Raw genomic sequence first — 72,089 nt, 5'->3', positions numbered from 1 at the left:
TATTGTGTATTTTAGAGAATCTGTGTGTTATGAAAGCTACATTACTACTGTTCTAGGGTGGGAAGCCAGAGCATAGATGACTGATATATTATTACCACTATGTTTGTCTATGAACTTACCAAAATAAGTTACTGGCATGACATGATCAGTATTTTTTTCTTAGCATATCACACATTCTCACTCTTGTAGGCTGTTCTTTTTTTTTTTTTTTTTTTTTTTTTTTTTTTTTTTTTTTTTTTCTCATTTTTGTTTGTTTGTTTGTTTGTTTTTGTTATCATCTTTTATTTCCAGATAGTGTTCAAGATCTTTAATTTAAATAATTCAAAGAAACACATTCAATTAGTCTGTAAAAATTCCTGATGGGATATGTTTTGATTATATCCAGGACTTGCACATTTCACCATTTATTTTGTGACAGCTTATTTATCTGTCTGTTGTTTCCAGGTTTGCAGTTCATCATGTCTATATATTATCCTTTTTTGTTTTTTCTCAATTTTATATGTAAATACATCTCCATCAGACCTCTCCCAGGCATACAATGTCCAGATTCAATCTGGGGGAAGAGCTGAATCCAATGGTATGTTTTATTATGATTGAAATTTCTCCTTCAGTCCAGATTTGATAGCGTGTTATGACTTGTACAAAGTTGTTAATTAAAATTGAATATTAGTTAAGAAGAAAACTATTTCTAATGGCTTTTCTTAATCAGTCCTAATCCTGTACCACTTCCTACCAGAGAGAGGAAGTACTCATCCTCTTCACTGGAAGAGGAGATTCCAGATTTAGAAACCAGGGTAGAGATATATATTGAGACCCTATACTTACTGTAGAGTTCATGTGTTGTGACAAGTGAATGGGTAAAAATCTGAACAAGAGAGTGGGAAGAGGATGGAAGAAAATGAAACTATGAAAATGGAAAAAGTGAAGTGAGTGTTTTATTTATATAGCCTGAGTAATGAATGTGTCTTGGGAAGGCTGCATTCCCTGCTTCTCTGTTTCGAGCTGGGTTTTTAGCCTTACTATAAATGACCTAACATGCAGCTTTAATTACAGTAAAACATGACAACAGATATGCATCCCCATATTTAACAGGTCATAAGACTGCATTGCAGTCCTGAAGCACTGAGATGATGAAGACTCAAATAATTGCAGATAGTGCAGGTGCTGAAAACCAATATGAGGTTATATAATTTCTTGACCAGAGAAATGCCAACACACATCTTGTGTGGTGTGTGACAGTATTTTTTCTGGTGACAGTTTGCAGTTAGGGAAAAAAATCTTTGATGTCATTGTAGTTGGCAACCTTTACATGTCATATTTGGTCATCACTATCTCAGGATGTACTAGCTTTCAGGTAGAAGGTAAAAGACTAAGAAATAATTCAAAGCATCTAGTTGTGCTGTTAGATTTTAAAGAATGAATGCACAGGTTATGTGAATAAATATTAGCCCATTATGTATGAAATATTACTGTTATTAGTTTGTATTTGTTAATTATTTTGGTGTGACAGGAGATCTAAGATCTGCAATTCAGTAACTATTGCTTAAGTGAGTGATAGAAGATGGACAGGAGAGCAGAAAAAGTGATGGATAGGTCATGTTGAATATCAGTTGAAGTTGATCAGTTGAAGATAATTGATATAAAACATAGTGATCCAGCAATAATCCGTAATCATTTGTCCTTGAGTACACAAGATGGATGTGAAAAAATCGAATATCAGTGACACAGGTACCATTAAACTATACCATTTAACCATTTAACCAGTTCCATTTAACTGAACAGATTTTATACTACATTTTGTAATTTTTGTTCACTGCTGGCCTCCAGGCATAAAGCTGAATTTGTTCTCTCTTGTCTGGTCAAACTTGCCATAGGGCTCAAGTAAGCATCAGAAAAATCAGATTTTAAAGGGTGTTTGACAAGATATGCAATACTCTTAGGGCAACATTTTCAGGAACATTTACCTGTGTTTGTTTGAATTTATTTTTCTGAAAGAACTTGTATTTCTCTAATACTACAAAAACATTACTTCTATAACTGCTTACTCAAGCTTTGAAAATGTTGCAACAGTGTAATTTCAAGTCACATGGTACACTATTTCATTGTAAACTGTTGCTGTGAACTGTACTGAGGTTCCTCTGTAATCTAGATTCATTGCTCTTCTATTTCTCTGCAAGCATGAACACGAAGAAGTTTTCTGCAATTTTGTAAAAAAGAAATATAATGTTTCAAAACCTCCTATGAGATGAATAATTTAGTGAGCATACATTTACTCTGGCTATTGTAGTGTAGAACAATACAAGTATGTTATAAATTATAACAGTGGTACTCTTTTCTGGAGTCTAAGCCAGCAAACATACATTCTGCAAAAGTTCTGCTGAAGGTCATAGGGTTTTGAGCATGGAAATTTTGTGGGGCTTGGCTATGACTTCAGATTGATTATAAAAATCAGTATGCTGCTTGATCTTCACTGCAGTGACATGTAAGAGCAGCCTGAAATCACAAATGTAGCTACATAAAGAGAATAATGAGTGAATATGTCCCAGCACAGGGAAATATCTGTCCTCTTCATAATTGGACTCTGCAGAAGACAGGAGTTTGGAACGTGATGGCCTGCAACCGTTGGCATCTCTGATTGTCACATGATAAAAATCTGATAAGAGACCTCACTCCTAATTGGCTTTTCAAACGACTTATGCAGGTTGCTTTTAATGTTAAGATCATCAAATACATCAAGAAACTAGCTTACAACTCCTTTTCACAGAAGGAACAATTAAAAATTCTATCTTATAATTACACACTTCTTGCTGGAACTTCTGCTGTTTCATAGAATCATAGAATCACCATGGTTGGAAAAAACCTCCAAGATCATCCTGTCCAACTGCCTGTCTACCACTAATATTTCTGAACCATGAACTGAACTATGTCTCTTACTACAACATCTAAACATTTATAAACACCTCCAGGGATGGTGACTCCATTATCTCCCTGGGCAGCCTGTTCCAGTGCCTGACCACGGTTTCGGAGAATGAATTTTTCCTAATGCCCAACCTGAATCTCCCCTGGAGCACCTTGAGGAAGTTCCCTCTAGTCCTATAGTTAGTTGAGTAGAAGAAGAGGCTAAACCCCACCTTGCCACAGATTTCTTTCAAGTAGCTGGAGAGATCAATAAGGTCTCCCCTGAGCTTCCTCTTCTTCAAACTAAACAATCCCAGCTCCCTCAGCTGCTCTTCATAAGACTTTTGTCCAGGCCCCTCTACAGCTTTGTTGCCCTTCTTTGGACATGCTCCAGGGCCTCAGTAGTCTCAGGGCCTGTAGTGAGGGACTCAAAACTGAACACAGCACTTGAGGTACAGCCTCATCAGTGCTGAGTACAGGCGGATGATCACTTCCCTGCTCCTGCTGGCAACACTATTTCAAATACAAGCCAGGATGGCACTGAGCATCTACCAGCACATCCAGGTCCATTTCTTCCACACAGTCTTCCAGCCACTCTGTACCAAGCTCCATAGTCCGAAACTGTTGTGACCAAAGTGCAAGACCCAGCACCTGGTCTTGGTTGAATTTCATCCCATTGGTCCAGTGATCCAACCTATCCTCTCCTTTGTAGGCCTTCCTACCCTGGCAGATTGATGCTTCCTCCCAACTTTGTGTTATCTGCAAACTTACTATTGGATGTGCTTAATCCATCCATGTAGATCATCAATAAAGATATTGAATGGGAAAGGTCCCACTACCAACACCTAAGGAATAGCACTGGCTAGTTGCCAGCTGGATTTAACTCCATTCACCACTACTCTGTGGGCCTGGCTTTTCAGCCAGTTCTTTACCCAGCAAGGAGTATACCAGTTCAAGCTACAGGCAGCTAACTGCACCAGGAGAATACTGTAGGAGACAGTGTCAAAGGCTTTGCTGAAGTCTAAGTGGACTATGTCAACCACCCTCTGTTTATTCACCTGGTGAATCACTCGATCATAGACCAAGTTGGTCAAGAAACACCTGCCTTTCATTAACCCATGCCGGCTGGGCCCGATCCCCTGGTTGTCCTGCTTGTGCCCTGTGATTTCACTCAAAATTATGTGCCTCATAACCTTTCCTGGCATCAAGGTCAGGCTGATAAGCCTGTAGTTGCCTGAATCCTCTCTACTGCCTTTCTTGTAGATGGGAGTCACACTGACAAGCCTCAAATCCTCTGGGGCCTATCCTGTTTACCAGGAATGCTGACAGACGGTAGAAAGTGACCCAGTAATCACCTTTACCACCTCCTTAAATACCTTTGGGTGGATCCCATCTGGCCCCATGGACATGTGGCAGTGCAGGTGGAGTAGTAGGTCTGTAATTTTTTCCACCTGAATCATGGGTAAGCATCCATTCTGCTCCCTGTCCCAGACTTCCAGGTCAGGGGTAGAATACCTCAAGGATAATTGCTCTTCCTTTTAAAGACATATGTAAAGAAGGCATTGAGATCCTCGGTTTTTTCCTTATCCTTGATGATCATGTTCCCTGCCACGTACAGTAAAATATGGAGGTTCTCCTTAGTTCTCCTCTTATTGTTAACGTATTTGTAAATATTTTTTTTGTTCTCTTTTATCCCAGTGCGAAAGTTGAGTTCAAGTTTGACTTTTGCCTTTCTAATTTTCTTCCTGCATATTCTAACAACTGCTTTGTACTTTCTCCAAGTTGTCTGTTCTTTCTTAAACAGGAGGTATACTCTTCTTCTCATGGAGCCTCAGAAAGAGTTCCCTGTTCATTCATGTTGGTCTTCTTCCCCTCTGGCTCATCTTATGGCACAGGGGCCTGCTCCTGTAGTTTTAAGATTGCCTTCTTGAGGAATATCCAGTTTTCCTACAAGTCTTTACCCTTCAGGATTGAACTCCAAGGCACCCTCCTTTCATGACTGAACCCCAAGGCACCCTCCCTATCAGGGTCCTGAATTATTCCAAGTCTACCTTCCAGAAGTCCAAGGTAGCAGTAGTGGTTTTGCAGGACTCCTCATGACTACACCAAGAATAGAGAACTCTATCATTTCATGGTCGTTCTGCCCAAGACATTTCCTGACCTACACATCTCCTACCAGTCCTTCTTTGTTTATGAACATCAGAAGTAGTTCCACTTGTAGGCTTTCTTACCAGTTGCATCAGGAATTTATCTTTCATACAGTCTGGAAACCTCCCAAACATAGGTGTAGATGCATTTCAGCTGAGCCTCTTGACTCACTCAGCATTTTTCCCCCATGCTCATCTCTAGGAAGATCTAGGCTTTATCCTGTTGCTCCTTTATATCTACTTTAAAGTCTTCTCAGTGAGTCCCACCAGCTCCTGGGCTATGATCCATTTCCGCCTTAAAGATATGTGATACCCATCTGCAGTAATCAGTCCAGATGCTGAATAAACTACCCAATGGTTATTAAAAAAGAATTCCTGTGATTGCACCGGCCTCTCAGCCATGTATTTATGAGATGGGTTTTCCTCTCATCTGTATCATATCCTCACTACCACTGAGAGGATAGAGGAAAAACACCTGTATTTCTGCTCCATCAGCTAACTGCCCCAATGCACTTGAAGTCCCTTTTGATAGTCCTCAAGCTTCTCCCAGTGCCTTCAGCACTGTCACCTGAACCATCAGTAAAGGATAATAATCACAGGTGTGTATCACACTGGAAAGTTTCCTGGAAATATCCCTGACCTGGGTCCCAAGGAGGCAGCACGCTTCTCTGCAGGTAGGGTCAGGCCAACATATAGAGCCTTCTGTTCTTCTCAGAAGGAAGTTGCCTATGACAGTCATCTTTCCTTCTTGGTAGAGGTACAGCAGCATTGAGTTGACTGCTTCATCTTAAACAACCTTGGGGTGGACTTCCCACCACATCCTCACTCACTTCTCCCTAAAGTTCCAGAGACTCAAGCCTATTATGTAGATGCACCTAGGGAACTGAGGTAGGTAGGGATGGGATTGCCTGTGATGATGAGCTGGCACATGTTTGCACTGTTTGTCTTCTCCTAAATTTTCTCCCTTTGCTTGACTGTGACAGGGCAGAGGGTCCACCACTTCATGATAACAAGAAGTTATAAAAATACATATAAAATTGACAAAGATTTTTTTTCCACCTGAGCTTTCAGTACTAAACAACAATCAATTGCTAAATGTAAGAAAGACATTTGAAGATGCAGAGACAGGTGTGGTTTTTTGCCTTTCTTTTAGTTTCCAAGAGTCATGCCATCTCTCTAGTACTGTAGCCCCTCAGTTCCTGTTAGCTGTAGGGAAGATGAGTGTGTGTGTCTTCCTGCAATCCTCCCACCACATGCAGATAATCAGTCAGGTCTGGAGCTGACAGCTACCTGGATGTTCATATTTGCACCATTTTCTCTGTAAGGCTGTTCGGTTCCTTTCTGTCATTTGTCATAAAAGCTGCCGAAGCAGGAGGAGGAGGGATTGAGCAGTAAGAAGGCAGGGAGATTTTATTTTGTGGCACCTGAACAAACACAAAACTTCAATTCAAGTATTTAAATATTCACGTTCAAATTTAATTTAAATAGGAAAAAAAAAAAAAAAAAAAAAAAAAAAAGAATAAATTGCCTGGGCTGTTTCAAGTTCTTTATTGCTCTTCTTTTCAGTCTTCCCAGAATCTATCTCAATAAAGACAGTGTTCACAGTTCTGAAAAAGCAGCAAACTGCAGCTCTCAGAACATTTAAGAAGTGACTGATGTCACTTCTGAAGAATTTGAATCTGTCACAAGAAGTAACAGATTTTATGGTGCTTACGAGAGAAAATATCTGAGTATTCATATGTAAATCTCAGATATTCACCAGAATGTTGCTTTTTAAATACTGCCACATTTCTCTTTGCAAGTACATATTGAGTAAGTAGCTGGAGGTAATGTTCCCTCTGGAGATTCAAAAATTTGTTGTACTGTGGAAAAAAAATCTCATAGTACTAAAGCTCTCAGGCTCTTTCCTTTGCAATAAAGTCCTAGGGGAAACAAGATAGAAAAATTCATTCTAAAGAGATTAACAAAATCCAATTAACGTGGTAAAGCCATTAAGTAAATTAGCAAACTTGTTAATCAGAATGTTGTCTTTTTTGTTTTTGTTTTTGTTTTTTCCTTAATTCCAATATTAGAAGATTAACGTGTGTCACCGGTTTACGGGCTGGTTCGGCCCGGTTCCATGACGAGTGGGGTGGAGGGATTTGCAGATCCACGCCTCCGGAAAAAAAAGGAAACAGGGGACCCCAAAATAATTAAAACAGCGGCACCGATCTGAGGAGAAACAAACTAATTTACCAAGTATATTATTAGAATGCAAGATAACACACTATAATACAATATAATCAGAATTGAAGCTAATAAATCAAATATAATTAGAGAGAGAGAGAATGTCCAAAAGGTGGATAGGCCTCACCACAACGCTGAGGTGAGTTGCGCAGTCCAGTTGAGCAGCAGGGAGATGGGAGCAGCGCCCATGATGAAGGGCAGGCGAGAAAGAGCACATCAGGTGACCTTGCCAGGAGTTAAACCTCCTCTCCCTGACCGCAAAGTCCCCTGGGGAATGTAGTTCTTCTTCTCTTCAGGGCAGGTACCCAGGACTTGAGCATTGACAGTTAAAGTCCCAGTGTCCCACATGATGTTATGATGTGGAATACCAAAAGCCAAGAATCACAAAACCATGACAACGTGGTATATTTTTAACAGGGAAGAACTCTTTCTCTTATTTTTTCTGGTCACACATGGATATTTTTATGTACTTTGGAGTCTCATTTAAACAGAAGAGCATCTGAAAGAAGAGCACCATAATTGTTCAAGAACAACTTGTGATAAACATTAACTCACGTGGGAAAAGAAATCAGTACTCTTTTCTTGTAGTATGTATATATCCATATATATACACCATATATACACAATATACATAGACAAATAAATATAACTGTGCATTAATGTAGATGCATGTGTATGTTAGGTGTTTATGTGCACATATAAATTCATTAGATCTCTTCTTAAATTTCCTGTGTATCATTTCAATTAGAATTTCTCATCAATGAAAATAGTAAAATTGTATTTTTTTTCCATTTACTTTCATATGAACAATAAATTTTATGCTTTGGATAAATCCATGGATGTATTGTATGGAACTTGTTTTATTGAACAACATTGGTGATAGGCAAACAGCTGGACTAGATGTCCTTAGAGATCTTTTCCAACTTGAACGATTCTATGATTCTATAAATGCTTCACATTGCATTTAGTGTAAAAAAGAAACAAAAAACAATCTTGCTTCTTCCTGAAATAAAATCCATAAAAAGAATTCATACAAGCTATATCCTTCACATTCCTCAAATGTGAACTTTGTGGAGTCACCTTTATGACAGTATGTAGCAAAGTCTCTGTACTTCAGCCATGTGTCAAGTGTTTCTGTGAGAATCAAGTGTTGTTTCTGCATTAGAATTGTATAACATTATTTTTCTTTTATGATCTCCGCTATCATAGTTCTTTTTGGGAGTCCCTCTACTTAACTTGGGGAAGATCTCTGATAAGTTTACATCACTTATCGTATAGACGAACCTTCCCAGGAACGCATATTCTGTATATAGGTGTATTGTATATATGTATATTTTGTCACATACGCTGCAAGAATATCCAGCACGAGAGCAAACCAGAGAACAAGCCATGGCATGCCCGAGGAAGCGCCTGAAGAGACATTGGGAAGGCCTGACATCATCCCTCAGTGCTCTTTGTTTAACGATGATGACTTTAAAGAAAATCACCATATCAGTAGGACAAGGAGAGCACAGAGACATCTTAGAAACAACAGGATGATTGCTGACTGGCACCAGATAACAAATAAATTAACAAGTAAATAGCAAATGTAAACCTTCTGATAAGACTGTGAACCTGGAGTACCCAGCCATTGGGGAAACAGGGGAGGGGGGAGGCAAGGGGGAGAAAACAGGGTATAAAGGCTGTCATGTTGTGTCCATAGGCGCGCTCCTACTTGTGGGACGCCCGCCATTGCAATCGTGAATAAATTTTGCTTTTATCAGAGATACCGTCCTGACAAAATTATTTGGATTATTTCCAACAATTTGGGGGCTCGTCCGGGATTATTATCGCGTCTTTGAGAGTTTCCTTACTGCCCTGCACAGGATAGGTGCACCCCGCTGATTTCAGCGGTCCTGTCTGGGTGCTGAGGTGACTCCTTGGTACGGCCGATAAAAAACCGAGACTGTTTCATTAAGGACGGACTCTGTAAAAGCCAAGGGGCAGGTAGGCACGGGTGTTGGCCATTGCGACCCGGTAACTTTGTGCACGGACCAAGGTAAGGGAATTTAACTCTTTCCTTGGGTTTGGTTGAGACTCTTGAGTGTGTGTGACTGAGACGCGCTGTCAGTGCGAAGCGAGTGCTGAGTCCCGACCTGCGGTTCCGCTGTCCCGCGAGGGGCACGGCCAGGGACGGACGAAGCGGCTGTGTTGGTGGAAGGAAGAGTCTCGGGAGGGAACTGTTGGTGTGCGGTACCCTGTGCACTTGACGAAGTGCCAGCAGTACACCCCTATTAATCCAAGATAGGAGTATAGTACTCCTGAGGGACTGGGCCCAAAATCCGAGAATCAGAGTGTGGTAACCTGTGAGCTGGGGAGTTCACAGTAGCATTCTGGAGGGATGGGTAATAGGAATTCCCGAGAGCAGGGGAAAAAGGTCCCCGGAATGGTGCCTACAGAGAGCCAGCCCCTTGGGAGAAGCGTTTCAAAATTGGAAAATAATCCCAAAACTAGGAAAAGAACAGGAAAAAAAAAAAAGTTTAAATACTGTATACAGTAGAGAGCCTCTACAGGGAAAATCGTTATTTTGACCAAATAGGAGTCTGAAGAAAATTGGGCCTATCAGACTTTGTATTTATATGTAAACAGCAAGACTCCTTTTTCTGAAACAGAATTGGCTTAGGTCGCTTAATGAGTGCAAGAAGTAAAGAAATGTTCCTCGCGAGGAGTCCAAGTTCAAAGGAAATGGGAAGGAGAAGCAGAAAGATCATAAATGGGATCCCTTAGATAACTTCCCCCCCTTTAATTTCTAAAGCAGTGCAATTTCTAAAGCGGTGGTGACCTCTCCAGAGGAGGAAAGTGGGTGCTGCTGATCTGTGCAGGGTCCTGGAGAGAGGATGTGCTCTCAATTACTGAGGGAGTTGGAGTAATGCGAATGGGACCTGGATAGTTTTCCTTTCTCTAATACTAACCTTACTAATACTTCACTTTGTCCTCTTAAGGCAGTCTTAGGTAAAAGGGAAATAGGGTATGGTAATGCCTGCTGTTTTTACTAGAAGAGAAGTTAGGAGTTGCAAGAAGAATTCCTTAACTGAGGATCCTATAAGTGTAGCAGAACAATTAGATCAATTTCTAAGGCCTAATTTGTACTCATGGTTGGAAATGATGTTTATCGTTGATATGTTGTTTATTGGAGAAGGAGGTTGGCAGCTATGCAAGTGTGGGAAATGAATACAGAGGGAAGGTTGAGCTCTGGAGGGAGGCAGAGAGAGGAAAGGATCCTGAGGATAAATTGTACTGATTATTGTCACTGTCTTTGTGATTGTTAAATGTTTATGTCCTGAAAGTGTTGTGTTATGTTATGTCCTGTACGAGGCTGTTATGGAACAAGGGGTGTCTAAAGTGATATGAGAAGACCCCTTGGGTTGTATTTTGGCTCACTGGACAAACATTGTTGGTGAGCCAGGGAGAATATTGAATAAGAAACCAGGAACGTAAATGGAGTAATGGGACTAGTTTTATAATTGAGTATCCTAATAATGAGACCAAGTGCTGGGTGTTTGTGGAAGTTGAGGAATTGTGTTGTTTGATTTGTGGATTTTGAAGGCACTAGGAGAAACTGTCTTAATGGTATGTGAAAATGAAATTGTTAATGGTATGTGGAAATTATGTGGAAATGCAGTTTTAATGGTATGTGGAAATGCAGTTTTTAATGGTATGCGGAAATTATGTGGAAATGCAGTTTTTAATTGTATGTGGAAATGCAGTTTTTAATGGTATGCGGAAACGCAATTGTTAATGGTATGTGGAATTGCAGTTGAGGGTACAAATAGTGGAATTGTGGAAAAACAAACCAACAACAACAAAAAAAAAATGGCAAAAAGGTTAAGGAAAACAGTGAGTTTGGGATATTAGAGTTGGGCCGGCAGGAGAACACATCCCCGCACACCCCCCCCACTGCGGCTTGTAAGAACAACTTGGAGTGGGAGAAAGAGCTGGGGGCTGGAGCCTCCTGCTGTGATGTGAAGGGTGCAGTGCTTGTGAATGGGGATGGGACGGGACATTGGAAGTGAAAATAGCCGGCATCTGCATAGCTGGGGAAACCCGATATCCAGTGTAAGCACTGGAAGCCTGGGGAGAGAACGGGGTGAAATTGAAATATGTTAGTAATGTCTGTGATGATTAGAGTATGGAAAGTGAAAAGGGTTTGGGAAAAACAAGCTGAGGAAGGCAAAGTTGAGCAAGGAGCAAGGTGTAACAGGGATGTCCTTACCTAGAAGAAGAGGTAAGGGGAGCCTGGAAGGACTCAGGGAGAGTTCCACCCTGCTAGGACTGAAAGCAGCAGGGGAAGCAGGCTGAAGAGATTTATTTTCTGGTACCTCTGGGTGCGTTTTACTATTACCCATAGATGATTTTTGTAATAGTTGTAGCAGCTACTGGCAAGAGAAGTTTACTTTTTTTTTTGGACCAATTAAATACAGGCTAGGAGAAACAAGTAGGAATACATAAATTCTTGTACATGCCAGGTTCTCCAAAACGATTATTTGGGCATGACATGTTAGAATAGTTGAATGTAGAGATTAAATTCAGTAGAGACGATTGGAGCTACTTGTCAAGCAAGAGCAATGGACTGAAAATTTTAAGTCTAGCTTTAACACAATCTGGGAAAAGCAATGTTGTACTCCCAGAAGTTACGTAAATCCTACATTGGGTATACACAGGATTGCAGGCATCAGGGATGCCTGGCAGAGCCAAAAATGCAGCCCAATGAAAATTAAGTTAAAGATGGGAGCCAGCCCAACCAGGGTAAAGCAATGCCCTTTGAGGATACAAGATGTGGGAGGATAAAAGAAATAAAAATAATTTTTTTTTTTTTATTTTGGATTACTAATTGGATAGAAATCCAAATACAACACCCAATCTTGCAAATGAAAAATTGGATGGCAAGAGCTATAGTTTGGTACAAGATTTGAGGGCAATTAATAGAAAAGTTGAATATATACAACACATGGTGTATATATTTATTAACCAAGTTAAGGAATAAACAGGTGGGGTTTACAGTTCTGGACTTGAAGTACACCTTTTTCTGCCTGGTTTTGCAAAAGAAAGTCTAAAATTATTTGCCTTTGAATAGGAAAACTCAAATATGGAGAGAAGAAAAAAAAAATAATAATAATTAAAAGTAATAATAATTCAGTTAACCTGCACAGTGATACTCAGGGTTGTGAGAACAGCCCAGTGATTTTTGAGAACTGGTCAACTCGTGAGCCTGAGATTTGGGTTCACCATCTCACAGTGGAACTTTACTGCAGTACGTGGATGCTACAGTAACAAAGGACTGTGTGCAATAGACTGTGAGCTTGCTGAATTTCTTGATTTAAATGGCTATCAAGTTTCTCAACAGAAAGAACAACTGATCAAAGAGAAGGAAGCAACTTGCTGAACACCCAGAACACCAAGGCAGAGCTGCCTCCAAGCCAGCAGTGTGTGACTGCATGGAGACTACGTGTGCAAGTTGGTCAGAGCTACAGGAGGAACCGTTGGACGATGCTGAGGAGTCCTGGATTCATCGGAAGCACAAAACGGAAGCAGTTTTGTGAAGACAAGGAAACCGTAAGGCAGGACATGCAGTCACTGCTACTGACAAGGTAATTGAAGCAAAACCATTACCTGTGGGGACTTCCACTCAGAAGGCTGAAATAATTGCCTTGACAAGAACCTTAAATATATGGACAGATGCTAAATATGCTTTTGTGGTGGTACCCACTCGTGGTACCATCTGGAAAGAGCAAGGATTGCTGACACACAAGGAAAACAAATTCAGCATGATGTAAATCTACCAAGGAACATCACGGCTGTTATACATTGTAAAGGACATCAGAAGAGTGACACTGTACAGGAAACTGGAAATATGATGGTGGATCAGGTGGCAAAACAGGCAGCTGAAGGAAAAGAAATTGGTGAACGGCTTTAATTCCAGACGGTAAACTTGAAATATCTGAACCTTAGTCAGAACCTATAAAGTACTCTAGAAAGGATAGGAATCTAATTAATGAAGGGAAGAGAGCAAGCTGACAGATGGGTGCATGCCCAGATGGACACATTGTTGTGCCCGTTAGTATTTTATAGAATTTGGTTCTAAGAGAACATAATAAAACATGGGGGGGTACAGACCCCAGAAAGTAACTGTACAATCCTAGTACCAGGAACAGGGTGCAAGTGGGGCTTGTTGGAAAGGGAACCTTCCAGGACAACAATTGCAAATTGATTTTTTTTTTGAACTGCCAGGAAAAATGGGGGTTTTGATATATGCTAGTTCTAACCAAATACCCTTTCAGGGTGACCAGAAGCATTCCCTTGCAGGACCAATAGAGCCAAGGAAGTAACCAAGGTACTTTTGCAGGAGATTATTCCAAGGTTTGGGGGTCCTGCAACAATACCCTTCAACCAGGGAATTCATTTTATTGCACAGATTGTCTAACAGGTCAGCAAGCATTGGGAATAAATTGGCAATTGCAAACAGCACACAGACCACAGGCGAGTGGTCAGGGGGAAAAGATGAACTGTCTAATTAAATCACAGGTTGTAAAACTGGGACAGGAAGCTGGACTATCCTGATCATAGTTGTTGCCTTTGGCTCTCCTTAGTACCAGAACAAAACCTAGAGCCAAAGAGGGGTTAAGTCCTTTCAAAATACTGTACAGAAGGCCTTGTTGCACAAAAGGGGATCTCTACCCAAGTAGGGAGCAAAATACTAACTGAGCATGTGATAAGTCTACAGGAATAGCTCTGAGGAAAAAGAGAAACTGGTTCTAGGAACTAGAGCCCAAGGCCTTGATATGGCTCGATAATATGTATGTAACAAATCTCTTTAAGATTCGCCCCTGGAACCAAGCTGGGTAGGTCTGTTCCAGGTGCTGCTAACATCCCACACAAGAGCATTGTGGATACATCATACTAGAGTTAAGAAGGTCCTTCGAACACAATGAGAACTGAAATCAGCTGGACCCTTAAAATTATGAATCCCAAGGACAGAAATGTGAGCTCTTGTACTAGTTAGAAATGTTGATTTGATGAGTGCAGCATTTGATGTAAATACTTATGTATCTCTTGTGACAAACATAATTACATATCAACATTGTTTGGTATGTGGGCAAGCTAAGGATTTAAACTTTTCTCTTCTTGTTGTTCCTGATGATTTTAAGGCAAGAAATCAAACTGTTGCAGGGTTTGAGTCACTGTCCTGGTGGGTGATGATCAACAAGAATGTAGATTGGGTTAACTACATCTGTTATAATCAATGGAGATTTACAACTTATACAAAGAGTGTAATAAAGAGAATTGCAGGACAGTTATCTGCCACAAGTAGGGTGGCCTGAGAAAATAGGATCTGCTAAGATGTGATAAAGGAATGTATATGTAACACTGGGTACCCTTGTTGCACCTTCATCCCAAAAACACAGCTCTGGATGACATAATAACGAAGGCATTGCAAGGGCTTGGTGCCACCCTTGTCAATGAAGTGAAAAAAAAAAAAAAAAATCAGGAATAGATACTTCTGTCACTGGATGGTTGGAGTTCTGGTTTGGTAAATGGAAAGGGGTGACTGTATCCACATTTACTTCGTTGATAGTAGCAGCAGGAGCCTTGATGGCTGCTGGTTGCTATATTATCCCCTTTGTGAGGGGACTAGTAGGGTGATTGATAGAGAGAGCACTATTGAAGCAAGCACTAATGGAGCCATTACATTTGGATAAAATTATGGTATTAGAGGAGATGGGAGATAAAGAAAGTGAAGACGAGGGCGATGTCTATAAAAGTGAAACTTAAAAAAGAACTGCAGAAATCAACAGTGTATAAAAAAAGAAAAAGGGGGGAATTGTGAGAATCAAGTGTTGTTTCTGCATTAGAATTGTATAATATTTTTTATTTTTATTTTATGATCTCCGCTATCATAGTTCTTTTTGGGAGTCCCTCTACTTAACTTGGGGAAGATCTCTGATAAGTTTACATCACTTATCTTATAGACGAACCTTCCCAGGAACGCATATTCTGTATATAGGTGTATATATGTATATTTTGTCACATACACTGCAAGAATATATCCTGCACGAGAGCAAACCAAAGAACAAGCCATGGCCTGAAGAGACATTGGGAAGGCCTGACATCATCCCTCAGTGCTCTTTGTTTAACGATGATGACTTTAAAGAAAATCACCATATCAGTAGGACAAGGAGAGCACAGAGACATCTTAGAAACAACAGGATGATTGCTGACTGGCACCAGATAACAAATAAATTAACAAGTAAATAGCAAATGTAAACCTTCTGAAAAGACTGTGAACCTGGAGTACCCAGCCATTGGGGAAACAGGGGAGGGGGGAGGCAAGGGGGAGAAAACAGGGTATAAAGGCTGTCATGTTGTGTCCATAGGTGTGCTCCTACTTGCGGGACGCCCGCCATTGCAATCGTGAATAAATTTTGCTTTTATCAGAGATACTGTCCTGACAAAAATTATTTGGATTATTTCCAACATTTCTAATGCAGAAGAGATCTAGCATCCAGTAAAACTTAAGAGTAATGTAACTCCTGTAAATCCTCCTTCCTACATCCCCAACCTTTTCTGTGAGAGAGGTAAACACTAGCTTTGTAGCAATGTGGCTGTTACATTGGTGATCGGGGTGATAAGGACATGGTGATGGTTGGTGGCACATGCCACTATTCTAGTCAGATGAATTAACTCACTGTCAGAGGCAAGAACAACAGGAACATGCTGCTGGGTATAAGGTACAAGGACTCATGCCATGAGAGGGTTGTGATATTTCTTACCACAGCAATTTGTCAGGTATGAGGATAACAGTGAAACACCCCATACACACACTGGCAGAGCAGGCAGCTGTCTTTGTCCACTCCCTTCGTCTCACAGTGCCATGGTGTCTGCACTGTCAGAAAACAGCAGCAGTAATAAAAATAACTATACAAGTGGAGTTACATGTTTTGAAATTTAGCTTATTGTTATTTCTTGGAATCTGTCATGTTCACAATGCCTGCAAAAAAACTTTGGACACACTCAGAAAGTCCCCAAGAAGCAGTTTCCCCTTATTTTCATAACAATTCTTATTCAGCTTGTGTTTTAGAGTCAGAAATAAACAGTTATCCCAGGAACTAGATTGCCAAGCAAGTAAAGCAACTACTCTAGCTGCAAGCAGCTGGCTGACCAATTTTGGTCACGTAGTTTTCAGCTTTGATTTGTTAGCCTTTTTCAAAAATCTACAATTTGTCCTGATTTGATAATGGACTCAAAGGCCGAAGATTAAATTCAACATCACCCTTGTGAGTCTGAATTAATTTTTCAGTAACATTTTTTTCTTCAGGCTTTTGTTTTTGTTACCATGATTAACTGGAGATTAAAGATCTCAGGGGCAATCAGTCAAACATCTTTCATATCTGTTCTTTAAAGGCACAGCAAGACTTACTTACTTTGATCTAGTTCCCTAGTTACCGAGTCTGGAAAAGGCATGCAAACTCTGGTGGCCAAACTGATGATTGCCTCTGTCCAGTGGACATTTCTGGACAAATGGTGTGGGTTAATAATAAGAAGTAGACAGGAATGCATGGCACCAAGTTAATTAGTATTTTCAGAATTCCCTTGGAAGATGCTTCCAGAGAGTGAAGAGAGACAAACGTCATATATATCTAGTGAGCAGGCACTGCACATACGAAGGCAGTTGAAGCTAGTAACACACATCTTTCATCAAGTGTGAAAGTATCAGTTCTTTATGTTCTCCATGGGAGCTGGGGGCAATGTCAGGAAACATAAAAGGAAATATCTCTCCCTGAATAGGGGCAATAGCTTTTAGCATAGATTCCCTTGGTATTCCTGTGGCAAGCAAAGCACTCTGAGTTTGGTAATTGAACTGAGAGCAGAATAAGAGAAGCATCTCGATTACCACTGCTTTATGCTTTTTTTTTTTTTTTTCTTTCCCCCCTCCCCACCCCCCCCTTTAGAAATGTAGAGCTAGAAATTTAGTTGTTTCCCATTGTGGGAATCAGGTGTTGTTTTTCTGCATTAGAATTGTATAAAAATTTTTTTATTTTTCTTTTATGATCTCCGCTATCATAGTTCTTTTTGGGAGTCCCTCTACTTAACTTGGGGAAGATCTCTGATAAGTTTACATCACTTATCGTATAGATGAACCTTCCCAGGAACGCATATTCTGTATATAGGTGTATATATGTATATTTTGTCATACACACTGCAAGAATATATCCAGCACGAGAGCAAACCAGAGAACAAGCCATGGCATGCCCGAGGAAGCGCCTGAAGAGACATTGGGAAGGCCTGACATCATCCCTCAGTGCTCTTTGTTTAACGATGATGACTTTAAAGAAAATCACCATATCAGTAGGACAAGGAGAGCACAGAGACATCTTAGAAACAACAGGATGATTGCTGACTGGCACCAGATAACAAATAAATTAACAAGTAAATAGCAAATGTAAACCTTCTGATAAGACTGTGAACCTGGAGTACCCAGCCATTGGGGAAACAGGGGAGGGGGGAGGCAAGGGGGAGAAAACAGGGTATAAAGGCTGTCATGTTGTGTCCATAGGTGTGCTCCTACTTGCGGGACGCCCGCCATTGCAATCGTGAATAAATTTTGCTTTTATCAGAGATACCATCCCGACAAAAATTACTTGGATTATTTCCGACACCCTTAGCTGGGAGAAGAATATACAGGCAACAATAGGCCATGCTTTGATGATGCATGACACAAGGTTGATCTCAGACTGGCCCTTTGGTGTATGAAATACAGAGCTATTCTTTAAATGCTGACTTCCTGAGCTTGAAACTCTTCTCACATCTAAAAATTAGGAACATGTAGTGAAAAGTGCTTTTCTGATCATGTAAAATCCAGGACTTAATTGGCAGTCCCCCCTGATTTTGACACCTTACTCCTGAAAGAGAGAGGATTTGGCAGAAGCTTCTGAACTGACCCCTTCCTCTGTTCCAAACATGTTGTCTGTCTTTTCTATCTTCATCATTTAAAACACAGAGTAATAAATAAAGGTGCAGCACTTTGAATTCCTTCATTGGTATTTTAAGTACTCAGATAGTAACAGGTATTGTGACATCTCCAGTGTTGCAGAAGTGTAAATTACATAAAACGTGATTCATGAAAATTTTTGCCACCTGTGTAGCCAATGACTGCTCACAAATAATTACTACGCTCCACAGGATCAAGGACTTCCTGATATCTGCTAAAGAAACCACATTGTGATGTAAAGACATGGAGGCTGCAATGTTTCCTTAACACATATGAGTCAAAGAAATCAACATGAAGAGACTTAACAGCAGAAGTTTTATTATTTTTAAGCAAGTATTCTTATTGGTAGCACTAGGGTAGCACTCGGATTTTTCTCTGTAAGTGCACCACAGGTTGACCGTTTATGAACAGATTGAACTTTCATATGCATTACATATTTATTACATTCCTAAAATTATTCTCCTACTCACTTGCAATTATTGCCCAACAGATACAGCTTTATTTGGTGGTCTCCAATGTCAACTGACATCTTCCTAGTCTCAGGAAGATCCATTCTTTACTCCTTCAGGGTCATTTACCTCCTCCAACAGTCTTTATCTTTGTCCTCCTTTTGTCCCAAAGATTGCTGTGTAATGCAAGGACAACAAGACAAGTTTCCACACATGTAGATAAGCAAGACAAGGAGAATATCTTGACGCCTGTCTGTGCGTTTTAGGGTAATTTGGCCTGGTGTGGGGAATCCTGTCTTCTTTTGATGTCTAACTGTTGATAAGGACTCAGTAAAAACAGGGCTGCAGTTTTTCTGTTGCTGTGTGTTTCTTCTGCCTTGTTAAAGAGGAACAATCTTAGAACATGCCTCCCCATCTAAAACGCTACATTACAATTATCTTCCACAACATCTAAAGGCTACTATGGTGTAGCAAGCAAGCAAGCATTAATCATGTTATACAATTCAGTGGCTATCCTCATCATTAGAATATTTTGTGGAATGATTTCTTCAAATCATACAGCAATCTTTTGTTTGATTGTTTAATTTTAAATAATATACATCTCAGTAAGTACCAATGCATTTTGTGAAACTGGTTTTGTTTGAAAGATTTCTTTAGAGTACAGATTATTATGTGACCTTTATATCCTTTTTTCCCCTGTAGAAACAATATTCACAATGAACATGCAAACCAATTATATCCCAATATGCTGAACAACTTAACATTTATTAACCAAATTACAGGTAGCATGTCAGAAGGTTTTCTCCTTTTCCTCTTGGATCTGAATATATTATTTTCCCTAAAGGTATTTAAAGATGCACTCCAATTTTCCTGGTTTTGGGAATTACAGTTTTCCCCTTTGCACCCTTTAAACATACATATTGAAAAATAATCATAACTAAACCACAGAATTAATATATGTCAGTAGTTGGAATAAGAATAGTTAATATTTAAATATACAGTTAAGTAATTAAATAGAATAATAATTTCCTATGAAAGTAATGTGTTTAAGCTTTAATTTTAGAAAATGGTGGACAGATGTGTGTTAGCTATTTCCCTTTCCACACTATGTTTCAATTTGGTGTTATTCAGGAAGTTGTGGAATAGCAAAACAGAAATGTCTGAAATACCATCCTTGTTAAAAAGAGCAGCGAAGGAAGAGGGTAGATCCTGTCGGCCCTGAAATGAAAAGACAGACCTCTAACCAGATCATTCTGAAACTCCAACTGGGCCTCGTGCATTACTTATCATGCCATAGAATCTGGCTGCCTGAAGAAGTCAGGGAACAACATTACAGAAAAGCCTGAATTTGAAGATGTGTGTGTAATGTTGCTCACAAAAGTAATCCCATTCATGCACAAAGATGTATGAAAGCTGAGACTGTAAGATAGTTGTTCTTTTGATAGTAATTTACAAAACCATAGTCTTTAGTGTTTTGTTTACTTGACAGAACCACCAAAAGATAAAAACAAGCAAGCAAGCAAACATACAAACACAGTCCAAGAAATGAAGTCATGCCTGACAATTTTCAAACTGGAGCACTTGTAAACATAGTGATACTTATAAGGAATCTGCAATGCAAATGTAAAGTTAAATGAAAAATAGATTCATGAAAAGCTTATTAAATTAAAGCATGAAGTTACTGAGATGTAATTATACTTACAATTTTGGAGCATATAAGTTGAAGGATATGTAACCATTATGTAGATGCAACAGAAATACTGCAAGAGAAGAGATCCCCCGAGTTTAAGAAACTATTTGAAAAAGAAGCATGAAAACTATAAAACTCACAACGCTACTAATGAGATTGATATATTTCATTTTTCCTGTAACTGGTACCAAATTTTTTCAAGACAGCACTAATAATATTTTTAAAATGATTTCTTATCTACAAAATTAATTTTTTTCATTTTTCTGTATGTATTTCAGTTCATTCTTTTCATGTGAAATTCCTCTGGGATAACATTACATTGCTATGTACAAACATAACAAAAGAATTAGTTTGACAGGGAAGTTTTGGTGAAATATAAACATGAAAGTGAAATCAATTGTCTGCTTTCATTCAAGAAGAAATTGGAGCACTTTACTCTGTACTCCCTGAAGCAAGTCATTTACAGATGATCAACATTTTTCTACTCTCCTCTCCCATTTCACTATCTGACCTTTCTTCATTAACCTAGCAATTTACAATGGCACTGGATAGTGGATTTATCACAGGGCCTGATATGAAGTAGTCTCTGCGGGCAAGAGAGTTATATTGAATTTCTCACCTAAGGATTTTTCTTGTTGTTGTTGTTTTTCTTATTATTATTTATTTTCTTTTCTTAAAGTGCAATGTCATTGTCGTGACTCAGATCTGCTTAATGATAAAAATATATCCCCAGAATAAATAAGGAATTTACCTGAAAGGTAATATCTTATACTTGAGTCTTTTTAGTGTCTATTTTCTACACAGTCCTTCATTAAGCAGTATATTCTTTATTTTATACAATATTTTCAAGATTTTTTTTCTCTTCAATTTTAGGGTCTTGATGTTGCCCTGGGAGGCAAGAATAGAGACTTTCATTGTAATTGGTTGTGACTTAATCTGAGGTAAAAAAAATATATATAATATATAAAAATTTGTCTTGTTTTACTGAAGAAAATGTTACTAAGCTGTTAAAAGTTTCTGTAGAAACTATCAAAACAATGTCTTATCTTTGCACGTCATGGAGTTTTTCTTTTATAATCATTTGCATTAATATAAAACCTCAGCCTTTTTGAAATAACTGCTTGGTTTCACCACAAATATTTATCGAAACAGTTAGGCCTGAGCATTTAAATTTCATCTGTTTTCATTTTGTTTCTTGATATTTAGTGAATTTTCTTGGGCTTCTGTTTTCAAAAGATTCCTCTACACTCATACAGACAAGTCACTCAGTGAAGACAGGGTTTTTCACATGATTTAGTGGCACTAGGAGTTTAGTCTAACAGTAGGTTTAAAAAAAATAAAAAAAAATAAAAAAAAAAAAAAAAAGAAAGACCAATGTGTTTTACACAAAGAAAATACTTATCACGTTTATTTGAAGAAATATTCTATCAGAGATGGAGCTGTTATAACAATCCTGTTTGCTTGTTTGATTTTACCCTTGGAGCTCAATCAGGAAAGACTGCCTATTTAAAGAGGCTTAATGAGTGAGAAGTAACATTGTCCTGTTGCCTCATGTCACAAAACAATTCGTTCAACCGCTAACGATTTGCTCCCCCAAGACTGATCCTATTTCTTTCAACCACACCTTCCACTCACACCCACACAAATTGCTTAGAAGCACTTACCATCCTTACAGTCTTGGAACAATTTAACTTATAAAATGAAGTGCTGGTCATTTCTATCAAGTTTGATTTAGGTTAATTATAGTAAATAATAATTAGTAGCTGACGTTTAAACATCTAGTCATTGAAAGCTCTCCTATGATTACATACCATCCAAGGCATTTAGACAATCAGTTCTACTCATTCCAAGGCAAATAAACAGAATTTGTGGTTGGAAACTAAGACAATAAGCATGCTTTAGACTTTTCATGCCTTGAATAATCCCACTGGAAGTGTTTCAGTGCACTTTATCATGCATTTGCATGAATTACTTTTTCACTACTTCACTTCTCAAGATGACAATTTGGTGAACTCACAGCAGGTTTAATTTTAAAATCTAAAGTTTCACTTTTGATTATTTACAATAAATTATATCTATCTTTTAAAATTCGATTTAAACAAAAACAGAACTATTATGCAGTTGCTGTACCAAGCCCTGAGGAGTCTAGAACTACCACAGGAATATCAACATCAAAATGAACTTGCCTTGTTACTTACTGTCTGTGCCCTTAGATCTTCAAAGTCATTGCTACATTATTTGGAGCAAAGAAAGTTCATTTTCTCTACTATTTTGTCTTTTTTCTTTTTTCTTTTTCTTTTTCTTTTTTTTTTTTTAAAGTTTGATTTTTGCTGAGGCTTATTAGCAGGGAATTTATTTTGACCAAATATATTATCAGAAATACATATAGAATCAGCTTATTGAAGACTGTTTTCAAATATCTACAAGGGTAAGATTAAAAAAAGAAAAAGAAAAAGAAAAAGAAAAAGAAAAAATAAAAAGAGAAGTATCACTACACATTAGAGGTAACCTTGTTCTGTGATACTCTCTTCAAACTTAAAAGCAAAATAAATAAATAAATAAACAAAAATAATGATTTATTGCTTTTTGTTTGGATTGGTCTTCGATTTTTTTTTCTGTATGGCAAAACTAGAAGTACATGATTTTAAGGAAAAGCAAGAAAACTTCTAAAAACCTCATGACTGTCAGGGTGTGGAAATGTGTGTATGTGTGGTAACAACAGGGTGGTGGTGGATGTTATTGAGACAGGAAGATTGTTGACTTAAAGACTGAGTTTGTCACTGCTGGTTTTTATCACCAGGGTACCTTTTGTCTGGCTGTATGTACCTGGTGTCATTTCTCAGAGGCACTGATTTAATCTGAGGATAATTAAGATACAATAATAAACTTTTTTTTTTTTTTTTTTTTTTTTTTTTTTTTTTTTTAGGTGCTATAAATATCACTTACAGATTTCCTTATTTTTCTTCTTAAATGATCTGTGCAGTTTCTCTGTTGTTGGTGTGTATCATGACAAGTTAACAACCAAACTCTTGTACTCCCATAGAACAAGAATAGTTAAACACCTTAGCTGTATTCTAACCATATCTTAGCATTTTCAAGCATTTTCAAGTAACTCACTTGAAAATATGTTAAGACTGCTAAACCACACTTCCTCCAAAGACAATGTTACCATGAAGCAGTTGACCAAGAAACTCTTTAAGACTCAAGTTGGAGTGTTAGAAAGTTGGCATTCTTTAACAATAGCATATGGATGCGTGGGGGATACTCTCCTCCTGTCAGACATCTCTTGCATAAGAAGGTCTTCATTTTATATACATTCAGAGGTCTTCCCAGAGATACAAATTCCATACAAAGAGTCCTGGAATCTTCCTCATTTATTCAAACACAAAGTCTGGTGGAACCTCTCTTATCTGTTCAATACAAAGAAGCAGACCCTTCTCATTATCTAAACAAACCAGAATGTTGTCCATCAAGGACTCAACAAACTGCAACTTGTATCAGTATAATTCAGAAGATGCCAGTGTTACTTTACCTACATGTTGTTTCATATCTCTATGTTTCAGTTCTCCATTCATAAGACACAAATGAAAGAATTCTCAGGCTTAAGAAATGTATTATGGGGGCATATTCATTCATATATGTTATGACTTACATAAACATGTTCATAAATGTATTGCTGAGAAAATAGAGATACAAATGTCTTCAGTATAATGGATCTACCTGTCTAATGATTAAAACTCTTTTTAAAACAGTTCTTAAGATTATGGCCTTCATGTTTCTGATATACATGCTATAGCAGGAAAATGCAGATGTGTAAGTCTTCTACTGATGATGTGTAACTCCTTCCTCTGTACAATCGTGGAAATTTTGTCTTGGGTTTTTGTTGCCAAATAGCAGTTCCTTATTCTACAACTGGCTAGAGGTAATTTACAGGCTCACCTGCTTGTTTTGTTCAACCCAGTTAGCATCATTATTTAGGCATTTCTGCATGACATTTTCAAAGGAAAAGAAGGCTTGCTCTTAAGATTCTTGAGGTACTTACAGGGTTAAAGAATAGGAGAAGAGATAATTATTTATTTTTAAAAGCGTTTAAGCAAAATTATATGAGGGCTGCTCTGAAAGTAATGCTTCCTGATTTCATTATGTTGGCCCATGACATCAGAGGCAGAACACATAGCTAATGTTGATGACAGCTGAGAAACAGTGTTTTGTAGCTCAGAATTTTCTCTATTTTTTTTCCAGTATTATTGTATCCATTGTAGTTTCCATAGAAATAAATGGGAGGCATTACTTTTCGATATGTAGATAATTATGCACATACTTTAAATATTTTCTTTATATTATCAAAACAGCTTTGAGGGAATTGGAAACATCTTCTCCCTTCAGTGGAGTTAAGTAAGGAGAACTTGCCCTCATGAGGCCCTATCTAGAGTACTATAAAAAAGTTTGGGGCCCCTAACACAGGAAAGATGTGGTTCTCCTGGAGAAGGTCCAGAGGTAGGCTATAGGGATAATCAAAAGGCTCGAGCACCTCTTCTGGTGAAGACGGCTGAAGGAATTGGACTTGTTCAGCCTGGAAGAAAGAAGACTGACAGAAGATCTCACTGAGGCCTTCCAGTATTTAAAGGGAGTTTATAAACATGATGGAAATAAACTTTTTGCACAGACAGGTAGTGATTGGCAAGTGGGAAAGGTTTTAAACTAAAGGAGGTGAGAGTTAGATTAGATGTCAGGGAATTTTTTTACTGAGAGTGTGGTGAGGTTCTGAAACAGATTGCCCAGAGAGATACCCTATCCCTGGAGGTGTTTACGGCCAGGCTGGATGGGGCAATCTGATCTAGTACCTAATCTAGTGGTTGGCAACTTTGCTTGTGTCAAGTGGGTTGGAACCTGATGATCCTTGCGGTCTCTTCCAGCATAAGCCATTCTATGATTCTATGAACTTGCTGTCTGCATATTTTGGAATTCTAGCTTTGAAGTTTGACTCATTCCGTAAATGCATGTCAGCGCTGCTTAGACATTATGATTCTTTAAACTAACAAGATTTTCCTTGTTATGTTATCAAACAAGTAAATTGATAACAAGAACTAACATCAACAACTAAAAGGCATCACTTTATAAAACTGACCATGAGTACTAATATGTTTTCTTCTTCCACTATGTCAGTTTTTAATCCCATGTATTTCGTCAAATGTACCATTCCATTATAGTAGGTATGTCTTGATTTTGTATTAGCAGTGTCAAGTCAAAAAGTAGAAACTGAAACTTACTAATGAAACTTACATAAAAATATGTTTATAGAAAAACGTATTTCCCACTCAAGTTCAAAATGAGAATATAACACTGTTTTTCAAGAGCTATTTCAAGGAGTGGTCGTGCATGTACTGACACAAATGTACTGACACAAATTAAGTGAGAGTTAATTTCCTGGTCATAAGTTAAAGATGGCAAAAGGACAATAGCTTTAGGACTCAATTTTACCTCTGCAGAAATGAGAGTGGAGAAGAGAACATCAGTTTAGTTTTTTTCCTATCCAGTTATATGTTATCATAGAAATGTCAATAAGCTCCTCTTTTTGAAATCCTTTAGGTTCATACATGTTGCTTATAAAATAAATAATTTGTCATTTGAAAATGCAGAAGTTAATGTCTTTTCTCTACTGAAAAAAAAAGGATTCTTTCTGTATTACAATTGGACAACACAGATGTTTATAGTGGTAATCTGAATGCATATATAGCTATAAAACATGAATACAGGAACCAAAAGATGGTGCTAACTTCATCTTATTGTTGCACCAGTCATCTTCAGGATAAATGATCTTTTTGGTTTTTTTTTTCCTTCTCTATCTTTTCACAAAGAAGTTTCTGATAGAGGTCTGATGTGAAGTCAGATATTGTCCCATACTGTGCAGCTCCACACCTGAAGTGACCTGGGTGGACGACCCGATGGATAAGCAATTGGTTGAAAGGCCGCAGACAGAGGGTGGTGGTCAATGGCTCTATGTCCAGGTGGAGGCCGGTAACAAGTGGTGTCCCCCAAGGGTCTGTCTTGGGACCGGTGCTCTTTAACATCTTTATTAATGACATCGATGAGGGAACTGAGTGCACCCTCAGCAAGTTTGCTGACGACACCAAGCTGAGTGGTGTGGTTGATACGGTGGAAGGAAGGGATGCCATTCAGAGGGACCTCGACAGGCTTGAGGGCTGGGCTCGGGTGAACCTAATGAGGTTCAACACGGCAAAGTGCAAGGTTTTGCATTTGGGCCGGAAGAACCCCGGGCACCCATACAGGCTGGGAGGAGTGGTCCTTGAGAGCAGCTCGGCAGAGAAGGACCTGGGGGTCCTGATGGACGAGAGACTTAACATGAGCCAGCAGTGCGCTCTGGCAGCTCGAAAGGCAAATGGGATCCTGGGCTCCATCAGGAGAGGGGTGGTCAGCAAGGACAGGGAGGTGATTGTCCCTCTCTACTCGGCTCTTGTGAGGCCCCATCTGGAGTACTATGTCCAGGTGTGGGGCCCTCAGTACAAGAAAGACATTGAGATCTTGGAAAGGGTCCAGAGGAGGGCAACTAAGATGATCAGGGGGCTGGAGCACCTCCCCTATGAGGACAGGCTGAGGGAGTTGGGCTTGTTCAGCCTGGAGAAGAGAAGGCTGCGGGGTGACCTCATTGCAGCCTATCAATACCTGAAGGGAACCTACACCCAGGAGGGGAGTAAACTCTTCAGAAGGGCTGACAACAGCAGGACTAGGGGAAATGAATCCAAGTTGAAGGAGGGAAGATTTAGGTTGGATGTTAGGGGGAAGTTCTTCACAAGGAGAGTAGTTAGGCCCTGGAACGGGCTGCCCAGGGAGGTTGTGGATGCCCTGTCCTCGGATGTGTTCAAGGCCAGGTTGGACGGGGTCCTGGGCAACCTGATCTAAATGTGTACGTTTGGTGGCCCTGCTAGGCAGGGGGTTGGAACTACATGATCCTTGAGGTCCCTTCCAACCCGGGTGATTCTGTGACCCCTCATGGTACCTCTGCATATAGACTGTCTTCTCTTACAAACTAACAGGCAGCCCAAGTGAAGATACAGAAATATCCATGTCTATTATAAGCCTCCACCTTTTCCACTCTTATGTGTGGGGCTGACGAGGGAAAAATGAATAAAAATGTCTCCCCAGGGTTGTAGGATATGTCATATTGGCTACACATAAAAATATTTTATGTAGTCTGAATGAAAACAGTGTGGAGAAGAGCTCACCAACTGCTACTGTGAAAATGCTACTGAGAGATATTTTTTCTCTGAATGCTTTATGCAGTGTTACTGAATTATAATGGAGCTTTTCAGCTATTTCCTTCAGGGATTAATAAAACACTGCAGTAAGAGATGGAAGTAAGATCATTTGTCTGAATATTCATGGTCTAAACCTCTTCTCCCAGAAATGAATATGGTATCTCCACTGAAGACTTGAAGGTTTAAACCTCGTTGCCTAGTATATTAACTTTATCTTGACTATGCTTTTGTGAAACAATTTCTACCCCTGCCTATCCTATCATTTCAGTTTGTGCATTATTCCCCTGACCACATATGCTCTAAAATGAGTTTTATTTGGTCTGGCAATTAAATATATCTCTTGGTATTATGTTTAAATATTAAGAAGGCATAGAAATAGAGGTGAATATAGATTTAAAAAATTTACTGGCTTTAAATGTTGCTAGTGCACAAAATCTTCACTGCAGTTGAGATTACACAAAACAATTTTCTGGTCATTATCTTTACAGAATTTTAACTTGGAACTACAGTTAAAGAAACTGAGATTATTGGTGCTGAAATACTGACTTTGTGAAAAAGAAAGTGAAATGAAAATTATAGGTAATGGTCTAGATTTTCACAGCTTTGTAAGGAAAATTATTTCTTTGAAATTAGTAATAGAGGTACTATTCCTTTTGCCTTCTTACTCATGTTCAGGGCACAAAATCCAGTTCCACACCATTCTTTTCAATCTACAGGATTTTTCAGCAATTAGACAAGATGCTTGCTGATTTGGCTCTTCAATTTTTTCCAGCATTGTTCACAAAGGCTTTGTATCTCCAGATACTCCCATAGTTCTCTTAGGCCTTGCAGAGGAAATGTAAAGATATCATTTTTGCTGAATGAAGAAAACTTCCCTCCAGTTGGCTGCAAAACAACTGTTATTTTCTTGAATAAACTTGGAACTCGATCCCTCACTTCTATCTTCTCCATAATTATATATCTTGTGGCCACCAGTATGCAAATGCCTAAGCTGTGTGTGGTGCAGCTGCAGTCTGTCTGTAAACACCAGACAGTAGCAAAAATTTGTCCTTGTCACTATTTCCTTTAAGTAGAAATTTCTTAAGTGTTCTCCTGCTAAGTTTCCACTTAGCCAGAGCCTGGCATGTATTTCCACTTAGCCTTTGTGACCTACAAGTTCTTTTTTGTCTGCAGGTCTTTCATCTCTGCATAATTACTCTTTCCTATAAATCTTTCATACATGAAAACACCCAAACAGTGTAGAAGCACTTTCCCAAATCAGATTTGCTCATACATATTTTTTACCAAAGTAAACATTAAATTTCAATCTTCTGTTCTTTCCTCTTCTTCTATTAGTTGAGCCAGAGTAGCATCTGCATTCCTGTGATACAGTTCAGCCAAATCCAGCCATGAGAATCACTCACATCACAAAACATGCCATCATTTCTTATTTAGGAATGTCAAAATCACATAATTTAGTATTGTGCCTATCATGGTTTTATGATTTTTGGTTATCAGTATTCCACACCATAACATCATGTAATGCACTGGGGGGTTTGACTTCTGATGCTTGAGTTCTGAATGTTTGTCTGACGGAGAAGAACCACATTTCCCCAGGAGGCTTTGCGGTCAGCGAGGAGATGTAATTCTGTGCAAGGTCACCTGATTCCTTCTTCTCCTGCTCTTCTCCGTTTGCGCTTTTTCGCCAGCTCTTCTCCGTCTATGCTTCTCCGTCTGTGCTTTGCCATCTGCGCTTCGCAGTCTGCTTTTCTTCATCCGCTCAATTGGACTGCACTTCTCACCTCAGCATTGTGGTGAGGCCTATCTACCACTCAGACACTCTCTCATTATACTTTGCTAATACTATATTTAGTAAATCAGTTTGTTCCACTTCAGATTATTGCCGCTGTTTTCAATTTTTTTGGGGTCCCCAGTTTCCGTTTTCTGGAGGCGCAGATCTGCGACTCCCTCTGCCCCACTGGTCATGGAACCGGGCCGAACCAGCCCGTAAATCATTGACAGTGCCTTTGCTGCCAGATAAGCTGTTCAGAAGTGGCATTAGGAAAATAATGAATGCCAAGGAGGCAATTAGAGGAATGTGTTAGTTTTACTTCTAATATAAATTTTACAGTTGCTGATAGACATTTTACAATGTATGAGGCCAAGAAGAGCAAGAGATAAGTTTTCCATTGTAGGACATCTGCCTGTAGAACAAACTATCTTTGTATATATTAACCAGAACTGTGGAAAGGCAAAGGATTAACAAAAAAACAAACAAACAAAAAAAAAACCAAAAATCACATACGGTAGTATAGCAAGGTGTGGTAGGTTCTCCTGAACATATCTATTCTGTACTATCCTGCATTTGAAAAACGAAGATTAATGAAGTACTGCCATCACTGAATTGTCCTCACACGGTAGACATTCAAGCTGACTTACGAAGGTCAGAGGAGAGGCCACCGTGTAGTCAGTGCACATACCTAACAGCTCACCATGCAACAATCAAGTGATCAACTTCTTGTTATTCAATTGGAAGGGCATGTACTATGGACATGATGTTGCAACTACTGTTGCCTCTGACAAATAAGACAGAAGTGCCCTTGACAACCAGCTGCAGTCGCTTGCAACCAGATGGATGCCATGGATTGGATAAAAACCTGAAGAGTTAGGAAGATCAGATACCCCCTCCACCAAACTGCAAATGGATCCCTGCTTTGTAAACCACTCACTAGGAATTCTCTTTACTATCACTAACTTCACCATCTTCTCCACATCCCTAAGCTGCTTAGAATTTGTAATAAATAACTGGACTCATTTACTGTCTTTATCTTCTCCAATAATTGGATTGAGACAACCACTTCTCCAGGCAACCTGTCCCAACACTTAAACACTCTTATAATACAAAAAGCATTATACCAAATCTAAATCTCTCCTCTTTTAGCTACAGAATCACAGAAACACCAAGGTTGGAAAAGATCTCCAAGATCATTCAGTCCAACGACCTGCCTATCACCAATAGTTCTCACTAAACCATATCCCTCAACACAAAATCCAAATGTTCCTTGAACACCTCCAGAGTCAGTGACTCCACCACCTCCCTGGGCAGCCCATTCCAGCACCTGACCACTCTTTCGGAAAAGCAGTATTACCTAATCTGTCCTGAACTTCTCCTGGTGCAACGTGAAGCCATTTCCTCCAGTCCTATCACTAGTTACACGAGAGAAGAGGCTGACCACCAGCTCACTACAACCTCCCTTCAGATAGTTATAGACAGTGATAAAGTCTCTCCTGAGCCTCCTCTTCTCCAGACTGAACAAACCCAGCTCCTTCAGCCACTCCTCATAAGGCCCATGCTCCAGACCTCTCACCAGCTTAGTTGCCCTTCTCTGGACACTCTCCAGGGCCTCAATGTCTTTCTTGCAGTCGGGGCCCAAAACTGGACACAGTACTTGAGGTGTAGCCTCACCAGAGCTGATTAGAGGGGGACAATTCCTACCCTTCTCCTGCTCTGGCAACACTGTTTCTGATGCAAGCCAGGAAGCCATTGGCCGCCTTGGCCACCCAGGCACACTCATGAACCATGTCAGCTGAGCGTAGACCAATACCCCCATGTCGGTTTCCTCTACACAGTCTTTCAGCCACTCTGCCCCAAGCCTGTAGTGTTGCCACAGGTTTAGTGGCCAAAGTACCAAACCCTACACTTGGTCTTGTTAAACCTCATATTACTGGCTTCAACCCAGCAACCCAGCCTGTCCAGATCCCTTGCTACCTCAGTGAGATTGACACTTCCTGCCAACTTAGTGTCATCTGCAAACTTACTGGGCTCAGTGGTGGACTCAAAGCCCTCATCTAGGTCATCAAAAGACATTGAAGAGGACAGGCCTTAGCACCAACCCCTGAATAAATAAACCTAATCAAAAAAAGCAAAACATACAAAAGCAACCAAAAATACAAAACCAAGCCATCCAGAAACAGCAAATGTAACAGAGCTTGTTCATTACTGGATATGAACCAGCAGCATGCACTTGCAACCCAGAAGGCCAACTGTGTTCTGGGCTGCATTAAAAGAGGAGTGGCCAGCAGGTGGTGATTGCCCCTGTCTACTCAGCTCTCGTGAGGCCCCATCTGCAGTACTCTGACCAGGCCTGGGGCCCAGAGCACAAGAAAGATGTGGAGCTCTTGGAATGGGTCCAGAGGAGGCCCACTGAGATGATCAGGGGGCTGGAACACTGCTCTTATGAAGAAAGGTTGAGAGAACTGGGTGTGTTTAGCTCTGAGAAGAGAAGGCTCCAGTAAGACCTCATTGTGGCCTTCCAGTATTTGAAGGGAGTGTATAAACAGGTGGGGTACAACTTTTAAGATGAAGTTTTTCACAGAGAGGGTGATGTCACACTGGAACAGGTTGCCCAAGGATGTTGTGGATTCCCCATCCCTGAAATAGGCTGGATGTGGCACCGGGCAGCCTGTGGTTGGCAACCCTGCACATAGCAGGGGGGTTGGAACTAGATAATCATTATGGTCCTTTCCAACCCAGGCCATTCTATGATTCTGTGATTTTCCCCTTGGTACCATGCACCAAGTTCTTTCTTGATAGTTTCTCCATTGCAGTCAGATGTCATTAAAAGCCTGTGATCTGGAGAGGTCAGCCAAAATTTCCTGATGTATACTTCATTTTATATGTTGTATTTTGCTCACTGGTTATTCTAGAAATTCTCAGAAATTACTGTACTTCAGAAAGGTGCTGCATTTGTCTTATGCACTGCTGGGAATGTCCTAAAGGGCACAGCTAGATTAGTTTTCTCAGGGATTGGGACTGATGCTAACATGCTATCCACATTACAATAAGAAGCAAATAGACCTTGTGCCTTTGAATTGTTCTTCAGAAACAGATCTAGCCACTGGGGGAAAATGCCTACAGGAATTTTCAAATTATTGTCAGAGACTGTAGTCTAAATGAACTTCAGTATGTTGTAGAAATAACTGCATTTAAGCAGTTGCTACGTTACCAAGTTTGAAACATATTAATGCAAAAAGTGATAAACCTGTAATTGAAAACTAAATACAACATAAGCTGCAGGAATTTGCTAATTATATATATATTTTTCAAATACTTAATATCAATAATGTCATCTGTCACAGCATCTCTGATACTTAATTAGTAACATATTGCTGCAGATACTGAGAAAAGCAAAGCATTTACAGCTAGGCAGCCAAGTGTGGAGAGGTTGAGTGAATTGTCTCAGAATAAAAAATACTTAGAACAAAGGACTAAAAAAATCCTTTGGTTCTTTGTTTTCCATTTCAAAACTCCAGATTCAGCTTGCTAAAATCCAATTGTAATATCAATTTTTTACTGTTGCGTTATTTCCTGCTAAAAATTTGAATTTCAAAGATTAGTTAACAAACACCAAAATCAAGGCAAGTTAAGCTGCAGAAATACAAAATATAAATCATTAATAAAATAGCATAATTCACACCAGGACTAGTTAAAATAATTTTGTGTGAACACATAAGTCTCTTTCTTATACCAACTGCAGTGGATGTAGTCCTTTGCAAAAGTCCATAAAGAAGTTCATATTGTCAGTGATTGACACAGTGCTCCCAGTTTTGGAACGACTGTGCCTCTAAGCAAAGAAAATGAAGTACTGTTTTAGTGTGCATAAAACTTTCAATAGAAATATACTATCACAGGCAGCCATTGTCTTTTAACAAAGACAGTTCATCTGACAAAACCGCCTAATCTGCATGTATGAGCAGCTGAAAACTTTTTCAGTATTGTAATATAAGTAGTATGATATCTAACAATACACTTAGACTAAAAATTGCTGCAATAATTTGTCTAAGTAAATAAGGTAAGTTATACAAAACAAGTCCCTTGCTGTCAGTGCAGATTGTATATGAATCAGAAGGGTCCCCTTGTATAGCAATAAAGATAACTGTGCCTAGAATCAAGCTCTTCAGTTTACCTTCAGTGACAAACTTTTAAATGAGTCGGTTTGGATATCAAGAAGCCACATCAGCTGAGTGAGAGTGGGCTTTTGTATTTCTTTTTTTCAGGCAGCTTTGCAGTCTGCATTGTGCTCTGTCTTGTTGAAAAGAATACAATAACCGCACACAAGCAAGCCAGTTTAAGAGTAGAATAGACTATTTAGTGATAATTGAAACTCTTAGCTGAGTATGGTGACAGTTTATGATGCATGCTTTCAGATGCATCATAGCTGAAGTCTCTTAGTATGAGCAGTATCATGTGAATAGAGATCAGGAGAAAAGGCTTGTCCACATGGTTAGTTCCTATAGAATTCCTATTTTTTTTTTCCCCCTCTAAAAACGTGACATATTTATTCTAGTGATTTATAACAGGCTAGCAAATTAAAACATTTTCTTAGCACTGGAGTCAACAAAGAAAGCTTAAGACACAGTAACCAAACCTGCCAAAGTACTCCAACCACATAAAAATCTGGTAATTTAAAAAAAACTTATTGTAACTTCTAATGCATATCATATATGTGTAAAATAAGTATAAAGTAGATCAGATAACTGGAATGAAGACATAAAAATCTCACTTTTAGTTCCTTCTTTTTCCCCTCTTTTCCTTTTCATTTCTGAAAAGATTCCAGAGGGCAGCTAGAGTTAGATGCCTAACGGGTAAACTCCAGGCTTTCAAAAAAGACCTGCAAGAAATACTAGGGCTGACACACAAATCCGTATGCATGTTTGCTGATTCACAAAATTATTTATGTCCAAGCTTCCTACAGATGAAGCTAGAATGCAATTTGTAGGGGTCTATTATCTTTCCTAACAGATAAAGGGGTCACACCTCTACAAATGGACTCTTTGTTTAGATGCCCTATGTTCTGCTTCTGATTTATTTGTTTCATGTTAGTAAGTACTTTTCAGAGAAGGTCAGTTTTAAAAGGTACAGCTTTTGCTAAGTCAAGTTTCATGACAAATAAGTGGTTTTTGAGGTTGCTGACATTCTTTTTCTTCTCATTTAATGCTAATATATTTAACATTACTTCCTTCAATCTTCTCATCCTCTCCTCAATACATCAATTAACGCAGAAGGAGAAAAAAAAACAAGAGATGAATTTGAAGTATACAGCGAGAAGCAGGCTCATTCTGATGCAACATTTTGCTATCATTGTGTGCCTTCTGATATTTTGCCTTTTCTGTTCTGTCTACATTACTGACTTTCTGGATCAAAGCTATTTTCTCCACACATATGAACAATATTGTAAAGCATTTGGTTTCAGAAAGGACAAATGGCTGTAATTAGATTTTTCTTGGGTTTATCCTGAAGAATAAAGAAACATATTAAAACTTACTCACCTGTGTAAGTAGAAGATTTAAATTATTTTAGTTGAATAGATTGATTAGTTGAATTTTCTGTATTGGGAGACTTTGAAGGTGAATAATTCTTTCCCCAAACTTGACAAGAACAGTATTTCCTCTTATTATTTAATATCTTTAGTTTGGAAACAGGTCAGGGGAGATTCTCAAAGGATTTCTGAAAGATTCTGCATTCATATTCCCTACCACATAATGTGATAAATAATACTAGTAGTCCAAACACTAGTAGATTTTTTTTTTTTTGTTAGTGGTATTCTGCCCTCCAAAATACATTTCCAGCTCACTGCAATAACCCCTGCTGTTACATTACATAATCATATACAGCATTAGTCATAGCATTCACAGAATCCACAGTCTGAGGATGGCAGGGGTCCAACCTCAACCCCTGCCCAGGCAAAAGCACCCATGACAGTTGCCCAGAACTATGTTCAGGCAGTTTATCCAGAGCTCTGTCAGCCACATAACACTGCACAGAAGTACTTCCTGCTGCTCAGAAATCTCCTGTATTTCAGCTTGTGCCCATTGCATCCTGTTCTGTCAGTAGGTGCCCCTGGAAAAAGGCTGGCTGCATTCTCTTTGCAACCTCCCTTATAACCAGACACACTTGATGAGGCAAGTAGAAGCTTTCAGTCTTATTTCTTAAAGGAAGGGAAAAAGCAGGAAAACATTTACTGCCTCTAAATGACAACACAGTTTTAACTTCTGGAATTTCAGCCCTGCACTGTAGTCCACCATTCTCACCAATATGGAAAAAAAAAAAAAAAGAAAAAAAAAAAAAGGAACTTATGGATATTTGTTCACATGTTTGGGGGGTCATGAGGATGGCATCCCCAAAATGTTAGTATCATTAATCTCATGTTCAGCAGTTTGTTACACTATCTATAACTGCAAACTCTTTACTGATATGAAGAGATTAAAGAACTCTCTTCTTTACATTTGAACTTAGTCACAAATAGCTTTATATCAACCACACCTGCAGGGCTTGCTCAGGGAGGTTCTCAGAATCAGATACATGTGCAGCTCACCTCTGAGCTTTGCATCTGTATAATCAGTGGATGTTAAGATGTTACAATCACAAAATAAACAAGAGAGTTAGGCAAAGTAGATTATGATAACAAAAGAGAATAAATGGAAGGCTTACCCTTATTTGGGCTCACCACAGAACACCAAAAGGAGTGATCTCCAGATGAGATCCTTCCCCACTGGTAGCCAGCTCTTAAATAGGTCTAGGAGGGGTGGAGCCTTGCTCCACACCTTCCGGCAGCACAGGTGAGTTGCCTTCACCTGTGCTCCTCTGGCTGACTCATGGCTCGCCTCAGGTGATCAACCAGAGGTTCAGGCCGTGACTCAGTAGTTTCCATACGGCATCCTAACCCAGTGCCATGTAACAAATCTTATTACGTATGAATTTAGGATCCTTTTTCTTTAGTGTTGACTTCTATGATATTGCATTTTGTTCATGATATACAAGATACAGGAAATATTCTGCTGGGGGACCTGTAAGTCCATTTTGGGTGGGCTGTTAGCTGAAAGACGTTTTAGAAAGAAAATGAGATGTTTGCTGGACAAAATATATGCTAGAACCTCAAGAATATCAGGGAGGATAATTTCTAGCTCAATTTATGACAGTGCTGGAAGTGTCAAGCTGCAGTCATAGATAGCACAGTGTTTATGAAACAAAGATCACTCTAAAGTAATGTCTCGTATTGATTTCCATAAACACACAAAAACGGATACAAACAGCACAGTAAAACTATTTGATAGAGTACATTCTTAGTTACAGAACACTATTTTTCAACACTGTCACCAATATTAGCCATGCGTTTTCACCAGAGATGAACAAAATCTACATGCTGTGCTCAAAAGTCTTCATGGCTGAAACAGAATTTTAACAGTTTTTCATTCAGAATGTAATAATAGACAGTAACAAGAATTACACTGTTGGATTTAATACAGTTTAAAGCTTTTAAAGAAGCTGTAGCTAAGGTCTTGCACACTGTGCTTACTAATGAGAAAGCAGTTTCAGAGAATGAAGAAATAAGGGAGTCTTTTCTTTGTGAGGAATGATCTTGGGGTGTTTGTGTTAGTAATACATATCCTAAAAGTAGGATGAGTTGTAGAAATATTGACTAGATAGAGGATGTTGTATTTACTCTCTAGCAGATAGATATATTGGTAGAAGAGAAAGCTAAGTTATGTAAGCAGGGTATCCTGTTACAGGACTTTATAAACTGTCCTTTAAGAGCTACCTCTCCAAAAGGCTACCAGCAGCCTGAGACAGCAGGTTGCCAACAGAGAAGAGCCCTGCAAATGTAAAGCATCAGTCAAAGGCACAGTGAGCTAGGTACGTCATAGCTGTCCTCTCTGGAGGCTTTCAGACATCACTTGCAGCCCAGAAAGCAAACTGTATCCTGGGCTGCATTGAAAGAGACATAATTAGCAGATCAAGGGAGAAGACTGCTCCCCTCTACTCCTGTCTTGTGAGGTTCCCCACATGCAGAACTGCATTCAGCTCAACATAAGAATGTCATGGAACTATTGGAGTAAGTCCAGAGGAGCACCTCAAAGATGGGCTGGAGGATCCTCTGAAGACAGGATAAGAGCTGCGGTTGTTCAGCCTGGAGAGAAGACGATTTCAGGGAGACTTTACGGTGGCTTTCCACTACCTAAAAATGGGCCTAGGGGAAAGCTGGGAGGGACTCCATATTAGGGAAGGTGTAACAGCTTTGAATTAATAACCAGAAGATTTAGATTAGATATTAAGAAGCATTTTTACCTTAGAGGATGGTGAGGAACAAGAACAAGTTGCCCAGATATGTTGTGGATGATCCCAGGAGGTGTTCAAGGCCAGGTTGGATGGGAGCCTAGGATCCTGATCTAGTGAGAGATATTCCTACCATCAGCAGAGGGCTGGAACTGGGTGGTCTTTAAGGTCCTTTCCAACACAACACATTCTATAATTCTGTGAAATACTTACAAAGGTATAAGAACATGGTTGCAGCTTTCAGCCTAGAGTTATCTAAGTACAGAATGGCCCTCAAAACAGCATGATGTATGGTTTGAATTTAACTGAAATGCAAATTTCACCAAGAAGTGACTGCAGACCATGTGTGGAGCAAGTGCACATGACTGAGCTAATGCAAGCACAGATACGTGTTAAAGGCTTCATATGTAATGTAGAAAGATAAGAGGATAAGTCAAAAACAGTACAATTTGTAATCGGTGTCAGTCCTTCTGCCTGAGCTCTTTCTGTTGAAATCATTATATCCTGCTTTTCCAGATTTAACAATTTTCAAGTTCTCTTAATGAATCTGGTATCCCAGCAGCACCTGATTCTTCATTTTCCACAAAATCCTGTGGGAATCGAGTTTCACAATGTATGGGAACTGCTGAATCATGGCCTGAAACTGATTGATCACCTGAGGTGAGCAATGAGTCAGCCACAGGAGCACAGGTGAAGGCAATTCACCTGTGCTGCTGGAAGGGGTGCAGCCTGGCTCCACCTTTCCTGGACCCATTTAAGAGCTGGCTACTGGGGGGGAAGGATCTCTTCTGGAGGTCCACTCTGCTGGAGTTTTGTAAGTGAGCTCAAGGTATGGGTAAGCTTTCTATCTATTCTCTTTTTGTTATTATAGTCTGCTTTGCCTAACTCTCTTCTTTATTTTGTAATTATAGCATCGTAACATTCATTAATTATAGACACAAGTAGCATAGCTCCTTTAACATCAGGTAGGTTCTGCCACTGCAATAGCAACTTCATGGGTTGAGGTCAGGATGTTTCTATTAATAAGAACTTTATATTAGAGGAAACATTCTGTTGATTTTGGCTTCATCTGAAGGGCTGGTTACTGAGCAAGTGGACCTCATTATCCAGTGCGTAGATCCGTTGCCAACAATGGCATCAAACACAGGGAGTACAGCTTTCCCCTGACTTGGCTCATCCTTCCACTCACCTCCACAATTTCTGTCCTGTTTATGTGGTGATCTCTGTGTGTCAGGTATTATTTCTGTAGTAGAGATTGATAGTGAAATTGTAGTAGAGAGCGATTGCGAAATCAAACAATGAGGTAGTATGTGCTGTAATCTGATAGGAGGACCTACCTTGTATAGGTAGTCCTATACAAGGTCCTATAGTGCTAAGCAACGATATATAAAGGGATGTGTTGCTCAACAAAGAGAGCATTCTTCAAGACCGCATCATATGAGTACGAGCTGCTTGATAGGTAATCATAGTTACACAGTTCGCAGGGAGCTCTCACATAGTGAGAGCGCGAGGCAACATATTTCTCATGTTGCTTGTGTATCAAGTTATCTAAATCATGGAGACTGCTTATAGACTTTTCAAGAATACAATAAATAATTTATTTGTACTAAACACTACTTGTCGTTACTGAGGGAATTCTTGTTAATTTCTTCTCTTCTGGTTCCTTACTGCAAGAAAGGTATGAAGGCCCTGGAGAGTGTCCAGAGAAGGGCAACTAAGCTGGTGAGAGGTCTGGAGCACAGGCCTTATGCGGACTGGCTGGGGGAGCTGGGATTCTTCAGTCTGAAGAAGTGGGAGCTCAGGAGAGACCTTATCGCTATCTATAACTACCTGAAGGAAGGATGTAGTGAGCTGGCGTCAACTTCTTCTCTTGTGTAACTAGTGATAGGACTGGAGGAAATGAACTCAAGTTATGCCAGGGGAAATTCTGGCTGGACATTAGGAAATACTACTTTTCTGGAAGAATGGTCAGGCATTGGAATGGGCTGCCCAGGGAGGTGGTGGAGTCACTGACCCTGGAGGTGTTCAAGGAACATTTAGATGTTGTGTTGAGGGATGTGGTTTAGCGAGAACTATTGGTGACAGGAAGATGGTTGGACTGAATGATCTTGGAGACCTTTTCCAACCTTGGTGGTTCTATGATTTTATGCTACAGTAAACACAGACTACAGTATATGTAACCTTGTTATTATTGTACGGTGGATTTATTTCAGTGCTGAAAACATTAAATGCTTCACAATTGACAGATTGTGCAGAAAATCTGTCAGATCAATTTCCTAATATGTCTGATTTTTCCTAGCGACACAAAGAAGTGAAATTAAAAGGTAGTATATGAAGACAGAACAAATAGCACTTGAATTTTTTGTTTTTCTTTAAAAAACAAAAACTAAAACAGATGTTCTGAATTTTAAACACCAAACTTTTCCTCAGTTCCCTTCTTGTCTCTCAGTAATTCAACTATTTACTATGAAACAAAAAGAATTACCAGAGAACTAGTGAAATGCTCGTATGAAAGGAACTGAAAAGTTTAGCGATTTAGAAAAACTTTTAGAGTTCTCAGAACAGCCCATTTTGCCGTGTATTACCCAACACACTGTGGTGGCCACAAAGAAGTCATCCTAAGAAAGAAATGATTTTATTATGCTGCCTGTTGATATTTGCTTTGCTGTTGATATGCTTTGATACTGTTGAAAGAGACATCACATCCTTATTAAGCATTAGAAAGCGAACTAGAAACTGCTCTGATGAATGGGAAATATGGGAAAAGAAATTTGCTGCTTTTGTGAAGGTACTGGTTGTAAAGAAGTACATATTAGGTTTCATCAGGTTAGAGAAAAAGAGTATGCTCTCCACTCAAGTGTGTCAGGCAGATGTGAAGATGCATCAGGTTGTCTGTGTAACATGTATCAGTTCAGCTCTAGGCAACTTGGTTTGAGTACCGGAAACAGCTTCAAATCTCCAAGACGTTTTGCCTCTCAATTTAGCTAAAATTTGGCTTAACAAGTAAAGCAGTTCTTTTCAGTATATCACAAAGCCTGTTTCTCAGACTACATATTAGTGGCTTTACAGATATTTAATATATGGCAAATAGGATCTATAATGGCTGTCAGGTTTGGCAGTACTTGTGATCTAGGAAGTAAATATATGTTCATATGTATCCTCACTTTCTTAGTCTGAGTAGGGCTCTGCTGTATTTATAAAAAAAAAAAAAGCCAAACAAAACTGTATTTAAAAACAAAACAAAAAAATAATCACTTAACTATTCATTAAATATTTTTTTGGGGAAAAAATTGCTATCAGTTTAGTTCAGAGAGAAAATCATACTATCCTGGAAATATTTTTGCTGAGCACAGTGTAGCAAAATGCTCATTTCTTTCCTGTGCATCTGCAGCTCAGTGAACTTATTTGTTTTGAACACTTCAGAGTGTTTCAGTCTGTTTATCAAATGAGGGGATGGATACATAACATTAAAAGCAGCAATTCACATGTGAAACTTCTGACAATGACTGGTAATTATTTATAGCTCGCTTAAGCCACAGAGTAAAATCCACTTGAGTTTTTGAATCCCGCTGTCATACTCTCCCACAAAACAGTCTCTTCCTATACAAGCAGTGAGTTTGAGATCTTCAAATAGATGCGTCTTCAGGTTGGGTCCTCAACATCTTTATTCGTTTTTCGAGCCTCTCCATCCATTCGTTTCTGAGCCTAAGGACAGAAACACTGGTTAGCTTATCCCTAGATTTTTACTAGGAACTGATTTTTTTTTTTTTTTTTTTCCCTCTTCAGCACTTCTGCTGATTATAATGCAAACTGATCTGCCCATTTAGATTGTGTTGCTGGATAGAAGTTCAGGATTGGATCTCAGATCCCACTACCACCTCATTTGATCATTGTGGTTTATTTTCATCTTTTTTTCATCCTTTCTTAAGTGTCTCTTTCTGCCAAAGTGACTTGTCACCTCCACTGGAGATTGCTTACTGCCATCTGCTGGGTAGCAACACCCATTGTTTCCCTAGTCCCCTTCTCAGAAATTACTTCAGAAAAAGTACTTTGTAGACAGGCTTATGTGCACCATTTAGCTTGGAGGAGCTATGAGTGTTGAAACTCCTCTTAGGTCCATAACAGGAACACTAACTGCCTGTCAGATGATAAATGGAAGTTTGTTTTCTCTTTGGTAGAGTCTAGATAGCAAAGAAAGACTGTCTCGAAAAGAAAACAAGTTTCACAGTTGAGGATCTGAAACATTGAAATTAGGTTATTTTAAAAATGGGTAAAATGTACTGGAGATTGATTCCATTGTTGCTTCATGGAAGGTTATTAATGCAATGTCCTCTTATACTTACTTGCTTAAACATTAACTGAAAGGAATGTAGGAGGGAAATTTGGAACAAATACTTTCTTTTTGAACATTTCATAGCCAGAATACCCATCTGTGTATGTGCCTTCAACTCCCGGGCACTTCATGTGAAGTAAAACAGTATTGATGGTGCAGCAGACTACTTTTACATTATTTAGCTGAGTAAGGTAAATGTGACTTACTGAGGTAAAAATAGCTACAGATGGTTGCTTTAATCAGTTAGACTATTTAGATCATCTGCTTTATTATGGACTTTGTTCAGATTAACTCACACAAATTAATTGAACACGTACTCTTGTGAAAACAAAGCCATAGAGAAAGAGGGTGAATCAGGTACAGATAAGTGTTAGTTCTGATGTGAACTTTGATATTCAAGGCAAGTGTGTACTGCTAGAGTTTGTCCTAATAACTTCAGGAATTTCCGCACTTTGGACCCAATTTTTGAATAAGTAAATTATTCTCTCATCCTGTGAAGCGATAACTAATACTGATTAGTATTAGTAGGCCAATTTGTGAAACTTTCTTATATTTTTAGAAAATAATAAAGTAAACATTACTTTCAACTTTCACTGTGTGACATAATATAGGCATAACTTTTCTTTTAAAAAGAATAACAGTGCAAACTCAAATAACCTTTCAAAATACAAACTACTAACTTTGTCAGAGCACTTCTTTGCTGACGTTCTCTTTCAACTTGCAGATACCGAGTTTGTTGTTCAATTGTCTTTTCCCAGAAGTTTCTCAGGTTGCTAGTTTCACATCCTCGCACTTCGTGACGTATATATTGACTATTCATTTTCTGTTAAGGATAAATTTGAAATGGTTATATTACAAGTTATTTGTCCCTCATCTTTTTTCACAGCAGAAACACGATACTGCTGTTTTGGATTTTCACAGCATTAGGTTCACACAGTTTTTTTTTGTTTTTTTTTTTTTAATGTAGGATCAGGATACCAGTAGGCAATTTAAAACTTTTTTCTACCTCTGACACTAGACAATGTGCTGTTTGCAGTGATTTGAGTTCCTGCTTGCTAATTTCAGATGCTATTTACCTCTGTCTGTGATTTTTAAGATTAACATGTATAACTTTTCTTTAGCATTCTTTACTTTAATAATTAGTATACGGTTTATGATTTTCAAAAATGACAGGAAGTAGAAAAATTGCCAGATCTAGTGGGAATTTCTCACTGTTTTCATTTTTACAAAATGTTCAATTGATCACAGTAGATCAAGACTCAAGCAACAAAAGAAAACGACTCTGGTGTTTTGTTGTTAATGAATTTAATTTTTGTCTTAATTTTGGGGAATGGAGAAAATGTGCATACATTAAGATGTTAACTTGCAAAACCTATCACACTTATTAAATACTTCTCTGTTCTGTAATTTTCAAAACAGAGCAATTTCATTCAATGTGTTTATATACCTGTGTTGATTCTGTACTTCCTTCATTTAATGATGTCCTAGAGAGAAATCTGTGAGTAAATCTTAAACTATGGAAAAAAAATATCTATCTCTGGATGACTCTCTATGGGCTGGCAATAAAGCTCTCATATCCCCCATTACAACCAGAAAATCGTATAGTGAATTTCAAAACTTCACTGAATATAGAATGAGTTTATAGATGCTACCTTCCAAATTGCCAGGTGATTTTGCATAAACATGCCATTATAATATTTTCCAGAATATATATGTTTTAACAAATATTTGTCTCATGTGTTGTTTAAATTTGTGGCAATTATTTGCACTTTATTTTCATCAAAGGAATAGAGAACTAATAAACAAGACCCTCAAGGCTTGCTTGGAAAAGCTTGAAGGAACTACTGCCATTCCCTTGCTGGGCACAGTAACAAAAGCAGAATTGGGAAGCAGTAATCTTTATATAACTCAGGAGATTTGGCTGTTTTAAGAGAAACGCTAAGAGAAGTTTCTGACTGTTGATAGAGAACAATAGCTGCCTTTTTGAAGAGTTTTCTTATTTTTTAAGAATTCCCTGTGACTCTGCTGTGTGTACACCATATGTGCCAATACATGGTCCTTGAATAATAAAAGTTATGTTTCTGAGCCTGCGTTTGTAGAATTTTACTGAAAATTATTTTCAGATTACAGCTGTATGTATAAGTATTGAGCAGATTATAGTTGGATGAATAAGTATTAGCAACAGCATGTAATTGCAATTACAACTGAATACCTCCAACTGTAGGAGGCAACAAATTCTAGGTCAAAAGTCTCTTTAATATAAGTGTGTTCATAAATAATATGCATTCTATCAGTTTCTCTTCTCAGATGTAGTTACTGCTCTCTTTAACCTCTTGTGTACCCAGGGATACTCTAGACACTTGTGAAGAAGATCCAGTAACAGCCATCTGACCAGATTGATGGTGTTTCTGCTATGGGATTTCATCTCAGAATAACAATAGTGCTGAAGTACATGAAACAAAATTCTCAAACATCCTTCAGGCACCGAAATAAACAGTGACAGGAAGTAGTCTCTCCTTTTTTCTTTGGTAAGAGATGATCTTAAAAAAAAAAAAAAAAAAAAAAAAAAAAAAAAAAACACCAGAACATTTTCACTTTTTCTGAATGTGAATTCCCATTTTACTATGAATATGCTTTTTTCTATATTTATGAGAGTGAATAGCTCTTCTGACTGAGGTGAAGTTCAGAATCTGTGGAACTCACTACTACCGTGTATTAACTGAAACAACACACTTACTTTTGGAACACACACATCCTTTATCAATTTCAGATGTTCTGCCTTTTGTCAAACTGCATATATTTTTGGTGCTGTTTTGAATATATATTTATATGTATCTTTCTATCACCTCCTTAATAAAAAATAAAATAAAAAATAAATAAATCTCAAGGCAAAAGTTTTGAACACCATAAAAGAGAACTTCAGAAATAGTTTTCATTGTTATTCACCTTTCATCATTTAGTGCAGGGATACCTGTTGAATACTATGAAGTATACATTGTAGTATATATCATACTATATGCTACATCATTTATTATTTTTTTGGTGGGTGTGGGAAATCAGTATTTTTCTCACTGTAACATCAGCCTTTTTTGGTTTGCTGGCTGAGGCTGTCTGAGCCTATACTTTTTCCAACATTCTATTTTGCATCAATATGTGGATAATAGTTAAATTTTCTTTCACTCAATCCTTGATCTTCCCTTTTTTTTTCCCTCCTAATAGTGCACAACACTCACAACACTCTCTCTGCATGACACACTGAATTCTTGATTAACATTAGTGAACCAGTGTGCAACTATTTGCACCACACATCTGTAGAATCATCCTATCTTAATCTGCCCTTTACTTTGAAACTGTTATTTAAGCCTATTCATTCAGTGACTGCAGAAACTTCTCAACAAATCTGCTAAAGTACCCCTGCCTGGTTTCCTTTATATTTGAGCAAAGAAATTTTGAGTTTAATGTGTTCTGCCATGTATTTCAACACTGTTGCTGGAAAACTTCAAGGTTATGTGGGAAATCAGCAGTATCAAATCTAGTCTGTCAGTATTTCACATGGCAGAGGATACAGTTTCTTTGTTAATGTCTTCTGACAATAATGGAAATCTTATTTTCTTCTCCTACTCAGTTTCTTTCTAGTTCCAGAAGAAATTAAGTGAATTTAAACTTGTATGGTAGACTTGCATCAGGAGTTACCAAGTGGGTAATGTTTATTTTCATATCAAAGTGGGAAATACAGAATAGCAAAGTGGGAAGTAAAGAGCTTTGTTTAGCAGAGAAAGAATGGTTTGAGGAAGATATGTAAGGGGCCTCTGAAGAATGCTGTGTATAACAGGTAGGAAGAAATGTCATGCTCAGGTATATAAGAAGTTGTGATAACTCTTACATAGATCTCGCAGTAGACCTGATTTCAACTTGCCTGCAACAGCTAACATCAACCAAAATTTTATTTAAGCCTCTCATGATGATCCTTCTGTAGGACAATAATGAGTCTCTTTCTGGTAATCATCTTTGACAGAGCCCTGGTTGTTAGCTGAACCAATGTAGCTGCTCTCAGATGAAAGGAATATCTAGATAAACTCTAAGAAAGCTTTAGCCAACACAGGATGAACATGATCAATTCCTTTATGTTTAATCATTTTGGAGGAGGTTGATAGTATTTAGACTCCTTTGCAAAGGAGATCTTATAAAGAAAGTGAAACTATAGCGTTAGTACTGTTATTTGAAATAGAAAAATTGTGCTGGTAGAACAAAAGAAGGGCATGTCAGATCAATTCAGTGTGACATCCTGCCTCTTTTGTAAGTGCAAAAATCAATAGTTCAAGGTTGGTACTTACTAGTTCTATGAGAAGCCATTAACATCAAGTGAAATATACTGTTATATAAAGAGAATTGAAAATTAAGATTTGCTTATCTAGAAAATGAAAAGTGCTTTTCCCCATTGTAGTAGAACAGAAATTGTTTTTTTTTTTTAGATGCTTTTTTTTCTTAATTTTCCGTAATATTTGCGTAAGTCAGGAAAGCTATTTAATATTTCTCTTGTCTTTCATGTAACACAGTCAGTCAGGGATTTGAGGATGCTATGCATCTTTGTAGAAATAAACCAATATTTTATTCCTCTACTTTTGCATGGATGTTTCTCCATGCAACGATGGTGATGTTATTTCCATGATAATGCTGATGTCTAATTTTATAACAATAAGAAAGCTTTAATTTTAGAAAATGGGACTTGAAATTGCAACCATGATTTTCTTCCTCTGTCATGGATCTTGGGTATGTTATCTGCCTTCTGGAACTGGAAGCAATTAATGTCTCGAAGTGTTAACTGAGGTTTGTTTTGAGATCCTGCCTGGTGAAGCGCATCAGTTTCAAATTTATCTTAGGTCTTCAGAGCATGGAGAAAACTCTTTAAGGGTAGAAGAAAGTACTTTGCTTTAATCCTTTGTAACTTGTTTATGTGGCAAGTTACATAAATAAGATCTGCGAGATGAAGGATGTGCAGGAAAGAGGTATTATTCTGGGAGGGCAGAGGCTGCCCAGTTGAACAGCCAGGGATGCCCCAACAGAAGCTGCAGTATCTGACAAGGTTGGGTAGACAGGATCAGAGCCTGGATGCTTTCTGGTGCACACATTTCCCCTGTTCTCTTTCAAAAATACAGAGACATGATATCAGAAAAAAATGTGTGGCTTGCATGTGTGCAATATTCAATGTATTGTACTTCAACACTATAGGTTGTGAATCTATGCTTTTATTTTCTAAAGACTGATATCTGAAATTTGCAATTAAATAATGGAATTCTAGACACATTATTTATTCTACATCAATCTTTCCTAGTTTGTCAGTATTTGAAGCATACTGTCTAACCACAACATGTTCTCAGTCAGGAGGTCATTGACTGTGTAAAACCTTCAATAAAATTTATTGGAATTTTGCATAAGATAAGAATTTTCCCTGTATAAAAATGACAACCATGTGATTTAGTAGTACAGAAGGAGTTACCTGAATGCATGAGTTACAGATATTCATCTAGCAAAACAATTCTGGAATGTGCAATATACTGTTTGAAAGCAAAGATCATGCAGCAATCTCATGTTCAGACACTCTCCTTGTTCCTGGTTACTGGAGTTCATTACTGCTTTTCTATAGAAAGTTGATGAGTATGGCCTTGTTTATCAGTTTCAGAGAACTGCTTTCTTAAAATGCATTGAATTATTATCAAATGTGAGCCTTTTCTCATAAAAAAGCCTTTACAAAAAGAAAAAAAAATATGAAAAAGATACAATTCATAGTGGCTGTAGACTCTTTTCATATCATATTGCTATAATGGCGGTATCAGTGCCTTTGAACACTACACATTGAAAGTATTTTCATCTGTCCTTCATCTACTGAATCTCAGTTCTCTTTGCCTGTTTTAGTTTTTTCCTGGATATCACAACTACTGAACTGGAGGGAACTGATTCTGTGCCTTGGTTTTCTGTACCTGAGAGCTCGGCAGTCCTCCAGCTGAAGGTTAACATTCTTACCACCCTTTGAGCAAAACACTTCAATAATCAGCAGTTTATTTCCCTCCAGGTCATCCATTCAGCCATTAGTATATTTTTTCTTTTTTTTTTTTCTTTTTTTTTGCTGTTGTGCTTTTATTTATCTTCATTAGATTCACTTTATTTTTTATTCATTTATTTAGCTGCTTTTCTGCACACTGCTGTTTTCGTTAACTTCTCCTTCATCCCACAGCTGAGTGCTTCCCTTGTAGACACTTTTGCTTTTTCATTCTCTGCCTTCAAATCTGTTGAGCTTCCTCCTCCTGGCCTGCTCACTTACCATGTTAGCATTCTTGTTCTCAAATCCCAGTCTAACTAGCTGGCTCAAATCGCTGTTTTTGAACATCTTTCAAGCTGATTTAATCAACTCTGTTGTTCTCTCTGCAAAATTTCTATCCACTATCCACTTCTTTCTGGGGTTGCATTTCTCTGTGATTACTAATGCTGATCTCACCTAACTTTCCCTGGAGCATCTTTGCAGCACATTTCTGTTCATCATCTTCCCATGCTCTCTTTCATTGACTCTCTGTGCTGCCTGTCCAGGTTTCTACATGTCCTGTCACTATGATACAAACAGCTGTGGTGACAGTTGCGTAAATGCGAGTATTGAGTGAAAAGGCATTCATAAGCATCATGCAGTACAGAATATCCTAATACCTTTCATGAACTTTCCATAGATTTGCCTAACACTGAATGACTTTTAGATTTCAACAATTAAAGCTTATTTAGAGCAGTAGTTATTTGCTTGCATGATTAGATATTATTTCTGAAAATAAGTTTCTTCCCTCTGCTAGAGGTATTTGAAATTTAATCTTATGAATTTCTGAATTTGTAGGATCAAGTATATAGCATTATATATACAGCATATTTATTAGAAGCAGGGACCCTGAAAACATTTTCTTTGTTTGATTTTTGAGTACAGGAGGGCTTGAAGATCTCAGATCAAAGAATAGTGTAAATCTTGCGTCAGGCTCATGTTCTTTGTTAGATCAAATCAGTTGTGACAAATCACACAAGAGAAACATGTCCAGATTTGTCTGAAGGTGTCTACTGTTAAATTAACAGATCTGTAACAGATCACCTTTGCAAGAGAAATGTGTATATATCCTTGGCTATTGTTTAAGTCCATCAGTTGACAAAATACTTATCTTCACATATAATGCACATCTATTTTACCTAGGGCTGTGGCAAGGAAATTGCAATTTTTTTCTGTATCAATGCTACTCAGCAGCTTGCTTAGCATGCTGTTAAACTGGGCACTCTTCCAGGACATTTTCCTCACGCTGTTATCTTCCCTAAAATATAGTTCTGTGAGAATTAAAGTTAGAGGAAAAAATGCATTTCTTTATATTATTATGAAAATCTCGACATATAAAAAGTATTTACTTACCTCAGGATTCAAGCTCTTCCTGCAAATAAATCCTCTTTGTGACACAAACAAATGAAAAATATTGCCACAGCAGCCCTGGCTTCTCCAGTGTCACAGGACAGTAATGAAATGCATCCCTTAGTACTTTTTATTTGAAGTGAGGGTAACATAAATCCTTCATCACATCAAGGTTATTTTGAACAGAAGCAATAGCGAGATAAGATCATTTAATGAACTTTGCAGCCCCCTGCCTGAGATGATCATGAAACACAGGCCCCCTTGAAAGCATGCATCCCTCCCACACTTACAGATACCTCAGAGAGCATGACTTGGCAAGTGCTGAGAATTATTCTTTAAAATGCATGCTATCATTATCCATTTTAATACTCCTCCTATGAAGCTTGAAAAATTCCAGACTTGCTATCTTAGCTGCAATGGAGGTTGAAGTGAGGTGACAAATCACACTTGGTTTAGCATTACAGGGTGACTTATAGAAGTGCACAGTACTTTGGAGCTGTTAATCTAAGGAGGTGTGCTTGATTATGAACTATCATGCAATCTGTTCTCTTTGAGGCAATAGTCATAGGAATGGTCTGTTTGGTTAACATTAGCTGACAAATTGTATTAAACCAGCACTAGTTTTATCATTTGAAGCTGTTAGAACTCTATTAGACATGAGCACTTACATAATTACATTTCATTTTCTGAGGAAAGTATTTTGTAGATTTTGTTGATGACAGACATATGATCTGATCTCAATTTTCATTAAATTCATCTGCATTAGTAATATACCATATGTGACTGCTGGCTTTAGTAGTGTTTATAGCATGGCTGACTATTTTAACCTTCCTGTGCTGTCATTTTTCAGACACTAAGTAGCAAAAGCAGAATCTATGAGATGGATGCTTTATGTAGTTCATATTCACTTAATTTTATTTTGCAGTCTGCTTTACAGCAGAAAATACTGAGCAAAACCTGAGAGCTGCAGATTTTTCTGTAAAAGAGAATTCCATTTCATATTAAGCATTGGTCAGTTTGTTTAACTTGTCAAAAACATTAAAGTATTAACTTATTTCAGCATTATATCAGCTTGTATCATGTGAAACCATAGAAATTAGCCCTCTTGTCAGAATATATGATAATAACAAAGATCCATGTTCAGAGTCATTACTTGGTTAATATTAAAATAATACACTATTGCAAAGACAGAGGTGTGTGTCCTGACTGAATACAACAGTGATGCTAACTACCATGGTGCTGCAGAGCCCCTTATTTCTTTCTTGCCATGTTACTCACAGCTTCAACAACTTCACAGTGTATTAGAAATTAGAACTTTGTTTTGAATGCTATAATGTGAATAACTTCTAAATATTTACAAGCATTTGCATTCAGGAGAAAACTTCATTGTTGAGTCTTCATCAGCTGTAGTGATATTTCAGCATTTGTGCTGATAAGATGCTTTGTGTAGAGCATGCCAAGTTGTGATAAACGTCATATGCACTTATGTCATCTGCAGCAGATTTGATACATCTTACATGATACGCTGCTGATTGAATATACAATGAACAATAAACAGATCTGTGCATTTACAGTGACACCTTATACAAAATAAATAAACATCTAGCATGTACAAATTCTGAACAAGTGCTCTGCTGGGCTATCCACATCTGAAGAAGAAACTGGGTGAGAGGTGACTGAATAGATGTACTCAAAAGCATTGCAACTGTCCAGTACAATTTTATGCAGTGAAAATTAAGAAATTCTCAGGTGCACCACTGTCTTTGTTCACTTAACAAAGAAATGTTGTCAAGCCTGTTTACCATAACCGGCAGTATGTCAGTACTTATCTCTAGTCTGCAGAAGTACCCACAAGCACTTGCTTAATGATGTTTCACAGAATCACAGAATCACCTGGGTTGGAAGGGACCTCAAGGATCATGTAGTTCCAACCCCCCTGCCTAGCAGGGCCACCAAACATCCACATTCAGATCAGGTTGCCCAGGACCCCGTCCAACCTGGCCTTGAACACGTCCAAGGACGGGGCATCCACAACCTCCCTGGGCAGCCTGTTCCAGGGCCTAACTACTCTCCTTGTGAAGAACTTCCCCCTAACATCCAACCTAAATCTTTCCTCCTTCAACTTTGATCCATTTCCCCTAGTCCTGCTGTTGTCAGCCCTTCTGAAGAGTTTACTCCCCTCCTGGGTGTAGGTTCCCTTCAGGTATTGATAGGCTGCAATGAGGTCACCCCGCAGCCTTCTCTTCTCCAGGCTGAACAAGCCCAACTCCCTCAGCCTGTCCTCATAGGGGAGGTGCTCCAGCCCCCTGATCATCTTAGTTGCCCTCCTCTGGACCCTTTCCAAGATCTCTATGTCTTTCTTGTACTGAGGGCTCCACACCTGGACATAGTACTCCAGATGGGGCCTCACAAGAGCCGAGTAGAGAGGGACAATCACCTCCCTGTCCTTGCTGACCACCCCTCTCCTGATGGAGCCCAGGATCCCATTTGCCTTTTGAGCTGCCAGAGCGCACTGCTGGCTCATGTTAAGTCTCTCGTCCATCCAGGACCCCGAGGTCCTTCTCTGCCGAGCTGCTCTCAAGGACCACTTCTCCCAGCCTGTACGGGTGCCTGGGGTTCTTCCGGCCCAAATGCAAAACCTTGCACTTTGCCGTGTTGAACCTCATTAGGTTCACCCGAGCCCAGCCCTCAAGCCTGTCGAGGTCCCTCTGAATGGCATCCCTTCCTTCCGCCGTATCAACCGCACCACTCAGCTTGGTGTCGTCAGCAAACTTGCTGAGGGTGCACTCAATTCCTTCATCGATGTCATTAATAAAGATGTTAAAGAGCACCGGTCCCAAGACAGACCCTTGGGGGACACCACTTGTTACCGGCCTCCACCTGGACATAGAGCCATTGACCACCACCCTCTGTCTGCGGCCTTTCAACCAATTGCTTATCCATCGGGTCGTCCACCCATCAAATCCACTTCCCTCCAATTTGGAGATGAGGATGTGGTGGGGGACCATGTCAAAGGCCTTGCTCAGGTCCAGGTAAATGACATCGGTCGCCTTCCCTTCGTCCACCAATGCCGTCACTCCATCATAGAAGGCCACAAGATTAGTCAGGCATGACCTTCCCTTGGTGAAGCCGTGCTGGCTGTCTCGGATCACATGCTCATTCTTTATGTGATCGAGCATGTTGTCCAGGAGGATCTGTTCCATGATCTTCCCAGGCACGGAGGTGAGACTCACCGGCCTGTAGTTCCCCGGGTCCTCCCTGCTCCCCTTCTTGTATATGGGAGTGACGTGACCCTTCCTCCAGTCATCCGGGACCTCACCTGACAGCCACGACTTCTCAAATATGATGGAGAGCGGCTCGGCAACCACCTCAGCCAGCTCCTTCAGGACCCTGGGATGCACGCCATCTGGCCCCATAGACTTGTATTCATTCAGTCTAAGGAGGTACTCTTGGACTTGCTCTGCCCTTACAGTGGGGAGAGAGTGGGGATGTTTGCAGAGACCTCAGAAGTATCAGTAAAATGACTGACAAAGAGCAAATCTTCAGAGCACCTGGCATGTTAATTTTCTGTAGTGATCAAATTCTTCCTCTGTGTTCTGACTGTACTCTTGGACTGTGTGGGAGAGATGGAAATAAAACTCTTCCATTACACTTTCATTAGTAAACACATTTTGGCCCTAATTTGCTGACATGGCTCCTTCACGATCTACATGTTTTTAAGACTCTGTGCTGAAGAGGAGAAAGGAAAGATCTTTAAAAAAAAATCTACAAGAACTTTTGAATTCATGAATTTCTCATGGTCTTTTCTCTTTGATGTTAGAGAAAATGAATTCCGGTGAGGTTAAAATTTTAAAGCATACATTGTTCCATATTGTTGGGTAGCCTTTTATTTATTCACTACGTATAGCATTCACATTCTTCGCATTACTGGTTGATTCAGTGACAATTAGAAATTTGTGAGGAAGGACACTTTGTACGCTTTGTCCCCCTGGTCTAGGCTCAACGCTGGCCACAGTAGTTTTGGCAGTACTCCCTAGGCTTCACAAATTCTGGAAGGAAGCAGACAACTCATAGCATAGGTAAAAAAAAGCCTGATCAGTTTAAGCAGCTGTTTTCCCATGGAAGTTGGTTGTTAACTTTTTGATGCTTTTGTAAATATTTGTAGAATAAGGTTTTTAAAATCAGTCCTTTAAAGGACATCTGACAGAAGACCCATTAATTTGGGTCCTTCAGTGAGTACAGTATACCCCAGAGAGAAAACAGGTAGGGGTTCCTCGATGGACCGGTCCAGAAGGTGATGTCAAATGCCAGTTTTTCCCTATACTGATTTGAAGCCTGTAATCCCCCACTGTTACATCTGAAAGAGCAGCTGGAAAGAACTTCACTTAAATGTTTCTAGCCCTGCCTGCTGGATATGATACTGAAGGTTTGATTAACATTTATGGAAAATATTGTCTTGTCTGAATGACCAAACCTCTGAGTGCGTTCTGGATGGTGCCTGAGTTGTGTCATTCATGCCTATGACACAGAGTCATTTTCTTTATAATGCCTCTGTTAGGATGATCACAAAGCTAGTAAAACAGCAAACTGAAGAACTTACATGTTTTGTTAATTGAATGATACTTTTCTGAAGACCACTTAAATGACATTTGAAACATTTATGTAGCTTGGTTAATGTTTATTTGCAATTGTGCTACTATCTTTACGACATAGATGAGAAAAATTAGATACAGAATCATTTAGATTAGAAAAGACCTTCAAGATTATAAAGTGCTCTGCTTGTGTAAGATAAGATTCTAATATTTTCTAGTAATTCATTAGTTGCTTGCTTTTTTGTTATTCTTTCCAGGAATATAAAGTTTTCAAGCAGTTTAAATTTCATTAGACTAAAATTTGTCCACTGAAGGTGTTATACAGATGCTTTCTCATGGAACTATAATTAGCTTGGCTTCTTGCACTACAGAGTCTGCTATAAAGAAAGAAAAAGACTGCTGGTGTCACCTGCTCTCTCTCTGCATTTTCATGTGTTTGAAACTACCCAAAGTCCACATCAAATGAACTTCCTCAGGGACTTGTCCAGAGAGGTTTCTATGAGTTGAATTTGCCTTCAAATCTGGCCTGGATGTTCTTATATTTTGCTATGGTATCAGAATTAGGAAACTCAATTGCTCCAGACACCTTCAGGCATCAATTTAATGAGCAGAGGAAAGAGGGTTTTGAAGTTATGTTAAAATCAACCAGTGCAAAGTATGCTTTATTACACACACTCTTTGAGCTAGGGATGAGGCTGCTCTACCACCCTTTATGTTTTATTTTTAGAGATCTAATAGGATCTTCGTGAAATGATGAGTCTTCTGCATCTTTTCATACATAGCTGCATTATGCTTCTTACATAGCCACATTTTTAAAGCTAAAATTAAGTGAAATCTAGCTTATGGGATGAATTGGGAATGCTGGAGAGTTCAAGTTTGCTTCAAGAATATTGAAGATGCCTGCGGGAACCTTGTTAGCATTAATTTCCAAGAGATAATGTCAGTTATTTCATCCACAGCAAACTGGAGAGATAAGATGGTATATGAATTTCACATCTGTTTATCATCTTTCCATATGAATCAGAACTTAAGAGTCCAACACTTCCACATTTATGACAGATAAAAATATTACATCATTGCTTTCTTTAAGGATGCTCAAATATTTCTCCAAATCATCTTTGGGTGATTTTGCGAACCTTTTTTGAGAAAGTAAGGTTAGGAGGATGGTTAAGGCTCTTAAGGAATCATTCTTGCTTTCTAAAAATGAAAGCTAACAATCTTGAATAAATCTGTAGTAGGAGTCCCAATGTAAAGTAACACAGGGATGCTGTATCTGTAGCTTAGCTTAATGAGAACTAATTTAGCTCAATTAAAATATTTAGATGTTAGTATTTGTATTCTACTTACTTTCCTTTTATGGTGTACAAACAGGAAAGGCTCTGGCTGAATTACTGCCTCAGGACATATCTGTGCTGGTCTGCAATGATTTACTGTGACCAATTAACCAAACTGAAAAACACATTGTGTTTTGTTGCTTGGGTCCTATTCTGACTGCATCAGTTAACATTAGAAAGGCAGCCCTGGCTATTTAGGCTGGACCTGAGACCTTGAAGAATGTGAATGTGAGATCTGAGGGCCCATTTACCTCTCATGTGTGCTTCCTGGAGAGAAATCAGATTTTAACTCTTGCACTCAATCAGGTAATGTAAAGAAATATCAGATGTTCAAGACTGCCACCAGCATGTTTCTTGTAAATACTTGTGACCCAATCTGATCATTAACTCTTAGAATCTGTCTTTAAAAAGCCTCTGACTAAAACAGTCCTCAGTGAGCAAACATCCCAGGCAAGGTTACAAAAGTATCAGGTATGTGTTAAGTAAAATTTAAGTCATGACATACTATAATCACATATTTACAAGAAAACTGTGAGTGGCCTGGGCCATTATGCAATAGCAGACCCGGGCATCCTGAAAGCTGCAAAGCTCCTTTACTTGCAAAATCTGATAAATGAATTGTTTGAAGACACAGATCTGTAAGCTACGAAACATCCAAATCTGAAGGAGGATTAAAACAAATATAAATAAATAAAAATGAAATATTTTACTGTTTCCTTTCCTACCACAGATTAATTTAGATAAATGCTCTTCAATTGTGAATGCTTTGGGCAATTAGACCACTTGGATCATTTTCTGAATATGGATTTAAATGCTAATATTACATTCAAGAGTTGAAATTTTGCCTATAATTCTTGAAAGAGGATCACTGTGACTTCAAACGAACAAAAAATGAAAATAAAACATTGTATTGGCAAAGAAAATTTTTCTGAAAAGGAGCAGAATAAATTATTTTCTTACCTGCTTTCTGGCACATAAATTGCTGATGAAATATTAAAATGTTTAATATGAGGTACCATTATATCTCTTGCAAGTAGAAGAACCTTTATAACATGGATTATGTGATACCTTAAACTTAAAGGTAAAATTCCTTTAGAATCAGTTTATTCTATACTAAAGTTGTTCTGGAGTTGAATTATCCAGAAAATAATCTTAAGTAAGCAATCATTTAAAAATTCTCCTTGAAGAAAATTGAAGATCAGCATGCTCTGAAGATTCTTCAGAACCGAATCAGTGTGTAGGAATGGCTTCAGAGAACATCCTCAGGCTCTTTTGAACTCTGCACTCTGGACTACCATTTTGGCTCCTTTCCTAGTCAGTGTGTACACAAGAAGTATTAGTAGAAAATCTGAATGGTGATCACAAAAGGAGCTTCTCCTGGCCTGTATCTCTTTCCCTTTTTTAATGCTACTCTGCAGCTGAGCATCTTGCTGTCTGCATAGTGGAAATTAAGTCTGAATGCTTGGATTCCAGTCCAGATATGGGGAAAAGCCACCAGGGTGTGGGCCAATAACCAGTCTGACAAAATAAATGAGTCAGCAGGCATTTATTACTCAATTTACTAATCTGGCAGTCTGGATAGATCCCATCTAACAATAATATTGATCTTGTGGCTGAGAAGGCCAATAGTATCCTAGGGTGCATTAAAAAGAGCATAGCCTTGATCTGCTGTTCAAGGAAGGTGACCCTCATGCTCAGCTCTGCCCTGGTGAGGCCACATCTGTATTCCTGTAGTCCAGTTCTAGGCTCCCTATCTCAAGGTAGACAGGAAATTTCTAGAGAGAGTCCAATGGAGGGCTACATAGACAATTAAGAGCTGAGAGCATCTGTTGTAAGAGGAAAGGCTGAGAAACTTGGAACTCTTCATCCTGAAGAAGAAAAGACTGAGGGGAGATCTTATCAGTGCTTATAAGTATGCGAGGGCAGGAGTCAAGCGGACAGGACTCTTTTCACTGTTGTCCAGTGACCGTTCAAAGGACAGCAGGCACAAGCTAGAACACAGGAAGTTTCATACAAACTTGTTTTCTTTTAAAAGCTTCTTTATTTTAACTGTGACAGAACACTGGAACAGGTTACCCAGAATGATTGCAGATTAGAATATATGGAGACATTGAAAATCTGCCTGGGCATTTGCCTGTATAATTTGTTCCAGCAAGGCTGCTTTAGAAGGAGTCTGGATTAGATGATCTCTGGAGGTCCCTTCCAACCTCTACAATTCTGATTCTCTGATAATTATTTCAGTAGCTGAACTAGCAAAAGCAGAAACTTTCAGGTATACTAAGCTTAATTATATCTGAAACATAACACTGAAATAGCAAGAAACAAGACGCTTTCCACTGTCATGTCACTTTTCATTAGGACATAATAGTACCGCACCTTACAGTATAAAAGGTGTTTTCTTCTCTGGTCCATGTCTTTTGTTTTGTTTTGCCTACAGAAATATAGGCTTCTCAATAGATTAACTGCTCAAGTTTTCTGGTCATTTTGTTTTACTTCACCAGGGTACCCTGCTGTCTTGTCATGAGCACATGCTCTTTTTTCATGTTGTGACACAGTGTCATGCCAGACATTGACCTCTGCTTTGTTTGCACAAGACCAGCCTTGCTGGCAACCAATAGGAGTAGCTTCTCCCACTGGTGGAAAGAGGTCTTAAGACAGGAGTAGAAAGATTCATTGATAGAGCTTTAAACTAGGTACGAAGGAGGGTGGGGGTGTAACTGGGTCACTGGAATGGAACCTGGATGTAACGTCCCAGTGCTTGTAGGAGAGGGATGTGCTAGTATGATCCCATAGTCTTGTGTCTTGATGAAAGAGGAAGATGGCCCACCCTTTTGTTGGAAGAACACAAGGGTTGGTGTGAGGTTTATGGCTGTGGTAACACCTGAATATGGTTGTGAGGGTATTAGGGCTACTGCCACTCAAAAGGAGGCCCAGCTCATTACACTAATCCATGCAACATGGTAATAAACAGGAGGAGCTGGAGGCCACTGTGTGGTCAGAAAGCTATGATACAGCCATCACGGAAACATGGCAGAATAACTCTGTGATTTGTGATTCTGTGATTCTGTGTTCTGCGAATGATTCACACAGCTGGAGTGCTGAGATAGATGGCTACCAACTTTTCAAAAGAGACAGGAAAGACAGGAAAGGTGATGGTGTGGCCCTCTATGTTGAGAAAGAATGTGAATGTGTGGAAATTCATGATTGTGGTGATGGTTGAGAGCTTATGGGTCAGAATAAAAGCAAAGGCCAGTAAGACTGATATTATTGTGGCAGTCTGTTACAGGCCATCAAACTAGAATAAAGAGGTGGACAAGACACTTTATACATGGCTGGGTGAGGTCTCAAGGTCTCTCTCCCTTGTTCTTGTGGGGGACTTCAACTTCCCAGACATCTGCTGGATTTATAATACAGAGGATGGGGAACAATCCCGGAGGTTCCTAAGGTGTGTGGGAGATAACTTCCTGACACAGCTGGTGAAAGAGCCAACACTGGGAAGCTATTGTTAACAGAATTAGGAAATGCTGTTTGTTAGCAGAGAAGGTCTTGTGTAAATGTTGGAGGTTAGAGACCTTGAGATATCTGGGGCATAGAGACCTTGAGATGCTACATTTCTTGATCCTTGTTGAAGCATGGAAGGGAGTCAGCAGAACCTCCACATTCGACTTTCAGAGGGCAGACTTAAACCTCTTTAGGACATTGGTTGAGCGAGTCCCTTGAGAGGTAGTTTTGGAGAGTGTGGGAGCCCAGGAAGGCTGGGAATACTTTAGGGAAATAATTTTAAAGGTGCAGGAGCTAACTGTCCCCAAGTCATGGAAGACAAGCTGATAGGCAAAGAGGACAGACTGGCTGAACAGAGACCTTCAGCTGAAACTCAGGAAAAAAAGGGAAGTTCCACTCTCTGAAAGAGTGGGCAAGCTGCTTACGATGATTACAGGTATGTAGTGAAGCTGGGCAGGAAGCAAATTAGAAAAGCCAAAGCCCAGCTAGAACTGAACATGGCCACTAAGGTGAAAAACATCAGTAAATATTTCAGTAAATACATCAACAACAAGAGGAGACTTAGGGCATAGATTTCCAGGCTTCTGGTCACTGCAGACAGCGTTATGGTGGAGAAGTTTATTTTCTAACCTGGTAACAACAAAAAAGTTTCAACAAAATTATAAATAGTATATTCTCATTTTTTACTCCTGCCTAAATCATAAGTGCAGATGATGAAGAGTTCCAAGGAAATGTGCTCTAAGTCAATCTATGGAGAAGCATAGAACCTTCAACAAAAATGTAGACCTACTAACTGCAGAATTATCTATAGCAATAATCGACTATAGCTAATAATTGACTCAGCAGAAGAGGTACATGTATTTGCTTTTAACACTGGCAGAGATGTAGCATTGTAAGTCTGTAAAGATTCTGTAGGGTCAGAAAACTGACAGCCAGCATAATCCTGTCATCATGTTACAAAAAGAAGGCAGTTCACTACCCAGAACATCATGAAATTTTTCCTAACCTTAGTGTTTTGGCCTTTTGGAGGAACATTGGCATAACTACCACATAACTACCACATCTGTCCCTTTTTAGTCTTAGTTTCTGAGAACAATGTTTTTTTTAATAGGTAAATCTGTTTACCCACAGTTTTTTTTCTGAGGTTAGAACAACATTTTAGTTTGTCTAGCAGCACTTCTCATTATATTATTATATAATATATTATATTATATTCAGGAGCAGCATGACACTGTAAATGAGACCAGACAACATAAATCATAGCACCTGTTTCAATATATTTTGAGTTATTAAAAACATATTTTTATTGTAGCTAAGATAATCACATACACAAAATAACAAAGTCAGTGCTTGAGAGTGTCAAGAGAAAACATTAAATGCTGCAGATGTTTAATTCATCTCTTGGGAATGTTATTTCAAGCACTTGCACATTTTTCTCTTTAGCATTGATCTGCAAGACTGAATATTTTAATTAATCCATCATCATGTATTTATTTATAGTGTGCCTGAATGATGTTACGAAGATATCTGTTTTCTATCTTCATTATATAAAATGTTCCAGAATCTGAAAATCTATACCAAATATTGATTTTTGAAAGCAAATATTTTCAAGTCTTTTTAAGTTGTTTATCTTGGTGCTCTGTCAAACTTTGTTGCTAGCAGCCTGACAAAGCATATACTCTTGAAAAGTAACAAGTCTCTGTTAATTCTTTTCATCTGCCTATCTGATAAAACTCCTCTAAAATTAGTATTCAGCACCTCAGGATCCATGCATGTAGGGCTGGGGTAATTTGTCTTTCTCATACACTTAACCCAGCAAGTGGGTTCCTGAGTCCCTTTGATATAATGATAAGATTAAAGGTAATTATTTTGCTTTCTGTGAGTCTTTGCTCAATGAAACAAGAATCACTCCTTTGCTCTGCAGTAGGTCAGATCGTACTTATTTGTTCTCTGTAAGTTTGATTTTAGTACATGAGTGGAATGGCCATAAGAAAGCTACTTGAAAAAATACTGCTTTAGTGCCCATAAAATTAGTTCTGTGATAACCTTTATCTAATTGTATTTTCGTCTCAATGGTCAAAATTTTCTTACTTTCAATTGCCTGAGAGAAATTATCTCTCGTTGATTCTATGCTAACAAAATGAGCAGCATTTGCTACATGTTCACAGTATACACTGCCTTAATATGAACAGGGAACTGTAGCGAAAGAAGTAGATAATAGTATCTTCCTTTTTTGAAGACTGCATTAAAAATAATAAGAAGAAAAAACAATAAAGAAAGAAGAAAGAAGGAAACAGAGAAAGAGAGAAGGAGAGAAAGAAAGAGAGAAAGAGAAAGAGAGAGAGAGAGAGAGAAAAAGAAAAAACAGAAAGGGAGGGGGAAGGGAAGGGAGGGAGGTAAAGATACCTTGCATTCAGATACTTGCTTTGGATATATTCAGGTTTTTTTTTTTTTTTTTTTTTTTTTTTTTAGTACTGTGAGGCTTAAGAAGACATTTATTAGTGTTATATTCAATATCACACTTGTATCTGACTGCAAAGTTAAGAGTTCTATTGTTAACTTTTGGTGATGCTGTCTTCTGGTGAATGATGTACTTGCCAGTGTTGGGGTCTAGGAGCAGCATGGAGAAGATGGAAAAAAAAGCAGCAAAATCACCAGGGATAATAAAAACATGAAGGAAGCAGGGGAGTGTGCACATCCAGGGTTTTTACCTTGTAATTTGGAGCCAGACTCTGCGGTGACAGGCACTTTAATAACAGTAAGAAAATAATCCATGAGGTTTTATCAACTGCCTTGAGAGATAACTATCAAATACTTAAAGAGCTAAAGAAATTACACTTTTCTACTGTCTGTAAACTGTTTTTTTCAGGCTTGTATTAGAAAGCCTTAGAGCACTAGGTTCAAAATGGATCATTTCCTTTACATTGATAGTTTGTTAGAGCAGACAGCAGACTTCCCTGCAAAGTTTGTGAGTTCAAGATCATGAGTGGTGTTCTCCAGGGGTTGGTGCCAGGGCCCATCCTCTTCTATATCTTTATTGATGACCTAGATGAGGGCATTGAGTGCAGCCTCAGTAAGTTTGGAGATGACACCAGGTTGTCTGGAAGTGTCTATCTGCCTGGGGGTAGCGAGGCCCTACGGAGGGATCTGGACAGGCTGTATAGCTGAGCTGAAGCCAACGGGATGAGGTTCAACAAGGCTAATACAGGGTCCTGCACTTTGGCCACCACAATCCCAGGCAGTGCTACAGGCTTGGGGCAGAGTGGCTGGAAGACTGTGTAGAGGAAAGGGACCTGGGGGTACTGATTGATGCTCGGCTGAACGTGAGCCAGCAGTGTGCCTGGGTGGCCAAGAAGCCCAATGGCATCCTTACTTGTATCAGAAACAGTGTTGCCAGCAGGAGCAGGGAGGTGATTGTCTCCCTCTACTCAGCTCTGGTGAGGCTACACCTCAAGTACTGTGTCCAGTTTTGGGCCCCTGACTGCAAGAAAGACATTGAGGCCCTGGAGCGAATTCAAAGAAGGGCAACAAAGCTGGTGAGGGGTCTGGAGCACAGATCTTATGAGGAGCGGCTGAAGGAGCTGGGATTGTTCAGTCTGGAGAAGAGGAGGCTCAGGAGAGACCTTATCACTGCCTATAACTACCTGAAGGGAGGTTGTAGTGAGCTGGTGGTCCACCTCTTCTCTTGTGAAACTGGTGATAGGACTAGCTTCAGGCTGTGCCAGGGGAGATTTAGGCTGGAAATACTGGACGTTAGGAAATACTACTTTCCTGAAAGAGTGGTCAGGTACTGGAATGGGCTGTCTAGGGAGGTGGTGGAGTCACCGACCCTACCCTGGAGGTGTTCAAGGAACGTTTGGATTTTGTGTTGAGGAATATGGTTTAGTGAGAACTATTGGTGATAGGTGGTTGGACTGGATGATCTTGGAGATCTTTTCCAACCTTGGTTTTTCTGTGATCCTGTGATTCTGTTCTGCGTAGCACAGTGCTGCAAGGAAGTGAAGGGTACATGGTGTGAAGAAGGCTGCCCCGTCTACAAAAAGGCATCCTTTTCTGGGACTCTCTTCAGCCTTGTGCCCTGAGGAGATGAGGGAGTTGCACCAGTTGCAGGGGCAAAGCTGCAGATTCCAGGCATTTGTTTTGTTGTTGGAGTCAGTTGCAAACAGTGGAAGGTCTAATGGCTGTGAGACCTATGAAGCATTTAGTAAATGCTGTTTGAGTGCTTTTCCCTTGTCCAAATGTGGCCACATAGAAAGGGCACATGCATGAACTTGTTGCAACAGATTATCTATTTTGCTAGGATGTGCTAGGTTTGATGGAGAGACCCATAAAAAGAGCTAGCATGAGGCTGGAGAGCAAGCATCACTGTTTGCTACAAACAAATCTTACTGAAGTGACTGTAACTGTGGTGTTTGAAGGTTGGCCAGGCCAGTAGGGAAAGAAAATAGTGTTTTCTTTCATCTATTCTTGCAAGCAGATGGAGACAGATAAAAGTGGAGACAGATTTAACCTAAGCAAGGGAGAGGCTACATGCTTTCCTTTGTTCTTCAGAACTTCCAATTTTCATTCTTTTTTTTTTTTTTTTTTTTTTTTTTTTTTTATTATTTAATTTTTGTACAAGACTATTTATTGATCAGATCCTAAAAAAATTTTTCTTTTCCTTTATTTTTTCTTTCTTTTTCCCTAACTTAACAAGATAATCGTTTCACTTCAAACTCAACTCCTGTGGACGTTTCTGCCTCAGAAGTATGCAAGGATAACAGACTCTTTTTTTGTTCTGCCTACTCACGGCATCTTACAGAGCCCTGACACACAGGCCAGGCAAATACCTCTGCAACTCGCTGTGAGGATGTACTTCACCATAATACAGCAGATGCCAAATAGTATTAAAACAATCATTTTCAGATTTGCTAGTAAAATTTTCCTAGTAATGTAAATGGCATAAAATAGGGAAAATTATTTTTTATCATAAAAAAATAGCAAGCACAAAAAATGTCTGCCAGTCCTTTTAGGTACACAGGATAAATTTTTCAAATCCTAGCATTTAGATTTACCACAAATTTACACTGACATTAATTGGAATTACTTACACAACTAGGTTTCCTATGCAGTGCTTCAAAAATATACCTTGATGCTTCTAATTATATGCCTTGGGCTACTGTTTGGGTACACTAATAAACTCATCTGATAATGTATAGTTCCATCAGAGTGAGTCTGCAGGGACATAGGCTTATCTGCATAAGCAGTTACTCTAGATCAGGTCTTTCTGGTAAAATCTGCTGTGGATTATTACAACAGAAATAGATCTTCTGTCATAAATCCTGTTATTAGGTCATTCTTTCCTTTTGTCAGCTGCAGTTTCTTATGGTTCTGTACGTTTTCTATAGAGATAAAAAATTAAGTATTACTCCCGATGTATTTTACTGTACAATCTACCTTCCACTTATTTTGCTACTTTCCCTCAAAAAGTAAACTATATTTAAAGTCATTACATGCCTTCACATTACATATTTCTTTCCAGGTATGTTTTATGATAAACAAAGATGCTTTCACAATGGGATATCATCATAAGTCAGCATCTGATAAATAAAGGCTATTTTCCTCCAGTGTACTCTCTGATATATAATTGCCTTAAGATAGCACCCTGTTTCTAAAGCTTGTGCAAACATAGGTATATGAGTACAGACAGGATAGTGGTGATATTACGAGAAAAAAAGCCATTTCTGGTCTACTATATTATATGTGGTAAAAAACCTTACTTCTTAACTCCAAGATGTTCAAAGTAGCAGCCTGAATACTTTGTAGTATTTGTATGCTCTTGTTTTCACACTGTGGCTCCCTATAGAAGTTATGGAATAGTCATAGATTCAACTTATTAAAACATTTATTGGTAATGCATTTTTTCTGTTGAGCAACTGGGTTTTTGTCTTGGTTTGATGCACCAAGAAAATTTATTTAAAAAATTAAGAATTGCATCTATTTAATTTTTGAATGTCATTAAAGCCCCTTGGTGATTTTAAAAATCAGTAGCATCTTTAGAGCCAATAAAATTAAAATTTGATTGTTTCTATGTAGTAGCTTCACAGAGAGAATGAAGGAACGTTTAGCCTGGCATTTACTTTTTTTTTTTTCTTTCTTTCTTTTAAATAAGCATGTATTTGATGTCTTATAAACTTGCATCACAAATGCAGTTACATTTTCCGAATATTTTTCTTTTTTTAGATTTTATTTCACAGCCTAGAGATAGTCATATTTAAATAATACATAGTTCAGGACATGTTTCCTAATGAAAAATATTAAAGAGGTTGCCCTTCACTGCCCTTTTATAAACAAAAGGGCTTTTATTTTTAGGATGCAAAACAAAATAAAACTCTCACAGAACAAATGATTGTCAGCTTTGTGTTCCTCAGAAACATTTACTTCCTGCCTAATATTATGCATAGTTACAATTTTAACTACAATGAATAACAACAAGAACTGAAAAGCTTTCTAACTTCTAGTTCTTCCATAACAATAGTGTTTGAAATCCTGTTAAAATCCTCCTTATCTTTCTAAGTTTCAGGCTGTTCGTGCTACCTGCCTTTTTGTTACCGTTTTGTTACTGAATACAATAGGGTAACCAGATGGTAGTCAAAATTTTCATATTAAATAAAACCAAAGAGTAAAGCTCTTCAGGGACAATAAAACCACTGTTATTTATTTAAGTAGTTGTATAGGATACAAACGAAATTGAAATAATTTACTATACTTGAGGCATGGAGATCACAGAATCACACAAAGTGGTCAGGGTTGGAAGGGACCTCAAGGATCATGAATCTCCAACCTCCCTGCCACATGCAGGGCCACCAACCTCCCCATTTAATACTAGTCCAGATAATTCATTTTTAGTTTGTTATTTTTAGTTATTTTCTTCCACTGAAAGAACAGTATTTTAAAACTAAAGAACTGTTGGAAATAGACACTGGTAGTAGCAATATAATAATAATAAAATAATAAATACTTCACGTTTATATAATCTGTATTTATAATAAACCAAGCATTTCATCATTACCTAACACCTCATAATATGCTTTAGATATGTAAGTATAAGTGTCTTCTGCAGTTTACTAAAGAAGGAGTTGTTCAACTCATGTTAAAGGCTACAGGAACCCAGATATTATCTTTCTGTTCAGCTTCACAACTGCCAGCCGCAGAGCTCCAGGAGCAAGGTGAGAAGGCAAATCAGTGCAGACATTGTTTGCTGTAATCTTGGGCCATTAGAATACAGTCTGATAATTTCCTCTTCCCTTCTCAGTTCTACGAAAGTATCAAGAAAATAAAATGGTTAATGATAACGAGGATTTTCAACATACTTTGGAACTTCTGAAACACCTCACAGGTACTTAAGTTGAAAGTGTCAGCTGCAAAACCAATCAAAGAAGCTATTCTCAAGAGAGAAACTGTGAATAAGTGTCCCATCAGTGATCGTTTGAGGAGCAACTGATATCACTTATCAGCTCTTGCAGGCATTAATCTCAGAATAATCAAAAGTAAATACCAATCAAAAGCAACATCTTCACAAGAGGTACGCACCAAGTCTGCGTGCAGACTTTTAACCCTAACCAGGTTAAAACCAGAAAGCCATAATCTCACACATGTGAAAGCCACTGAGTCTCTGCTTGAAGTACTGGTTTTCCAGTATTACTTTTACAGTCTTTATTAAGTGGAACTGGAGAGTAGTTTTTAATGAACATTACTGCCTTCACTGAACATGGCCAGGTCTGTTAGGCTTTTTGCTTTTGTAACAGGAAATGATCGATTCAAAACTGAATGCTAGAGAGCTAGAGCATTAGAACATTTAACTCCTCAGAAGAGCTTAACTGCTGCCAGTTAGTTGCTTCATATAATTAAAAACAAAACAAAACAAAAAAAAAACAAAACAAAACAAAAAAAAACTTTCAAGGCCAAAGGTTTTTTTTGTTTTGTTTTGTTTGTTTTTTGATTGCTTGTTTATCTGTGGCTTGCAAATATAAGAATTTAACCTTTCCAAGGGACTTGAGAGACTCAAGTTGTTAAATAACAGTTTATTTTCTGGAAGCATAGTATAAATCAGGAGCTGTAGGTTCACAATACAGTGCTACACAGATAGGAATCTGGTCAGGAAAGAAGAGGCTGGCAGTTATTTTGGGTACAAGTGAGACTAGGTAAGTTTTCTCTCTTGTGCCAAACTGTAATTTTGATGCTGACAAGGTAAGAGTGAAACATTAAGAATGGAGGACAGCAAGAATATTATACACTAACTTTGCATATAGAGATAAAATAATATTAAACTTTTATTAATAATCTCAGGATATTGAAAATGTTAATTATAACAGCTTTCAGTTTTCCATGGAAAGTAAGTATATACAAAGCAATGTTGTAAATTTTCAATGTTGTTGATACACTGCATTTAAAAATGCTCAGAGCTTTACCTTTATATGGTTTTTTGTTTGTTTTTTTTAACCAACTGAATTCTAAAGATAACAAATATAATGCATTTGAGGAGATCGTATGCTGCTACTGTACACTGGCCACGGCTTTGAGTGAGCATTCTACACAAATAATGTACAGTGTTAGAACTTCATAAAGCAGTATTCTGAGAATTAACCCACAGAATTCAGACTAATTTTTAGCCACTTGTATGTGTTGAGCAGCTTATACTATAATTTTCAGCACTTATTTCTCTAGTTTAATATTGTTCTTTACTACTACAATAGTTTACATCTGTTTTCTCTTTCTCCTGATTTAAAAAAAATAAAAATCTATATATATATAGGTTTACTGTGCAATTTTGTTATACAAATTGCTTAGTTGTGTAGAAACTCAAGCATATGTAGATTTTGCAGAAGAAAATATTTATCCCTGTAACTTCAAATTAAAATGGGAAAAATAGTTTTCTGCTGAGCAGGATTATAAAGATTTCCCAGTATTTTATGTTATATAAAGCAATAGTTGTGTTATTCACTATTTCACTGACATTCTCTGAAGCAAAACAGAGTTTAAAAAGTTAAAATAGAGCACATGTAGCATTTCTTCAAGTAAACCAACATTTCAGAAAACAATTCTACTGCCCGCCAGTCAAAAAAACAAAACAAAAACAAAACAAAAACAAACAAAAAAACCAAAACAAACAAACAAAAAACCCAACAAACTCACAATAAAATAAGCCCTCAATTTACCACTGACCCTTACCACAATTGTCTTGCAAGTTTTGAGAGAGGCACTTCAGAGTGCCATAGAGACATCGACACAGCCAGCAGCCCTTCATCACCCAGTCGCCATGGGCAATGCTGCCGCACTTTCTGTCAAGGACAAGGGAGATATTTACCACAAGATATAGCCAGACAGAACTGGAGCTCCCTGGTTTTGATTTAATCTTTACCTCAGTTCACAGTGTCGGCCACTAAAATGCTTTGGGCATGCACAGAAAGCCCCTAGGATGCAGGTCCCTCCATTTTGGCAGCAGTTCCTGTTCAGATTTTTACCTGCGAGACGGTATTAAGGAGTTTACAAAGCAAGACAACATTGGGTCTACCAAGCATTCAATGGGCTGTGAACTTCCCTTTTTCCTCACTTGTTCTCTCCAGTTGCAAAACATACATAGTTCTATTGTCTTTAGAGACAATAAAATTAGCTGCTTGTTAAGAGTGTTTGCATAGTTAGGCCGAGTTTGTTTTGTTAGGGATTAGAAGCAAACTACCAGGGATTACGGCATGGTCAAGAAGAAAGGTCTGGCATGTCCCACAGACGCAGCACGTACCCAAGTGAATTATTTCACTTTGACTGAGGCATGTCTCAGTCACACGGAGAAAGAGAGCAATTACAGGGAAATGCTGCTGATTTTCGAAGAAAGGACGCATTGTTAGGGAGAAGTGCCGCTTAGTCATGAGTCTGAAAGGGAACGTTCCCGCAGGCATTTCTGTGATGCCTGATAGAGCTTTTCTGCTCAATTTCTTTTGTTTTCGTGAAATACTTTTTGGTCACGATTGATTTTACAAAATAGAGAAGACTTTACAAAATTTTATGAACTCCTTTCCAAGTCCAAGAGTCCAAATATTATTTCCCAACATTCTATTTTATCAGTGTGAAACATTTTGCAGATGAGAGATTTTTACTGCTACTTTTACCTTAAATTCTTAGCAACATTTCGTAACATGCCATGGGAAAATTTAAAAACTACCATAGAAAACCAACAGGTTGGAAGATTTCCACCAACTCAGGGCCCAGGAGAACAATCAAAGGATTATTATGGTATTGTATTAAAAACAAACAAACCCTCAGAAACAAAAAACCGAACGATTTTCTGACATGGTTTAAGCGAATGAAGTTACCTACTCTCTGTAATCCCAGTGAAAGGTACAAATTCCCTGGAACCTTGTTGCTTTCTGCTTTGGTAACTCTGATTCATGTCACTGAAAGCATCCATAATTGTCAATGAATTCTTAGGCTGTTGCTTTTGTGCTGTGGTGCTGAGATTTTTCACATTTTGTTCATGTTCTTCTTTTTCACGGCCTTGAAATGGAGTGCAAAAATGAAAGGATAGCTTGTAATGAAGCAATATACACTATAAATCTATAAAAGAAACAAGGAGCAGTGGGAAAACAAAGTTTTCCTTACCTTTTCCTAAATGAATGGCCTGCCAGATCAGAGTCACAATGAAAAGAATTCTACGAAAGTCAAATAAGTGAATTAGATTTTGTTAATATGACACAGGGAACAAAAAAAGATGTTTGGAGTTCGAGGGAGGGAAGGAACGTTTTCAAAGACTTATCTAGCACTGAAATTATAAATATTTGATAACGGCAGTAATTATCACACCAACAGTCTTAAGATTATGAATTTTTAAAAAAGTGAAAAAAACAGAAGAGAAACAGAAGGGAGAGAAAGAGGAAACAAGGACGTGTATGAATCATAGAATCACAAAGTTGGAAAGGATGTTCAAGATCATCTGTCTAACCGTCCTCCCACTGCCTATGTAATGATGCCTATGTAATTATGCCTTCTTCCAGAAAGATACAGATATCATACACTTTCTGGTGACAACCAATTAAACGTTCTCTTTCAGTACATTTCTTTATCACTGTGGAGTTACTACCATCTAGTTACAGAAGCAGCAAAAGCAAGAGGGGAACATTTGCCTTCACCTTCGGTTCCAGGCACGTTAGTTCCTTTCATTATCCTGTCCCGATTCACAGTCAAAAGAAGTACTATTAAAAGACAAACCATCCTTAATCTAGAGGGGGTATTCGGCAGTGCAGGCAGCCTTACCTAATATGTTTTCGCCAGTACATTTTCCCGCAGCCTGAAATACTGTATATTCCTCCAGGAAAGCTTGAGCAGAGGTCCAAAGTCCCTCACTGAAGGCTGCTACATGCAGTTGTTCTTGCACCATATACAGTATCAAGACAAGCTGAAAAGTTGACAAAGGAAAGTTTTCTCTTTTTGTCCAGCTCACAGCAACGTAGAAAAGACATAGTTACCAGACGTAACTCTTGCTGAGCCCCCACAGAGCTCCAGGAAGGGAGTGGGTTCTCGGATTGGGACTCCCTATCCTGTCCTTGATTAACATGTGCCGCTAAAGGGTGGAGCAAAGTGGATTTAGATACAGCTGGGTAGAGATTTAAGGAACCGTGACCACTGAAAAGTGTAACCCAGTAAGTTCTCAACTCCAGTTTACTTGTTATTAGAGGGGGTAAAAAAAAAAAAAAAAAGTGTATATACACTGACATCACATACTGCTTAGGAAAGAAAAAAATTCTGCAGAACTGTTGTAAGTGTATGGTGAACTGTAGAATCTTGCCTCTGCCATGGGTCCCTACAGGGGGCTCTAGTTTTACAAAATTTTGCCTTTTTGAGAGAGGTCTTTTGAGAGGGAGAGCCTGCACAAGATTGCTGTCAGCAGAATACTGCACAAAATTCTTGATAGATGTCTGTTATTTCACAACAGCCATTCATAAATTCTGAAGACAGTCTTTGAAACTTCTTGCAATGACAAATCCATTAGAGAGCATTCCTAGTCCATGCAAAATGATCTGACATTTTATTTATCAATGTACACTAAAGGGGTCTAGGAATGCTCACAACTTTACAATGCCTCAGCAACATTGACAAGAACACCTGCAGCTTTGACAGTGGTTAAATGGCTTTTGGCCATATTTTCTCCAAAATATCCTGCAGTGCATATTGTTCTTACCTAAGCTCTAAGAGGAAACTGCAGCAATGCAGGCAGGTTTTGTTTTTGAGGACATGTAGAAGAGGGCTACTTTCATTAAACAACACAAATCAAGATAACAGAGACAGTAGCATGGCTTACCCACATCAGATATATGAGCCAGACCCTCATGAAGAACTGACTGTACTGGCTAAAAATATTGCCGAACTCTTGCAGTCTGCAAGACATCATGCCTGAAGGTTGGCAGCTTTGTCCTCATTAGGCAAGTGGTTTGGAAGCAGCAAACACTCCCTGTCCAATGAGGTAAAAAGGCCAGTTTAATTTGTGAGGGAATATTTCTAATTTATTCAGCTTGCTTATCACTGAAGTGAACTCAGAGTGCTCTGAGGGCATGTTATCTTGTGTCCCCTGTGGGGATGCTGATATCCAAAGAGAGAATATATCTGTATGTCTGGAGACATGAAATGGCTCTTTCCATAGAGAGTGCTTGCCATTTGCAGGAAAGAGTGCTCTGTTCTGGGAACAGCATTCACAGCACCAGTAACACTGTTGACTCCAATTGATCTAACCTCAACTGTTCTCTTGCAGATGTAAGTTAACTCCTCAGTATTCGCATGGAAGCCATCACATTTACTGCTGTGAGTGCAGATGCTGTTCTTAATTAGGATGTTTCACAGTAAGTGGAAGATACATAATTTCTGTGCATATTCATAATATATATATATGTCTGGAGTTTATCAGCACATGAAAATGTTTCCTGAAGTAAAATATTTCCAATTCAAACAACTTATATTTTAGTTTGAGTTCAAGCCTTTTCTTCAGCTGTGTGCATTAGAGTTTCGAGTTAAAATAGAACACCTGTACTTACATTACATTTGTTTACTGTTTTTTAAAATTATTATTATTA

General features: G+C 38.7%; 2 protein-coding genes across 3 annotated transcripts; both read right to left on the bottom strand.

The window, feature by feature from the left end:
* Window positions 1-40,460: 40,460 nt before the first annotated feature.
* LOC128089625 (protein FAM240B-like) lies at window positions 40,461-56,964 on the bottom strand. Of its 2 annotated transcripts, none has more exons than XM_052701254.1 (3): window positions 56,452-56,964; window positions 42,820-42,962; window positions 40,461-41,511 (listed from the first exon to the last, which is right to left on the bottom strand). In XM_052701254.1, the coding sequence occupies exons 2-3, from the start codon at window positions 42,957-42,959 to the stop codon at window positions 41,433-41,435; spliced, it is 219 nt and encodes a 72-aa protein (XP_052557214.1). In that variant the 5' UTR covers window positions 42,960-42,962; window positions 56,452-56,964; the 3' UTR covers window positions 40,461-41,432. The 2 variants fall into 2 exon arrangements, with proteins under 2 accessions (XP_052557214.1, XP_052557215.1); XM_052701255.1 differs by lacking the exon at window positions 56,452-56,964 and adding an exon at window positions 49,569-49,684.
* Window positions 56,965-63,552: 6,588 nt separating this feature from the next.
* On the bottom strand, window positions 63,553-70,629 carry LOC128089619 (cryptic protein). Its single transcript, XM_052701245.1, has 6 exons — window positions 70,279-70,629; window positions 69,628-69,677; window positions 69,346-69,522; window positions 68,393-68,495; window positions 68,203-68,312; window positions 63,553-66,288 (listed from the first exon to the last, which is right to left on the bottom strand). The coding sequence occupies exons 1-6, from the start codon at window positions 70,299-70,301 to the stop codon at window positions 66,167-66,169; spliced, it is 585 nt and encodes a 194-aa protein (XP_052557205.1). The 5' UTR covers window positions 70,302-70,629; the 3' UTR covers window positions 63,553-66,166.
* Window positions 70,630-72,089: the final 1,460 nt, after the last annotated feature.

Source organism: Tympanuchus pallidicinctus, unplaced genomic scaffold, assembly GCF_026119805.1.
Source record: "Tympanuchus pallidicinctus isolate F22 unplaced genomic scaffold, pur_lepc_1.0 scaffold4, whole genome shotgun sequence".
Taxonomy (NCBI): Eukaryota; Metazoa; Chordata; class Aves; order Galliformes; family Phasianidae; genus Tympanuchus; species Tympanuchus pallidicinctus.
This window is presented reverse-complemented; position numbering and strand designations above follow the sequence as displayed.

Coding starts and splice junctions, on each gene's coding strand:
- LOC128089625 (XM_052701254.1), bottom strand. CDS start 42,959: ATGAATAGTCAATATATACGTCACGAAGTGCGAGGATGTGAAACTAGC. Junction 41,512..42,819: donor CAAAGAAGTGCTCTGACAAA/GTTAGTAGTTTG, acceptor TTCTGTCCTTAG/GCTCAGAAACGAATGGATGG.
- LOC128089619 (XM_052701245.1), bottom strand. CDS start 70,301: ATGTACTGGCGAAAACATATTAG. Junction 69,523..69,627: donor GGCCATTCATTTAGGAAAAG/GTAAGGAAAACT, acceptor CTCCATTTCAAG/GCCGTGAAAAAGAAGAACAT. Junction 68,313..68,392: donor GGCCGACACTGTGAACTGAG/GTAAAGATTAAA, acceptor TGTCCTTGACAG/AAAGTGCGGCAGCATTGCCC.